Consider the following 72,089-nt stretch of genomic DNA (forward strand, 5'->3'; position numbering starts at 1 on the left):
CACAGGACATGGGGCATTATATCTGAGGGGCACAGGACAAGGGGGGCATCATATGGGCACATGATGGGGGGGGCGGGTGGTCCTGTCATTTGCCCCCCTGCCATGTGCCCCTCATATATAATGCCCCCCTTATATATAATACCCCATGTCCTATGCCTCTCACAATATAATGCCCCCGTCATGTGCCCCTTATATATAATGCCCTCTGTCGTGTGCCCCTCAGATATAATGCCCCCTGACATGTTCCCCTCACATATAATGCCCCCCTATCATGTGCCCCTCAGGGTGCATTATATGTGAGGGGCAGAGGACATGGGGCATTATATCTGAGGGGCACAGGACAGAGGACATTATATATAAGGGGCACATGACAGGGGGGCATTATATGGGCACATGACAGCGGGGCATTATATTGTGAGGGGCACAGGACAGAGGGCATTATATATAAGGGGCACATGACAGGGAGGGCATTATATGGGCACATGACAGCGGGGCATTATATTGTGAGGGGCAGAGGGCATTATATATAAGGGGCACATGACAGGGGGGCATTATATGGGCACATGACAGGGGGGGGGGTCCGGTCATTTTTCCCCACATATAATGCCCCCCTGCCATGTGCCCCTCATATATAATGCCCCCCTGACATGTGCCCCTTATATATAATACCCCATGTCCTGTGCCCCTCACAATATAATGCCCCCCTGCCATGTGCCCCTTATATATAATGCCCTCTGTCCTGTGCCCCTCAGATATAATGCCCCCTGACATGTGCCCCTCACATATAATGCCCCCCTATCATGTGCCCCTCAGGGTGCATTATATGCGAGGGGCACAGGACATGGGACATTATATCTGAGGGGCACAGGACAGAGGATATTATATATAAGGGGCACATGACAGGGGGGCATTATATGGGCACATGACGGGGGGGGGTCCTGTCATTTGCCCCCACATATAATGCCCCTCTGCCATGTGCCCCTCATATATAATGCCCCCCCCCCTACCATGTGCCCCTCACTTATCATTTGCTTCCCCCCTTCTCACACCCGTCACCTTTCTCACGCTGCAGGCTGCGGCTGCTCCATTCTTGAAGTGTCAGTAACAGCCACGGGGACGTGATTTCCGGGCGCCGGCGCGATGGTGTGATGGCATCACTGCGGCTGTCACTGACACTTCAAGAACGGATCAGGCCCTTGTATGCTAGTGTAGTGTGCATGGGCGGCCGCCGTGGCCCGACCGCACTGCACAGCAGCCGCGCTGAATATATAAAAGCGGGTCAGTCTGATGGTGCCTGAATTGCTCAGGCACCATCAGACTGACCCGTTTTTATAAATTGCCGGCCCCAGGGTGAGCGGCCCACCAGGAATTCTCCCGGTATCCCGCCAAGCCAGTCCGCCCCTGTGCGTGGGATTCTGGGAGTCTTAGGCTCGGTTCACACCAATTTTTTTTTGGTCGGGGCAGAGAGAAAAACTGTAACGGAAAGGTTTGCCCCTCGACATGTTTTGTTGGGTTGTGCGCGAGAATTCTGGTACAGTGCACCAGAAATACTGTCTGCGCCAATAATTGCGACGAATTCTGTGTGCATCAGAAATGGAAAACCCGACCAACTCTCCATTTTACTGAGAGAACCCAAAAAAAGGGGCGTATCTGTTGGGGGAAAGGGGGTGTGGTCACCAAAAAGGGGCATGTTCCCAACATTTTCGCAAAAAAACAACATATTTACTAAGGTTTCCACAGAAAATGTGGTGGATTTGAGCTGAGGAAAACCCGACAGATCAGTGCATGTGTAAAAAAAAAAAAAAAAGCAAAATGAAGAAAACCTTAGTAAATACCATGGGAAAAAAAATTGTAGGTAATTACCGTATTTTTCGCTCTATAGGATGCACCAGCGTATAAGACGCACCCAATTTATAGGTGCAAAATCTAAAAAAATAAAGATTTTGAACCCAATAGTTGTCTTCAACCTGCGGACCTCAGGATGTTGCAAAACTACAACTCCCACAGCATGCCCGGACAGCCGTTGGCTGTCCGGGCATGCTGGGAGTTGTAGTTTTGCAACATCTGGAGGTCCGCAGATTGAAGACCACTGCATAGGAGGTAATACTCACGTGTCCCCGCCGCTCCGGACCCGTCACCGCTGCCCTGGATGTCGCTCCATCACTGTCGCCGTGTTCCTGTCGCTCCGGAACGTCTCTGCTGCCGGCCGGGTATCCTCTCTCTCCGTCGCCATCATCATGTCGTTACGCACGCCGACGCACGTACGCGACGGCGAGGAAGGAGAGCGCCGGCCATACAGGGGATCCCTGAACGGAGAAGACACCGAGGAGGCAGGTAAGGTCCCTCCCAGTGTCCTGTAAGCACTAACCCGGCTATTCAGTCGGGCTGTTCGCAACCGCCGCGGTGAAATCGCGGCGGCCCCGAACAGCCCGACTGAACAGCCAGGTTAGTGTCACTTTCCCTTCAGACGCGGCGGTCAGCTTTGATCGCCGCGTCTGAAGGGTTAATACAGGGCATCACCGCGATCGGCGATGTCCTGTATTAGCCACGGGTCCCGGCCGTTGATGGCCGCAGGGACCGCTGCGATAGGGGTGTATTCGCCGTATAAGACGCACCAACTTTTTCCCCCCAGTTTTGGGGAAGAAAAAGTGCGTCTTATACGGCGGAAAATACGGTAAAACCCACAAAGAAACCTACACTCTACTCCTAGTAAATCAGGGCCAGTGTGTTTTAAAAAAACAACTGACCAAATACTACATGTAAACTAAGCCTAAAAATGGAAAATGTGATAAAGTAAAAAAATACTTACCTGTCTTTGTTTACTTTGGCTGCAGTGGTCATGTGGTCGCTGCAGCCAATCACTGACCTTATGATGATAGCATCATTGCAGTAGTCACACAGATGTATATGAAGTCACTGCTGCAGCAAAGCTTAAATGGGCACGGCCATTAAAACTAATTTTTGCTATTGCACTCCTTATGGTAAATAAAAAAATCTTTCTAAGGTGCATTATCTTATCCACATTACATTTAGCCATAGTTCTGTTCCTTTTTATAGTTTACTTATATCCTTTCCCATTTAGCAGATCCCTTCAGGAACATCATCACTGTTACAAATCTTTGTGTCATCAGCAAAAAGACCAAAACCTTAACCATCGAGACCTTCTGCAATATCACTAATGTGTATATTTTTGGGTGAAAAAAAATGCTACATCTTACCACTAGGGGTCCCTCCACAGTCCAGAACACTGTCTTGCCCCTGCAGCTATTGCCTGTGAGCTATGTAAGAGTGAGGCTATGTTCCCACATTTGGAATTTCTGGCACGGAAATTCTGTTTTCTGTGTCCGCAGAAAGAATGAACATGTATATTCTTTCTACCGACTCCATAGCCGGCGCATTTTGGTGCGGTCTTAGCACCGGTGGGTTATGCTGATGCCCGCAGTCTCCAGAACGTCTACACAGATTTTCCGTGAGAACATTCAGGACGTGTGAACATAGCCCAAGCCTGGAGAATTTTTTTCCCCTTTAATTTTGTGACTGGTACACTTTACAGTCTATATAGATCAAGACAGACGGACCTTTGGAGACCTAATTATTTGTGTTTTATTTTAACTACGTATTTTTCGCCGTATAAGACGCACTTTTTCGTCCCCAAAACTGGGGGGAAAAAGTCGGTGCGTCTTATACACGGAATACACACCTATCGCGGCGGTCCCTGCGGCCATCAACGGCCGGGACCCGTGGCTAATACAGGACATCGCCGATCGCGGTGATGCCCTGTATTAACCTTTCAGACGCGCCGATCAAAGCTGACCGCCGCGTCTGAAGGGAAAGGGACACTAACCCGGCTGCTCAGTCGGGCTGTTCGGGACCGCCGTGATTTCACCGCGGCGGTCCCAAACAGCCCGACTGAATAGCCGGGTTAGTGCTTACAGGACACCGGGGGGGACCTTACCTGCCTCCTCGGTGTCTTCTCCGTTCAGGGATCCCCTGTATGGCCGGCGCTCTCCTTCCTCGTCATCACGTACGTGCGTCAGCATGCGTAACTACATGATGGCGGCGACGGAGAGAGAGGATACCCGGCCGGCAGCAGAGACGTTCCAGAGCGACGGGGACAAGGCGACAGCGATGGAGCGACATCCAGGGGTCCGGGTCCGGAGCGGCGGGGACACGTGAGTTTTACCTCCTATGCAGTGGTCTTCAACCTGCGGACCTCCAGATGTTGCAAAACTACAACTCCCAGCATGCCCGGACAGCCGTTGGCTGTCCGGGCATGCTGGGAGTTGTAGTTTTGCAACATCTGGAGGTCCGCAGGTTGAAGACCACTATTGGGTTCAAAATCTTTATTTTTTTTAGATTTTGCACCTATAAATTGGGTGCGTCTTATAAGCCGGTGCGTCCTATAGGGCGAAAAATACGGTAATCACTCAGGTATTTTGGAATATATATATATATAAATATATATCATTTTCTTCTATGGATTGAAGAACCAGTGGGCCGAGGTTCATAAACATGCGTGCACCCCATTTTTCTCTACATGCTGTTCCTATTTAATGTTATATATGTATAAAAAGAGAATGATGCAGACAATACACACTGGGTGACAGAAACAAGAACATTTACAAAAATTATTTATTAATTTATTAATTATTTATAAAAGTTATTATTTATAAATTTTGAACAAACAAGTCCCCATAGGAGAGGAAATCTCATTAACGGCCAACAAGGTATGTGGATTTTTTTGTTGTTGTAGGATCCTTATAGAGATGAGCGAACTTACAGTAAATTAGATTCGTCACGAACTTCTCGGCCCGGCAGTTGATGACTTTTCCTGCGTAAATTAGTTCAGCTTTCAGGTGCTCCGGGGGGCTGGAAAAGGTGGATACAGTCCTAGGAAAGAGTCTCCTAGGACTGTATCCACCTTTTCCAGCCCACCGGAAAGCTGAACTAATTTATGCAGGAAAAGTCATCAACTGCCGAGCGGAGAAGTTTGTGACGAATCGAATTTACTGTAAGTTCGCTCATCTCTAGATCCTTACATTTAGCTATTCACCAACACAATTTAATAGTGTAGAATACATATGGTCAGAAGTTTAGGTCTTTATGCAGAGAAAAATCCTACATCTGCAGCAATAATCTCCATCACAGAAATGCCTAACCATCCAATGTAGATCCGTGCAGGTTTTGATGTGCCAAGTTTAACATACTGCATTGTTGCATATATTCATTGTCCTTGTATACCTGGCAGGGGTACAGCTATGAAACCTTTACTTGAGTGACTAGTACACTGAAATTCCTTTAAAGGGGCACTCCACTGGAAAACGTTTTTTTTGATAAATCATCTAGTGCCAGAAAGTAAAACAGATTTGTAAATGACTTCTATTTAAAAATCTTAATCCATCCAGTACTTATCAGCTGTTGTATGCTCCACAAGAAGTTCTTTTCTTTTTAAGTTTACTTTCTGTCTGACCACAGTGCTCTCTGCTGACACCTCTGTCAATTTCAGGAACTGTCCAGAGTACAAGCAAATTCCAATAGCAAACTTCTGCTCTGGACAGTACAGTTCCTAAAATGGAACTTCCTGTGGAGCATACAACAGCTGATAAGTACTGGATGGATTAAGATTTTCAAATATAAGTAATTTACAACTTTCTGGCACCAGCTGATAAAAAAAATTTACAAAAAATAAATAAAAAAAATCCAGTAGAGTACCCCTTTAAATGGGCACTCTCATTAAAACATTTTTTTTGCTATTGCACTCTTTATGGTAAATAAAAAAATATTTCTAATGTACTTTGTTTAAAAAAAAAAAAAAAAGATAAAAATGAAGTTTTCTATGTTTTGTGTTAAAAAAAAAGCTGCCACTAGGTGTCTCCCAACTTGTCCAGAGCACATTTCCCCCCTTCTCTTGCACAGACTTTGAACTCCTGTTGGCCTGGCAAAATCAGGAAATGTAGTCTGGAGAGCTGAGGGGGGTGATTGCAGCCTTAGCCAATCAGAGCTCATCTCACACTGAACTGCTCTGGGCTGTGTGTAGCAGAGTGAGGGAGGAAGTTCTCCCCTGTATGGCTTCAGATGATGTCACGTCTGCTGGGGAACGTCCCTTCCCAGTCTGTGAATCTGACTGAGACTGAGCAGAAAATACAGAGTAATATCAAGGTAGAAAACTAAGAAAATTTAAATAAAGGCAGGGGGTGGTTTATCATGATGGGGGCAGTGATCTGGGAGGATTATAAAATTTAACAAGATTATGAGAGGTATTCTTTAAATTATGTTTCAACCATGTGCAAATCATGAGTACCATATTTTATGTTCCAAATGAGTGTATATATGTATATGTATATATATATATATATATATATATATATATATATATATACACACACACACACACACACACACACACACACTATGGTTATCCATATTATCTGGTAATCCATATTATTAAAGCAAGTTCATAGAATTTATCTGTTTTACGGTATATTTACACAATTGTAACTTGTAAAATCCAATGCAAGTTGCGATACCATTTAATTCAACGGGTATGACACCAACCTGCCGCTATTTTGGATTTTCTGCAGACCCACTGAAATGAATGGTAGCGTAACGAGTAACGATCATGTGAACGTACCCTTTAATTGGTCTTTCATTACTTTTAGTTACCAACTTTTTATCAGTGGGCGTCTCTGACCTCTACCAATTAGCATAACAGAGTTTCTTAACTAGGGTGCCTCCAGATGTTGCAAAACTACAACTTCCAGCATGCACGGACAGCCTTCGGCTGTCCGGGCATGCTGGGAGTTGTAGTTTTGCAACAGCTGGAGGCACCCTGGTTGGGAAACACTGGAGAAGAATGAAGGGACTATGTGAATTTATTTTCTATGGAATAGTCTAAACATATGCAAATGAAATGATAAAACTGGGTTACCGTAGCTTTGCAATTAGAAATGAAACAATTTGCCGAGGTTGATTTATACACAGTGAATTTGTTGGCTGTATACTAGCCATAGAGGTATCCAAAGCTGTGTATTTATAGCAGGCGGACACTTGTTTACAACCAAACCCTAAACTGTAACTGGAAATTTGCAAAAATGGAGTCATAAAAATACAGTTTTGGGAAAGTTCTGAAACGTTTATCATGTGGTGGGCAGGTTATACATGCAACATCAAATTTGCCAACATACGAAAGGAAAGCTGCCAAGTTGTGGTCACTTCTGCTGCTATATTCTAATGCTGTCATTGGTAGAAAGATTTTCTGAATGTGTTCAAAGTTGCAGAAAGTATTTAAAAAAAAATTAAAAAAAATAGAAATGGCCCTGGTGGGGGATCAGTGGAAGGTGAGTATGTGTGTTGTTTTTTTTTTTTTTTTTTTTTAAACTGTAAATTTTTATTACATTTTGATACAGGAAACAAGACAAATAAGAAACTCCACCAGTGCCATTTCAATGCCAATATCCCTGCTCAGAGCTTCCTGTTCTCAGTCTCGACAAGCAGGAAATGCCTGCTCAGCCAGCCACTTAAATGGCGCCCAGTGGTTTGGCTGAGCAGGTATTTTCTATGTGTCGGGGAAGAGAACGGGAAGCTCTGAGCAGCAGGACCAGTAGTTTCGGAATAGCACTGGCAGGGGATCAGCGGCTTTGGGTTTCCTTTTTTTTTTAAGTTTCTACCCTGAGCACATTTAGACATTACAATATTTCTATGGAAACCCCTTTAAAGGCGTACTCCACTGGAAAACAGTTTTAAATCAACTGGTGCCAGAAAGTTAGAGATTTGTAAATTACTTCTATTTCTATAGAAAAAATCTTAATCCTTCCAGTACTTATCAGCTGCTGTTATGACCCCACAAGAAGTTCTTTTCTTTTTGAATTTCCTTTCTGTCTGACCACAGTGCTCTCTGCTGACATCTCTGTCCATTTTAGGGACTGTCCAGAGCAGGATAGGTTTTCTATGGGGATTTTCTCCTACTCTGGACAGTTCCTAAAATGAACAGAGATGTCAGCAGAGAGCACTGTGGTCAGACAGAAAGGAAATTCTAAAAGAAAAGAACTTCCTGTGGATCACACAGCAGCTGATGAGTACTGGAAGGATTAAGATTTTTTTTAATAGAAGTAATTTACAAATCTGATAAAAAAAAAAAAAAAAATGTTTTCCAGTTGAGTACCCCTTTAAGTTTGATGGGTGCTTTATTTCCTTAGCACATATTACTGAACATCAGTTCCTCCTAAGCTTGGCCCCAGGACATTGGGATAATGCAACCTAAAGCCACATTTGGCATATAAGCCGCATGTGATTGAGAATCAGCATGGGCATTTTATTGGTACACCACCTGTATTACTAAGGTATATGCTACTGCCTAGTAGCCACTCTACAGTTCAGTATACTACTGTGCTGCCCTTAACCTGTGCCAGCGCAAGCTTCCTCTATGGGCACCAGGTAAGAGCACCGCCATCTTATTCCTCTGATACAATGTGTATTGTGCAAAACCCTGAAGCAGCTCTCTTCTTCAATATAAAAATTGGTTTACAGCTTCCAGATGCTATTATTCGGCAGACTAGATGGGCTGAATGGTTCTTATCTTCCAACACATTCTGTTTTTATTTCTGACTTTTTATATAGTGACTTGTAATATTAGTTATCTGCCTATGTCTATTTTTAGGGACTTCGTAATTCAATACCATATTCTTTAAAGGGTACCCATCATCAAAAAATTATTTTTACATATTAAAGATCAATCCCTAATGAACAACTTTCTAATTGCTTTTAATTCAAAATTTTGCATCCTTTCATGTGTACTTTAATTTAAAAAAAATTCACCACTCGGGGTCTCCCTAGCAGTCCTGGACGCAAGCATTTCTATTGATTTCAGACTCATGGCATGAGTCCAAATTCACACTGCAGCCAGGACATGTACGAGCTCAATGCAGCTCCCCGCCTGTTAATCAGACAGGCGGGAGCGAGCACTGTTCTCGTACTTTAGCACTTCAGCTCCCACTACTGCTATTGCACGCTCCTGACTCGGCCGGCCACCCACCTTTGTTATTTTACTGCTGCAAGTACGGAAACTCTGATCTTCAGAGCTGCCGTGCCTGCCCTCTGCTGAGACTAGATGTGTGCTCCCGCCTGCCGGGCCACTCCCCCTCTCTTTCTCTCAGACGGCTGGCAGAATGAGCAGCTCATAGTAAAAAAGGTATTTTGCGTGTTTTTTTACACAAAAAAAATAAAAAAAGCAGGGATAGTGTCAGTCAGGTTCAGCTGGGGAGGGGAGGGGGGGAATTTGGGAAAGTTTAGTTGTTGATAGGTACTATTTAAAGATAGGGTGTAGAGAGTTTTATGTTATATAAGTTGTCCCAGAGCCACATAATATTGCAGCTTGAGGGTCCATCGAACTTGTATACCTATTGGCCCAGTAGGAGTCACCTACAGATTAGGCCTCCAGCAGCCAAATGTTTTGTTAGGTATGAAGTGTGAAGAGACTGAGGAGTTGCGCTGGTGCAGCTTGTGCAATAGAAGGTCAAGTGGTGAACGCCAAATTATTTAACGTAGTTAGGAGTAGCCGTATTAGTCCAGTGATGCAAAAAGCAAATGATTTTGCTTTTTATATTATTTAACCAAATAACCGATGTTTAATTTGTAAGTATAGGTTATGTCTAGCAATAGGAAGGAACAGCAGAGGTGCTTCTCATACTACCATTACAATGGGATAACTGCTCTAAGCTGAACAGACCTGCACATCATGCAATGATTGTATTAGTGGTGACAGATCTCTATGACCTCAAACCCCCAAAGGACAGCCCCATTCTATATAAAGACGTAGGTTGGGTTCACATCACGATTTGACCTTCCGACGCAAAGATACGAACCCAGTCTTACCATGTAGTCTTTTCTTCTTTAGATCTATGCTAAACCAGCTTGTCTTTTGGAACCATTCCTGTACATGTGTCAGTAACGTGTTCACTAAGCAACAGCATCAGATACTATTAGTAACAATTCTGAGATGATTCTCTGCTGTCAGTGCAAGAAATCCCAGCCACGAGCTGTACGTGGAACAATAAAAGCGATGTCTATTTCACAGTTCCCTTCATCCAGGCACTGTCACTACAAAAAGTCCTTCCAAAGTATAATCTTCAATATAAAGCCGAAATCAGTGCCATCTCTGCCATTGTGGTCGACCAGGTTATCACCTTCGTAAGCGCAGAAAAAAAGCGTGCTTACATTCCTTGCTGTCTATGGGGTAGTACTTGTCATAAAAATCCAGGACATACTCCTCCGTCTTAAATCCAAACTTCTGGTACAGCAGCATTGCCGGATTATTGGCAGAGACGTGTAGAGTAACATCTTTCCCCATGCAGGTCTGTCAGGAGGAAAATGATAATACAGTTTTTATTGATACACTAGCTTAATACCCGGCGTTACCCAGTTTATTCCTTCCTAATCCTTGTTGGGGAGGAAAATAAACAAAGGAGGAAGCTGTTGCAAAACTACAACTCCCAGCATGCATGGACAGCCTTCTTGTAAATACCTGTACAGAGTGGCCACTGTCCATGCGCCCGGTTGCTCAAAACTAAGCATTAGGAGATGCAGCAGCCTGTTGGATCTCATTAAAGGGGTACCCCGGTGGAAAACATCTTTTTTTTATTTTTTTTTTTTTAAATCATCTGGTGCCAGAAAGTTAAACAGATTTGTAAATGACTTCTATTAAAAAATCTTTATCCTTCCAGTACTTTTTAGCAGCTGTATGCTACAGAGGAAATTCTTTTCTTTTTGAATTTCTTTTTGTCTTGCCCACAGTGCTCTCTGGTGACACCTCTGTCCATGTAAGGAACTGTCCAGAGCAGCATAGGTTTGCAATGGGGATTTTCTCCTGCTCTGGACAGTTCCTGACACAGGCATCAGGTGTCAGCAGAGAGCACTGTGGACAAGACAAAAAAGAAATTCAAAAAGAAAAGAATTTCCTCTGTAGCATACAGCTGCTAAAAAGTACTGGAAGGGTAAAGATTTTTGTATAATAACTTTAATAGAAGTTACAAATCTGTTTTCTGGCACCAGTTGATTTAAAAAAATAAAAAATAAAAAAGTTTTCCACTGGAGTACCCCTTTAATAGCCAGCACGAGGGTCAGTGGCACAGAATGTAATGTGATTTTTAAAGCACAGTACAGCGTCTCAAACTGGCTACGGGTGTTATGGAGAATGGGCAGGATGCTATGTAATAGTAAAAATGACACTTGTTCACAGTGCTGCACTGTAATCATTTTTTTATCCAAATTTACAGTTGCACTGTAATGAACCGAACGTAGTCTACTAGTGACTACTTTTTGTCTATTTCCTAAACATATACCGTTTCTGTGTGGAAAACAAAAGCACAGTAGACTACAAAAAGACTTAGCAGACCATCTGCATTTTCATGAAAAAAAAAAAAAACATCTTAAGAGTCACTAGTTACCTGAATAAGATGGTAGATCATAAATGTTGCCAACCCAGCTCGCCTCCATTCCGGATGGACAAAAAGAAACGAAATATAGGCCTCATTGTATTTAACATCAGGCACCATGAAGCCAAAGGCAATAATAACCTTTTTGTACAGGACCACCACACTGAAATCCGGGTACTGCAAACATTCCGACACATCGATCCCTAGAAAAAAACACACAGGGGTATAAGCATACTATTTTACACTACTTTATAATCTATATCAGTGGTCTCCAACCTGCGGACCTCCAGATGTTGCAAAACTACAACTCCCAGCATGCCCGGACAGCCAACGGCTGTCCGGGCATGCTGGGAGTTGTAGTTTTGCAACATCTGGAGGTCCGCAGGTTGGAGACCACTGATCTATATAATGGCTCTGCAGATATTTTACTTCATAATCTTCTGCTGATCCTGCGTTCCAGCCCCGAATTCATGGCTAAAGCTATAAGTAGAATTCTGTCGAGAAGCTGGCAGAGGCACTCCTTGTTATACCGATTATCAGGAGATCATCAAAGAGAGAACTGAATCATAAGGTTGCAGTGGAACATCAAATGTAAATCACTAAAAATGTATACGGCAGCAACAAAATACCATATAAGGGTTCGTTCACACGTACGCAGATTTGATGCGCAGGATTTTCTGCTGCAGATTTCAATGTAAACTAAATGACTGCGCACAGCTACTAATCTGCAGTTACAAATCATGCGCATCAAATCTGCGCAGGACCCTGTACGTGTGAATGTACCCTAAAAATATACATGGCCCAAGTGAGAGAAAAAGTGACTTTCCCAAAGCAACCAATCACAGCTCAGCTTTCACTTTACCAGAGCTCGTTACCTGAGCTGTGATTGGTTGCTGTGGGGAAATCACTCCACTTACTCTCACACAATTTGATAAATCTGGGCCTAGGCCCGTCGCTGCAGGACAGGCATCCCAAGCAATTGCTTGGGGCCCCAAGCCGGTCCGGGGGCCCTGAGCAGAGCCGATGCTTGTTGTGCCGGGCCGTCCTCCTGCCCCTATCCCGGGTCAGCAGCTCGCCCTGTCGGCCGGCCGTGCCAGCAGTGCGAGAGCCTGGAGTGGGAGGCAGAGACTAAATCCTATTTTGTGTGCCCGGGTCACCTGTAGTTGCCAAGAATTCAGGATGTCCCCGCCCCCAGTTAAGTGTCGAACAGCTACAGGTGTCGGCCTCTTATTGACGTTCCGTCACGTCACGCTCCCAGAATTCAAGGGCTGGCGTTACTACGTCCTAATGCCAGCCCTATTCTGAGAGCGTGACATGCGCGAACATCATGGGGACTGGGGAAGGTTCTGCCCTGAATTCCCGGGAACTGCAGCAGAGGTACCAGCCAGGGGGGTCTAATCTAGGGGTACTACCTGCCTACTGGGGGGAAGAGGGGTTAATCTGGGGGTACTACATGCCTACTGGGGGGAGGGGTTAATCTGGGGGTACTACCTGCCTACTGGGGGAGGGGTTAATCTGGGGGTACTACCTTCCTACTGGGGGGAGAGGGGGGGTTAATCTGGGGGTACTACCTGCCTACTGGGGGGGGGGGGGGAAGGGGGTTTATCTGAGGGTACCGCCTGCCTACTGGGGGGGGGGGTTAATCTGGGGGTACTACCTGCCTACTGGGGGGGAGGGGGTTAATCACTGTATGATTTATTTAGAGGTACATGTGTTTATCATGGGAAATTGTCCTACCTATGTCCTAAGTGTGTATATGTGTGTTACATATATATACACACAGTGGTCCCTCAACATACGATGGTAATTCGTTCCAAACGAGCCATCGTTTGTCGAATCCATCGTATGTTGAGGGATTCGTGCAATGTAAAGTATAGGACGCTGTACTCGCCTGTCCCCGCCGCTCGAGATGGTGTCCCCGCCGCTGGAGATGGTGTCCCCGCCGCTCCCGATGGTGACCCCGGGCCTCTGCTGGGCTCTCCTGGTCTTCTCCGGTCCTCCGCTGTCTTCTCCGGTCCTCTGCTGTCTTCCGCAAGGCCTTACTGGGCCTGCGTAGCGACGTCATTACGCCGCTGCGTACGCCATTCCTATTGGATGACGTGCACAGCAGCGTATTGACGTCATTGGAGAGGGCCGAGAAGACACCGGAGGACCAGCGCTGGACCGGAAGGGCACTCCGGAGCATCGTGGAGGGGTAAGTAATACTCACCGCACCACATGGGGAACATTAAGCTGCTATCCGGCAGCAGCTTAAGCATTTTGCGCTGTCGGATAGCAGTTAATGCGATGGCCCCGACATATAAAAGCATCGTATGTCGATGCTGACATCGACATGAGATGGCCTCTGAGAGGTCATCGTATGTCGATTTGATCATATGTCGGGGCCATCGTAGGTCGGGGGGGTCACTGTATATAGATTAGTTAGGAGTAGCCGTATTAGTCCAGTGATGCAAAAAGCAAAATCATCGGTAGTTGCAGTATCTTGTAATACCTTTTTTATTGGACTAACAAGATTATGTAGAGACAAGCTTTCGGGATTTCTCCCTTTATCAAGTCATAAGCATTTATATATATATATATATATATATATATATATATATATATATTTATATATATATATATATATATATATATAAAATATATTTCTTTTTCTTTTTTCATTATGTACCCTATTATAACCAACTATGATTGACATTTGGCCCCTTCCCTTATTTTGGCTCTGCCTTCACATAGCCACACCCATTTTTCTTGGGGACCCCAAATTCCTTTAGACGGCCCTGTCTGGGCCATAATGGTTATTAGCAAAACATCAAAATATAAAAGTCTTGAAAATAAAACAAGAAAGGTACCAATGTATAGTTCTGAACACCTACAGGACACAGCACTGCAAACATGGAAAACAGTAGCATAAAGGTTTTACAGACCAAAAAGGAAAACAGGATGGAGTTGTATACCATGTGCAGAGGCAGGCCTATGTCTACCTACCCCAACACACATTTCGCTATGGGGCATGGCTAAATTTGGACATAAATTGGCTGTACATAAATAGCATGGCAGCCAATAAATAACAAGCAGCATGATGGACATATGTAACAGACAATAATACAAACAAGATGGATGGCCTGTTTATATATAACACCTGCAAACATATCAGGACACACCTTTGTTACTGCGTCCATATAGTGCGCTGTCGGAGAATACGGAGTCAGAGCGCACACTATTGTGCCCTTCTCTCATAGGGGCTAATGGATAGAATCACTCCCACCTGTCACATGGGTCTCGCGTGACTGGCGTTCATGAGTAAAATGTTGGTAGACTTAAATGAACTTTTAAAGGCATGATGACCGTCACGACCCCTACCCATAGACTTGCATTGAGGTGGCGTGGCCGTGACATCACGAGGGGGCGTGGCTGACCCCTGCAGCGCGAAAACAACATTCGGAACATTTAGTTCCGAACGCTGCCCAGTGGAGTACCCCTTTACCATATTGCACAGACATGTAAAGGTCGTCGGGGTCTCAATACTGAGACTCCCTATAGCTGTGTGAAGTGCAGAGCAGGACTCTTTACTCCCTGGCTCAGCGCACAAAGCAGGAGGAGACTGGCTCTATAGACTATAATGGAGCCAGTCATTATGGAGTGTGTGAGGTGTCAAACGTTAAATGACTTACACTTTAAAAATTTATATCCTCAACAGGAGATGCTAGAAAATACAAGCTTAGCAGTTAGCAAAGTATCAGTCTTTGTGTGCCATCATTTTCTTACCTGGCCAGAAAAATTCCTGGCATATGGAGTTGATTGTAGGGATGTGGCCTGGGCGGACATAGCAATAGTCAATGGGGGAATGTGGTTCTGGTACCCAGCTGGGATCGTTTCTGTGGGCATAAGCCCTGATCTGGGCCAAGAGCTGCAGTCTGCATGGTCTGGTCTCATAGTCACGACTGATAAGAGAAAGGTAGAAGATAGGTTTTTATTTTAGATTAGTACTTGTCTATACAGAGCGAATCCTTAAAGTGAGAATGCTTTTAGTATTTAATAAAAAAAATAAAAAAACACCTCACCCAGTATAGATTAAGAGGGAATCTGTCATCAGTATCCCTGCATTAACCTACTGGTATAGGCTTGTAGCGCGGGTACCAATAATAAAAATGGTACTTACCAATCCCTGATCCATGCTTTCAATATACCGATCCTAATCGGGTGCTTGGTGCACAGTAACGTCCAGCTCCTCCTCCCCTAGGGCTGAGGATTCTATGATGTAGATATTTCAAAATGGAGGAAGACAGGCGGTATGCTGCAAAGTGGAGCTCCATTCTGCAGCATAGGAGCCTCAGCACAGGGGAAGGAAGGAATTCCCATGAACATTGAAGACAGACGTCACTATGCACCAACTCCGGATTAGGATGTGAAGAAAAAGAAGAATAGCGGCGGAACGAAGGCACGGATCAAGGATAAGTATCATGTTCACCAGTATTCCCTACACTACAAGCCTGTACCAATAACCGATACTGATGACAGATTCCCTTTAAAGGGGTACTCCACTGTTTGTTCCAAATGCTGAGCAGTGGAGTACCCCTTTAAATTTGCCTAAAAAATGTACATGAATGAATCAAAGACATGGATGGAGGGGGCGTGGTGTGACATCATGTCTCCAGTCCTGGAAGTTTAGAATGCGAGTACTGCACGGAGATTAGGGGATCCTTTGGAGAGGGGATAAGATGTTTTTGGCCAGAAAACCCCTATAAAGTCATTCACCCACAGATTTATTAAACAACACATAGCTAGAGTACCAAGCCCAGAAACACAAGGACCCTTGACAGCTGCGGCAATGCTAATTTTTTTCCCCTAGGCCACCTTGTTGTGTAGCCATCAGTGTTGCTGGTGCCAAATATGCTAATGAGCCCCTAGACTGACAACTGGGCAGTGACCAGTTTTGAATGGGCGTGAACCTAAGCACTCTCCCTGCTGAGACATAACGGAAAGGCAAGTGGTCAGTGATACCATGCATATAAGGACCAGCAGAGGACGGGTGCTGGAGCAGCAGGGATTCAAGGAGGGGTAAGGGGTTTTACTACTTCCAACAACTCCTTTAAATAACTGCTTTACAGGGACAGCATATTACAACTTACAGACTGGTACAACCAGGCAGGGCAATGTTAACATGTCTGTTTGTCATAAACACACCTAATGTGCTTATCTAAAAAGATACCACAAATTCTATGCATTAAAAAGAATAAGAAAAATAGAACAAAATCAACAAGGAAATGACAAATGAACAATTCATCGTGAAGTACACAGTGACAGCATCGGCATTCAGATAACATACCTTTAGCTCACCAGAACAGGGTATGTATATATATATATATATATATATATATATATATATATATATATATATATATATATATAAACACATCTAGTCTGCTATGCACCAACTCTTTCTTTTTTTTTTTTTTACATGTATAGAACATGTGAAATTTTACAGATTTGTCCATGGATCCCATTGCAGAGACCATCACAAATCGCTAGAATGAAAAAAGACGCCCCCCATAAAATCCCTAGAATAAAGATAAAGAAGGTCTCTCGAACAAAGTCGCCTTTAGAGGCCAGCAATATCTGATTGGTAGGGTGCTGACACTCCGCTGGAAGCAGACAGTTCATTACACTGTAGTGACTGTGCTGAGATACTACAGGTTACATTCTCTTTAAAAGGGGTATTCCGGGCAAAAACATTTTATCCCCTATCCAAATGATGTCTGATCGCGGGGGGCCTGCTGCTGAGACCCCCCGCAATCTCCCTGCAGCACCCGCATTATATGCGGCTGCTGAATCCTCCGGGTTTCCGGGGCTGGGGTCGTGGCATCATGCCACGCCCCCTCCATTCATGTCTATGGGAGGGGGCGTGACAGCCGTCACGTCCCCTCCCATAGACATGAATGGAGGGGGCGTGGCGTGACGTCACGTCCCCAGTCCCGGAAACCCAGAGGTTTCGAAAACTGTAGATTGAGCAGCAGCATATAATGCAGGTGCTGCAAGGAGATCGCGTGGGGATAAAATGTTTTTGCCCGGAATAACCCTTTAAGTGAATTGGGAACTGAGCTGCAGTAACGCATCACAGCCACTACACGTTGTACAGCGCTGTCTACTTCTTGTGTCATGGTTCTGGCAAACAATTGATTGATGGCCTATCCTCACGAAGTCAAAAAGTCCTAGAAAACCCCTGGTTTAGGAAATGCAAACATAGCCATTCTGGCATCTTGTCCCATAAATATTTCTAGATAGATCTCCAGTAGTACTGGAGAAAGACCACAGCACACACGATGTCTTCAATGTGAAAAAGTGGGTTTTATTCCATAAAAACAGCAAGCAAAAACAAAGCTACGTTTCGGTAGTCTCACACCACCATATTCAGGCATGCCTGAAGATGGTGGTGTGAGACTACCGAAACGTAGCTTTCTCTTTGCTTGCTGTTTTTATGGAATAAAACCCACTTTTTCACATTGAATACATCGTGTGTGCTGCGGTCTTTCTCCAGTACTACCTCAGTTGGGACTCCTAACCAGTGCCCCTGTGACGGCGTGCACCTTTTTTCATTTTTTTGCTCTTTGTGGATGTGCTGCTTCTGTTTCCAAGTTTTAGATACATCTCCAGCTATATCTAAAGATCAGTGAGGTCTCAGCAGAGACCTGGACCGATCAAAACTTTTTACATGTCTGGATAACATGTAAAATGTTATTCAGACAGGGGGTGATTCGCCCCTTTGAAACAAAAGAAATTAAAGGCTCAAATGTAAATCAAACAACATAAAAACCTTTACCCTTAACCCACTCCAATCCTTCCTGTGCAGACGCTGAACATGTGTCCATTGCATCCATGATGCTAGTAGTATAGTACGTGACTGGGGAGGCCTGCTGCAACAGTCACAATGTCGAAATGTCGACCACAAGTGAACAAAGACTGGGGCACCCACTGGAGCTTCTGTGCTCAATCACAATGGGACTGAATAGGTGTTACATTTCAGCCTCTGGACACCACTGGATAGCTGTAAAGGTATAGGACCAAATGTACATTTTCTGAATCTGATGGTGGTTGCCAAATTTGTAAAATTGCTCAGCCTGGTGTCAATGAGTGAGGGCTAAGTTACTCAAGTGTCTCCTTGTTCACCCACCAATATGCCCACCCACCTCATGAATATTTATGAGACCCCTTTGCCTATGTGAGCGCAAGGTGGGCGTGCATATCAGTGCAAAGAAGATGGAGGCAGGGGAAAGCTGCTCAACTAAAGTGTCACAGCCTGGCACATCTCCCCACTTACCCACCAATATGTCCACCCACCTCATGAATATTTATGGAGCCCCTTTATCTATGTGAGCGTGCATATCAGTGCAAAGAAGATAGAGGCAGGGATAAGCTGCTCAAGTAAAGTGCTACAACCTGGCACATCTCCCCACTTACCCACCAATATATCCACCCACCTCATGAATATTTATGGGGCCCCTTCATCTATGCGAGCGTGCATATCAGTGCAAAAGAAGATGGAGACAGGAAAGTTAGGTATACACTCTTTAAACTGCAATTTCCTGTTTTAAACTCAATTGTGTCAGCTAGAAAATAAAGACACTTTATATGAATCCCAAATTACATTTTATCTGTAAATAAATAAGATTACTAATACAAACATTTACCGTATATATGGTTTCAGAATGCGGGCAGTGTAGGGGCTAACTATGCTGAGGTCTGCATCTTTATCTTCTGCTGCCCCAAGCCGATACAAGAAGCGCACAGCAGTGTGACGGACACCTTTGGTCGCAGGCATTGCAGTCTATTAAGAGAAAAAAACACAGTATCGTAAATTGATAAGGCAGAATGTGACCTACACACTGTAGCAGTCCTTGAATGCACACTACCAGCACTTTGCAAAGCAGTTGATAACTACACTGATCCCCACAGGAACATGGATATCTATGGAGCTTAGCTACACTCAAACTATAGTGCTTTCTGCTAGGTATAGGTCCAGACATATCCAGTCAATACTTAGCATGTACAATACTTTCAGTAGTAGGTCATTAGGCAGTTTGAATAATCACCTAAAAAATAATTAAAAAGGGCAATTCACTTCCTACCAGAGTCACCCCCTTAAAATACCTACCGTATATACTCGAGTATAGGCAGAGTTTTTCAGCACGATTTTTCCTGCTGAAAACGCCCCCCTCGGCTTATACTCAAGAGAACTCTTCACCTGTCAATTCCTTCTCAGTTCAGTAATCTTCAACCTGCGGACCTCCAGATGTTGCAAAACTACAACTCCCAGCATGCCCGGACAGCCATCGGATGTCCGGGCATGCTGGGAGTTGTAGTATTGAAACATCTGGAGGTCCGCAGGTTGAAGACCACTGCAGCCTTCGTCATCATCCAGACCCCCCTTTAGTTTTCTACTCACCTCCCCTCGGTGGGAAGGAAAGGTGACCACCTATGCTGCAGGGACCGTCCGGTGGGGAGGGTTAGTCGTTTCGGACTGTCCATCTTCACCAGGAGGCCCTCTTCTCCGCTCCGGGCCAGCCCCGGACTAGTGAGGTTGCCTTGACGACGACGCACAGGGACATCCGTGCGCAGCAGACGTCTGTCATGTCCCTGCGCAGCAGACGTCTGTCATGTCCCTGCGCATGAACGTCCCTGTGCGTCATCGTCAAGGCAACGTCACTAGTCCGGGGCCGTCCCGGAGCGGAGAAGAGGGCCTCCTGGTGAAGATGGACAGCCCGGAACGACTAACCCTCCCCACTGGACGGTCCCTGCAGCATAGATGGCCCGGACCAGCTCACCCTTCCTTCCCACCGAGGTGAGGCGAGTAGAAAACTAAAGGGGGGGGGTCTGGATGATGACGAAGGCCGCAGTGGTCTTCAATCTGCGGACCCCCAGATGTTTCAAAACTACTACTACTGCCCGCATGCTGGGAGTTGTAGTTTTGCAACATCTGGAGGTCCGCAGGTTGAAGACAACTGATGAAGGGATTGACAGGCGGAGATGATGAAGGGGGGGGGGGGGGGGAATGATAACGAGGGGAATGATGACAGGGTGTTGATGGCGGGGGTGTTAATGACGGGGGTGTTAATGACGGGGGTGTTAATGACGGGGGTGTTAATGACGGGGGTGTTAATGACGGGGGTCTGGATGATGACATGGGGGGGGGATGATGTATTTCCCACCCTAGGCTTATAGTCGAGTCAATAACTTTTCCTGGGTTTTTGGGGTGAAATTAGGGGCCTCGGCTTATATTCGGGTCGGCTTATACTCGAGTATATATGGTAAGTTCCCCTTTACATGCGTATGCCTTTTAATTTAGTTTATTCAACAGTCAACAAGAATCTAAAAAGTGGAGGGGTAAAAGCACAGACACTTTGATTTACAGTCACCATGCATCACAATGGCTGAACAAGTGTCTACTCACCTGATATCTGTCCAAGATCCGCATGTCCTTGCTTGTTGTTCTAAACTCGGGTCCTGTCTGTATCGGCCTAGACACTGACCCTTCTCTGGCTCCATAGACCCCTCCAACAAGCATAAGAGCAGCATTTACTGCCTGATCCAAGTCAAAAAGGGGTAAGCCTCTTTCACGCTTGGCCTTACGGACAAGCAGCTTCTGTCTCAGCCTTCTAGCTTCTGGTGTCAGAGCTACAGCATTGGGACAGGCCTCAAGGCGTTTGAGGAGCCGTTTTTCTTCATAAAGGCTGATAGCATGGTACTGAGGATTTTTGGTTTTATCCCTCTCTATCAGCTGAGGTCGCCTCTTGTCACGGGATCTATCTGCAGATGGGCCCTTGTGCAGTTCCCCCTCTACCTGGTCCAGCCTCTCCTCTTCACTCTCTATTTCTTGTTTCACATGCACAGATGACCTGAAATTCCTTTGACATAGAAGAGTTGAATGGGAGGTGATAGAAGGTATGTATTCCATCCCAGGATCAATGACTCCATCAGCATCCATCTCTTCATCATCTGAAATATATTGGAAAGCAATTAATCCTCACCAACAAACACTGGATTCAGAGGCATGAACAGTAACATTTAAATAGTCTGAATATCACGCACTTTGTCCGAAACTTTTTGGTATTCCAAAACAAATCGAATGTAAATTCAAACCCAATGTAAACTCAAATAAATGTGGTTGCCACCTCTGCTTAGCTGCCAACAATGCTCATAGAAGTGCAGCCATCCCTCCTTCCATCAATGCCCTCCTCACCCACCAGATGCAGCAGCTTCACCAAGTGGGTCAGGGGATTCCTGTTCTTCTCAAACATGTAAGGTCCCAATAGCATATACATTTATTACAAAATAAGGATAAGCCACCATCTACTTCCCACGGTTTTCAAACAACATGATTTATAGATATTACAGTAAGTGCCAAACTTTTTCAAGTTTAAAGAGGTTAACCAGCTGCATTAAATAGAAATCCAACCCTTCCCAAAAGGCCATGAATATTAGATCCTTTGGGTAGGGGATAAAATGTTTTAGGGCTGGAGTACCCCTTTAAGGAAAAGAAAGAACAAAAACTGCATTGAGATAAAAATCCAATGTGGAGTGTGGTAAAAGATATTGGTTGTTCCCAGTCAGCTGTGTGTAAAATCTGGCGTAAATATAAAAAACATAATAGTAAGGTTATAAAAGGAAGACATACAGGTCAAGAAAGACATTAAAAGCCTCCGCACACAAATTGCAAAGAAATATGCCTTGAAAACAGAAAATGCACATAAAAATAACAGAAGAAGAACTGCTGGGCAAAAACAGGAATCAATGTTTCAGATAGACCTGTAAGACATAAGCTGACTGAAATTTGTATATATAAAAACCAAATGAAGAAAAAATAAAATAGAGAAACAACATATAAAAGAGACAAAACTGTTAAAGTGAGCAAAGAATACAAATCATGCAGTGTGGAGGATTGGATGAAAGTGATATTCAGTGATGAACCAATCTACATTGGCCAAGGAAATGGTCCTGGACTACTGAATCGTATAAAGATAACGCCTAAAGAAAACAGTCATTTCCCATAATATATTATATGGAGCTACAAATCAAGTAAAAGGCCAATGGAGAGGGCTATGATTATCTCAAGTCTGACACTTCTTTAGTTACATAGAAAATAGATTTTTTGATGGATAAGTATTTTTTAGGGATGATAATATGTATAGAACTGTGGCAAGATGCATTTAAGCTTTTCTTCATAAAAAGGTCCAACTAAATGGTGAAGCCAGCAAACAGTCCACATCTATATCACATGGAAAATGTACGGTGATAAAAATGGTCCATGACAAAGCTGACCTGTCAACCAACCTTTTTCAAAATGGCAACCCTTTCATAATGAATACTATTTATGGATGATAAAATCCATGCCACAGAGATTTGAAGCATTTTAAAAGCCTAAGGTGGAGCAACAAAGAACTAAAAGGATTTGTTTTAATTTTCCTGAACATTGAATGATTCTATCATTTGTTCCTCTATTTGAGGTGGAAAACATCCCATTTATTATAGTGGTGTTCCTATCTGGGGCATTTATGGCATATATATGTGTGGGTCTGAGAGTTGAGACCTGAATCTATCTTGAAATGGAGAGCCCCAACCATCTGCTTGCAGCCCCCAGAAGTGGTCGGGACGCCAAATACAACTGAGTAGGCTGCTTTACACAGTTTACTGGGATTTGCCTAAACAGCACAACACAAAGCCATAGTTCAGCTATTAAACATTGTTCCGTTGTCCATCATTACAATGAAATAAAAAAATAAAAAAAGACCGGTGGGGAGGGTTAGTCGTTCCAGGCTGTCCATTTTCACCGGGGGGGCCTTCTTCTCCGCGCCTGCCCCAGACTAGTGACGTTGCCTTGACTATGCCGCACAGGGACCTTCATGTGCGTCCCTGTGCGTCGTCGTCAAGGCAACGTCACTAGTCCGGGGACAGCCCGGAGCGCGGAGAAGAGGCCCCCCCTGGTGAAAATGGACAGCCTGGAACGACTAACCCTCCCCACCGGACGGTCCCTGCAGCATAGATGGCCTGGAACTGCTCACCCTTCCTTCGCACCAAGGGGAGGTGAGTAGAAAACTAAAGGGGGGGTCTGGATGATGACGAAGGCCGCAGTGGTCTTGAACCTGCGGACCTCCAGAGGTTTCAAAACTACAACTCCCAGCATGCCCGGACAGCCGGTTGCTGTCCGGGCATGCTAAGAGTTGTAGTTCTGCAACATCTGGAGGTCTGCATGTTGAAGACCACTGATGAAGGGATTGACAGGCGGAGAGTTCACTCGAGTATAAGCCGAGGGGGGGCGTTTTCAGCACGAAAAATCGTGCTGAAAAACTCGGCTTATACTTGAGTATATACGGTAATGAAAAAGTTTCTGAACTTTGAACAAAAAAGTATAGAGAGAAGTAACAGAGGAAACACAGTTTATAAGTTATTACAGCATATGCTCACCATTAATCTTTATTTTACAATTTGTTCATTAAAAAAAAATATATAAAAAAGTTTAACTTAGTAGATGCACTGTAAAAAAAAGATTTTTTTGTACTCACCATAAAATCCCTTTAGTTGGATGCATTGGGGTAGACTGCACTGTGAGTGAGTATAGGCCCTTGCCAGTAGGAGGCAGAAAAAAGGTTTTGGCTCTACCTAGGCAGACATATCTAACCAGGTTGTGCAAAAAGCACTAGAAAGGCAACAAAGTCAGTCACAAGCAACAGCCTGAGCCCAGGAAGAAAGAGAAAAGGCAGAACTACACAATCATCAGGTTAAGAGTGGACCAAAATGAGTGTTGAACAAAAAGGATTTTAGGGCATGTACAAAAATCCAGTTTTCGTGTGTATTCCATTAGGGAACACCATGAGAAATCCAAAAGCACTACCTGAGGATGGGAAAAATTGCGAGAAGGCACCATGTGACCCGCCTAGAGCACAATGGCCTGCATCAGCTTGAGGTCCAGACTGGCATCTGAGAAAGCCATGATATGGGCCTGGCAGAACTTTAAAAAGTACACAGAAGCCCTTTCAGAACTGGAAAGCCAAAGTTTGAAGGCTAACTTTTTAGGAAGACCGTATAGCACAAACGGATGCGCTCCGTAATGTAACACCAAAGGTGAGTTGGTAACGCTAAGTGTGAATTGCGCTTACCACATGAAGTTGTACTCCTACCAAGTACAACAATGGAACAGGGCGTATCATCAAAGGGTCTCTGCAGCTTCGTCCCGCTGAAATAGAATCACGATAAAAACAAGCAATCTCCAGGTAGCAGAGCGGGATCAATGGAAGCGCTGAGACCAGATAAGAAGTTAAAAGGATTTATTTCCCATAATGCAACGCGTTTCACGGTCACCCCGCTTCCTCAGGCATGCCTGAGGAAGCGGGTGACCATGAAACGCGTTGCATTATGGGAAATAAATCCTTTTAACTTCTTATCTGGTCTCAGCGCTTCCATTGATCCCGCTCTGCTGCCTGGAGATTGCTTGTTTTTATCCTAAAACTTTATAAAGCTGATTCCAATTGCCCCATACAAGGGGGGGGGGGGGGGGGGGGGAATTACTTCCCAGCTCCAAAATGGCATCAGAATGAATCTTTAGATCAATGTTCCGTCCCTATAAATCTGGATCCATGGCCTGTAATGTTATTACTCTACAGAAGTGTATCCAGGCCCCTTTTGAACCCGTTTGAGTTCACCATGACCACTTTCTCTGGCAGAGGATTCCACAGTCTCACTGCTCTTACAGTAAAGCCCCATCTGTCCTGTGTAAAAACCTTCTTTCCTCTAGGCATAGAGGATGCCCCATTGTTATAGAAACAGTCCCTGCTGTAAATAAATCATATGAGAGATCTCTCCATCTATCCATAGCATAGGGGATAAGATGCCTGATCGCGGGGGTCCCGCAGCTAGGGACGCCCGTGATCATGCACGCGGCACCCCGTTTGTAATCAGTCCCCGGAGAGTGCTCGCTCCGGGTCTGATTACGGGCAACTACAGGGCCGGCGGCGTGTGACGTCACGCCTCCGCCCCTCAATGCAAGCCTACGGGAGGGGGCGTGATAGCTACGGGAGGGATAGCTCCTACGGGAGGGAGCGTGACGTCACACAGGGGTGGAGGCGTGACGTCACAAGCCGTCGCCCATAATCAGACCCGGAGCGAATACGCTCCGGGGACTGATTACAAACGGGGTGCCGCATGCATGATCACGGGTGTCCCTAGCTGCGGGACTCCCGCGATCAGGCATCTTATCCCCTATCCTTTGGATAGGGGATAAGATGTGTAAGCACCGGAGAACCCCTTAAGTCATCTTTTTTCTAAACTAAATAATCCTAATTCTCATAATCTTTCTGAGTACTGTAGTCCTCCCATTCCCTTATTACCCTGGTTGCCCATCTTTGAACCCTCTCCAGCTCTACTATATCTTTCTTGCATACTGGTGCCTAGTGCTGTACACTGTATTCTATGTGAGGTCTGACTAGTGATTTTTACAGTAGTAGAAATATTTGCTTGTCCTTGGCATCTATGCCCCTTTTGTTGCACCCCTTGATGCAAGTCCTTTTCCATGTCAGTCAGTATTTTTCCATTTAATACATATTCCCAGACTAGAACATGTGCATAACCTTAGATTTATCAGTATTAAACCTCATCTGCATTTCTAGCAGTGCACTGTCCTCTAATGTGTTATCTACTATACACAGTGTCCTTTACAGTGTTAAAAGGGTACTCCACTGGAAAACATTTTCTTTTAAATCAACTGGTGGCAGAAAGTTAAACAGATTTGTAAATTACTTCTTCTCAAAAATCCCAATTCTTCTAGTACTTATCAGCTGCTGTATAACACAGGAAGTTCTTTTCTTTTTGAATTTCCTTTCTGCCTTCCCACAAGTGCTCTCTGCTGACACCTTTGTCCATTTTAGGAACTGTCCGGAGTAGGAGAAAATCCTCATAGCAAACATCTCTTGCTCTGGACAGTCCCTGACATGGACAGAGGTGTCAGCAGAGAGCACTGTGGTCAGACAGAAAGGAAATTCAAAAGGAAAAGAACTTCCTGTGTATTATACAGCTGTTATTAAGTAATGGAAGGATTGGGATTTTTTTTTATAGAAGTAATTTACAAATCTGCAACTTTCTGGCACCAGTTGATTTAAAAGAAAATGTTTTCTAGTGGATCATCTGCAAAGATTGACATTTTACTATACAATCCATGTACAAGGTCATTAATAAAAATATTAAAAAGAACAGGACCCAAAACTGATGCCTGTGTGACCTAATCAGAATAAGTACCAATAAGTACCATTAATAAACTCTTACCCACATTTTTCCGCAGTCCAAGCATTCTCATTTTATTTGCCAACCTTTTATGTGGCAAGTGTCAAATGATTTGGAGAAATCAAGATATACAAAGAAAAATTGGCAAATGGTAGGTTCTCCATGACTACTTAAATGTAACGCTGTGAATGAGAATGTTAGTGAGACTATAAGCGAGAGTCAAATATTAGTGTAAATAAATATTGGTATTGAATATATAGGTATTCTGGGATGTGGGTCAATTCGATTGATTTGTAATTTTATACCGGAGAAGAGTTAATAGATATGTGAAGAGGGTAAGTATATAAAAATGGTATTTATGTAAAAATGTGAGTGTAAGAGGCACATAAGTTAATGTCCAAGGTATAATGCAAATTTATTGATCAATACAAAAAATGAAAACGGAGGGGAGATGCAGGATCCTTGCAAACCCCTCCAATAAAATAATAAATCACTGTAGATAAAATACTGTAGTTATCACTGATGAAGGACCTAGAGGGTCCGAAACGCGTCTGATCCCAAAAGAACATTAGTTGCACTATTGCTGTACCTTATCAGCACTTCGGCATCAGAACTGAGGAAATACCGGGTCATCAAGTATCGCTACCACCATCATCAGAGCGCCCACTCCCACGAGGACTTCAAGCCAGTGAACACCCTGAGATGCAGCTTTTTCAATTTTGGCAGACTTGTCTGTCGGGAGGAAGACTCCGTCACCCGAAGTATAGGAACGTCGACATTTCCAGGATATCACAGGACCTAATAACCTCAATCTCCTTCGTGCCACCAAGGACGGGTAAGCACTACATAGCCCCGGCGATCTACTTTCATTATTGACGGCCGCCGAGCCGTCTATGCACTTTGCCTGAGATTGGAGATTGTAACTATAACGCTACAAACTATCTGTGGATGCGATACTTGTTTGCTACTAACCTGCTACTGCGTGACAAGTTACCAGCCAGCATATCTGTTCAGTATTAATCCATCTTACTGAGTGGGCCGAATTTGTGACACTGCAGCACTTGCGAGCGCACAGCAAATATCACCAAGCAGATTTAACTACCTCGCTGACATCAGTGACAGAAACTCTACTATATTGCACTGATTGTTAAACTACAGTATTTTATCTACAGTGATAATTTTAGTGGAGGGGTTTGCAAGGATCCTGCATCCCCCCTCCATTTTCATTTTATGCATTGATCAATAAATTTGCATTGTACCTTGGACATTAACTTATATGCCTCTTACACTCACATTTTTACATATATACCATTTATATACTTACCCTCTTCACATATCTATCCTTAACTCTCCTCAGCTATAAAATTACAAATCAATCGAATTGACCCACATCCCAGAATACCTATATATTTGATACCAATATTCATTCACACTATTTGACTATAGTCTCACTAACATTCTCATTCACAACATTACATTCAAGTTGTCCTTGAGAACCTACCATTTGCCAATTTTTCTTTTTAAATGTTACTGTTGGGTGTTAGGAGGATAGCACTGGGGCAGAGTTCTAGGACATTGCATAGATAGAGTACCTCCACTCCCTGCCTTTTTTTCAAAGATATACATCATCTAGCAATTTTCTCCAGTCTGGAGCTCACCTCCTCATAAAAGCTGATCAAGTTAGTTTGACAGGACCGATCCCTCATAAACCTGTGCTGTTATGGAGTCATACATTTATTTATTTTTGAGATACTCCAATACTGCATCTCTTAGAAAACCCTCAAACACAGTTGACATACAATGGAGTTAAGCCAGGCTCTCTGAGAAGAGCGTATGCTACAAACAACACGCGCTCCATTCATCTCCATGGGAGACCCTAGTGGCATCTACGATGCTCCCATAGAAATCCATGGAGCGCACGCTCCTCTCAAAGTGCCAGGTAGGAGATGGCGGGGGTTCCCAGCGGTCAGACCCTGCAATCAACTTATCCCCTATCGACAATCCTGTCGAAAGGGGATAAGTTGTTTTTTTGCCAGACTATCCCTTTAACTCGCTTAGAATGCGGTGGTAAATACCACCTGGACCTGATGATTTGTCTATTTTGCTTTTTTATAGGGGGCACTGTACTTTTTCCTGGGTTAGACAGGTGACATGTAACAGTTTTCATTTTCTCTCTGTATTTTACCTGGCATTTCATTTTTATCTGTGAACAGTGGAGAAATGTATTAAGTATATTTGCTTTTTTTCTCATCATGCTTTTTAAAGGGCCAACACTTTCAGTTTTATCCTTTTTACTATATGCAATTAAAGAAAATTTTGGGGTTAGTTTTACACTTTGTCAATCTGTTTCTCTGTCTCCATTTTTGCTGCTTTAATCTGTTTAACATTTTTTTCCTATAGCTTTATAATGCTCATTTACTACCAGTTCAGAAAGCCTGTGAATATAACAGCAAAAAAGCAACCATGCAAGGGGCATCCTGAAGAGCATCAAGAACTAGATTAGGGTACCACAACTCAACAAGCGGGCAAAATGGGAGCACACAATGAGCGATGCCCTGAAGGAAGGCTTTAACCTGAGGGCATAGGGATAAACCTGACCCTTCAGAGTGGGGAGACCAAGGCCCTACTTAAAGCCAGACTGAAGAAGAGACATAACCTTCAGAGTGGAGCATTCCAGGGGTGGAACCCACAACACTATCACTAAACAAAAAGGCTTTGAACATGGTATGGATGACAGGCTCAGAAAAACAACTTAAATTTCAAAATCTTGGCTTTAACAGCCACACTGTGGAATAGCGGAACTAAGGGTAAGGAGGTCAGGCTGAGGTAAAGGCCACAGAGTGTCTGCAAAAAGGTTGAGGAGGCCAGTGTACCAGGCCCAGCAAGGTCAATCTGGAGCCACTAGAATGGCTGGGAGGAAGGGGTGGGGGGTTGTCATTTACAGAACCTGTAACATGGAACCGCCAGAGAGTCCAAAGAGAGAGCCCAGGGATCGCCAACCCTGCCTACATTAGCGGGAACCATGAAATGGGACATGCAGAAAAGGAGGGAGACCTCGTGGTAAAGGAAACATTCCCTGTGGTCCAGCTTCTTCTAGCTGAGAAAGCCTGTCGCCCAGTAAAACAGCGTAGTTGAATTGTCAGTCTAGATTCTCACTGGAAGACACTGAAGGAAGACAGGGCTAGAAAAATGGCTCCAAGTTACAGACTGTTAATCTGAAGATGGACACCTTTAAAGACCACCACTCCTAAATGGAGTGGAGCTGAAAATGGCTCTCAACCTGGAAATGGCTGAAATGACATGTCAGTGGTGTGGGAGAAAGGCGCAACCCAAAGGGAGATGACTTTAGCCACCAGAGAAGCTCCTTATGGACCACAGAGGAAAGAAAAATCCTCTTGTCCAAGGGAAGCAAAGAGTTTGTCCCATTGCACTAGGGCATCTCTCTGGAGGGAGTGAGAGTTGAACCATCCTGCCCAAAACTTTCATGCAAAAGTGGATTGAGCGTGGCTTGTCCTCCAGAAGAAGGAAAACTCCAGACTGGATGGAGAGGAGCTTTTTGAAAGTAAGAAAAACTTGTGTTGTAGGTTAGCCATAGGAACTCCATAAACAGGGATGGAAGAAGGAAAAACTTCTCCAAGTTAGAAATCTGCGGAGAAATTCCAAAGTGATGCCCAAAGAACCTGCCACAAAGTGTCTCTAGTTGCAAGAAATAGACTTGACAGAAGAAAATGAAGGAGCCGGAAGAGAACTGAACTCAATCTTGTCCATGTGTGGGAGCCAGACCTCCTTGAAAGAGATGACCCATTTCTCGATGAGAAGACTTTAGTAGGGGTAGACCTTCAGAAAGAGGAAGAGAGCTTGGGAGCTTTCAAGTGGGGATGCCAGGAGGCCCTGAGCTTAAAGGAAGGTTCTTTGGAATCAGAGGAGGAATGCAATGTCTTTTCAGGCTTTCTTGATGATGAGGCACAAAAGGAGCCAAAACCTTCACGGCATCACTAGGACTGCTAACGACTGGAATGACCCTGATGGATTGAAGAACTCCTGCCGCTAGGAGCCTCGGAGATGATCATATCCAGACATTCCCCCAAAGAGTCTGACACCAAAAAAAAAAAAAAAGCCCTTGGGACTTTATTGGAAGCAGCATCCGCTGCCCAATATTTAAGCCAAATGAAGCATCAGATAGCTACAGAGTTGGCCAAAGAATGAGCAGCAAACCGAGCAGACTCCAAGGAGGAGTCACAGAGGAATTTGGAGCATGAAGAGTTTGGGATGTGAGACCCAAAAGTTCATCCCATTGAAGCATTGGAAGCAATGCACTGGCAAAAGCTGCCACCCCATGTAGAGCACGCCTTGCTAACTCAGAGGGGAGCAATGCTGGACGCTGGGTAGAACCAGCAGCCACAGATACAGCCATGAAAAAGGAATTCAGTTTCTTGACCTATGGATCATAAAGAGGAGGTACATCTGCTAGGGGAAGCGTGGGATTCTTAAAAAAAAGCTAGGATACCGGAGGACAAACAGACAAAAAAAAAAAAAAGAAAGACCCCTTAGTGATTAGATCCTCAAGAACAGTTAAAGTAGTATCGGTCCACGTGAATGAAAACGGAGCATTAAAATCCTTGTGACCTGAAAACACCAGGAGGATGTCAGCTGAAGGAAGTTCATCCTGGACCCTTTCTTAAAGGCTCTGGTGCAGAGTCCAAAAAGGACATAATGGCATGAGAAAGAGACCAAGCAGGGGCAGGGAAGATTGCCTGGGATTAAGGCACAGAAAGCATAAGGAAAATTTGTACTAGAGAGCAAAGGCAAATGCCCACCATAAAAAAGGATGGGGGGACCAAGAAGAGCAGCACCACCTGGGAATTAAGGAGGGGACAGGGGACCCCAACTAGAGCACCTAGGACCAGAGAGGGAAAGGGAGAAGAGAGAGACCCTAAGAAAGGCAGTGGAATGTCTTAAAAAGATACTCACTTGTCTAGCATATTCATGCAGGGTCATCCCTTTGGTAATACAGCACTGAAAGTAGAGTACCGGCACTCCAACTGTGAGTGCAGTGATTGGGAGGATAAGTGACCATCATAGTAAGAAGATAAATGATAACTGGTTTCCTGGCACCCTTAGGGGGTAATTACCTCTAGTTTGGAGGTCCACACTGACAGACAACCTTCCCTATGATAACCTGAAGAGTTAAAAGAAATTTAAAACTAAAATAAAGAAAAAGAGCAAACCTACATTGCAGGTCATGTCTGCCTCGTACAGAAACTTGGCTAAAACTGGTGAGGCTACTTTCAGTAGGTGGGGCCAACACTTTTTTTCTGCATAGTGTTACCTTCTAGTGCCAATGGGCTATATCCATGGTGCTTGTACTAATCTTATAAAACATAGCTGAGTTTATAATTCTTACCCACTCTTAAATTTTTTTCTACATAAAGATTCACACATTCTTTAAAGGGGTACTCCGCTACTAGATATCTTATCCCCTATCCAAAGAATAGTGGATAAGACATCCGATTGTGGGGTCCTGCTGCTGGTGCTCCCCGTGATCTCCCACAGCACCTGGCATTCTAAACAAACGTCGGGTTCATGCGGCGGTGGTCGTGAAATCACGGCCATACCCCCTCATGTTGTCACACCCCTGTTGGCTAAGACGGCCCTCCCATAGACATGAATGGAGGGGGTGTGGTAGTGAAATCACAAGGGGGTGTGGCCATGACATCACTATAACGGCCTCCGGCTCCCAGTGTTCTGAACAAAATGTACTGAACGCTGGAGCACCCGAGTACCCCTTTAATGGCTGACACTTTTCACTCAGCAGTATACACATTGTTACCTATAGCATAATAAAGGATATTACATATATTTATTCTTATGACAGCTGGCTGATATACTAACCATGGAATAAAGCTTGGGGTGGCATGACATCTGGAATTAGATCAGCCTCAGAGAGTAGGCTTGGAGTTGCTGAGTGTGAAGCTGGTGTACCCGGAGCAGAGAAATCCAAAGAAGGAGATGGTGATGGACTGGTCATGGGTGTCCGGTCTGATGAACTCATAGAGGAGAAGTCTACTACTTCCCCTTTCTCTAGCAGAATATCTGGGCGTCTGTTTCGACTGCTGGAGAACTTCACAGGAGTAGAACATGAGCTGCGATCCACAAATCCAGAGGCTTCTTTCTGCGCTCTCCTGATGTCTTTTGCTTCTTGAGTACAAGATCTTTTTTCTTTTAGCTCTATAGCAGACTCAACCGGGTTTCCTCTAGATCTTTTTCTGAGTCCTTCTACTGTGATCACTGGGTCCAAGCTAGACTTACCAGGAGCTAGAGAAATCATAACATAGTCCACAAAACCACTATCACTCAGTTGTGCTGTTAGAATATGCTTCAACCCTAAATTTAAAGGGGTGTTGTACTATTAAAAATATAGCTCAATAGATTTTATATTGAAGACAATGACACAGACTGTAAATGTGTTTCTCTGTTTTCCTGAACTTCTAGCTGCTGCAGTGATATAAACCTTACCTTATACTTGCTCTAGGGTTTCTATTGTCGCACCTACAGACACAGTCTTAAAAATGAACGATGGAGCCGGCGCCGGGAGCTCGTGATGTCATAGTACCGCCCCCTCATGATGTCATGAGGGGTGGGGTGTGACATCATGAGGGGCAGAACTATTATGTCACAAGCTCTCGAAGCCGGCTCCAGCGTTCGGAACAGTTCGGAACCCCTTTAAGCATGGATGGAGTTGTATCCTCCCTTCCCATGGGTCCCATCTACAGAAGGGTAAATCGCATGATGCTACCATTAAAACCGCAGAATAAGTCTAATATAAAATGGAACCAGTCAATATTCTGCCTGAACAACAAGTCACCGTGTCTGCTTTAGTGGCTTCCCAACAGCGGTGATTGATCGATGGGTGTAGGAAATGATCGTGGCTGGTGGAAGCCAATAGGGACCACTCAATTACTTGTGGTTCAAGCTGCATGGAAAAGGTTCCTTTTAATATCACTGCGGCAGTCATGGAATCAAGAGAAAGATAGATAACTAAGATTAACTTTATATATTTTTATTATGAGGTCCCCAACCCATTGTACCGTGTGAGCCACAATCAACAGTGAGTGATAGTTGGCAACCACATCAAGTCGCAAAGACAGTAGACGTATTGATTGTGAAACCTGACAGCCAGTACATCGGCAAACCCAAAAATCGCAGATGGCTACAGTAAAGAAAGTGCTACAAGCTATATTGTGAGCCACACAGCCCAAGGGGGGTTGCCACATGTGGCTTCTGAATCACAGATTATTCTAAAGTGTCAGTATTGTCAAATGTAAAATCTATTCAGTTTTATTTTTAAATGTACATTACATATTGCTCAACATGATAAACAGGAAAAAAAAAACGTTAGAAAGCATATGCATATACCCATATAAAAAAAAAAAACCTGCTTTTGTAACAAACCTCCATCACTTCTGAAACCAGGAGGCTGGAGTGTCTATCCCTTAAAATTACTGCCTATTAATAGCCAAAAGGTCTGTTAGCAAAATGAAGAGGAGTTAGGAGAGGTTAGAATACACAATACCACCCAAGCATGAAAATACAGATCCGCTGAATATCCAGAATAGTACTTTTTCCAGAATAATTCTAAATAAGGACAATCATCTGAAGTCACTACATACTCTTGGCTTAAAACTAAGGTTTTCAACCGGAACAGACTTCTAAAGAGACAGTAAAGTGTTAGCTTGGAGGACAACACAAAACCATCTGAATTTGGGACCAAAGACGTCTGTACAGCTCTGGACATTCAGCTTAAAACTGCATTTTCAGGAAATGAATGTTTTTGATGTAAATTAAATGGGTGACATTTTTGCAAGACATTAAAAAGCTAGTAGATTGTTGGTGGACAACACAGGGACCCCAGGCTGGGGTGACATCTGTAAATACATACTTTTCTTTTGCGAAGATGAAATATATTTGTCTCCTTCAGGTCTCATAGCAGGAGGTTTGTTATTTACAAGCTTCCACCATCCTGGTTCTCCAAACTCCTGAGCGCCAGATTTGAAAAACATAGGACTGCCTACAGAGAGACAACCCGCAACCGTGCTCCACCAGGTAGACGTCTTCTTCCTGAACACAAGAACACACACACATATTTGAGGAGGTCTATAAACAAAAAATAAATTTAACTATGGACCTTAAAAGAGGTTATCTAGGACTAAAAAAATTGTTGGAAAAATTGTTGCAATTAATCCGTAGGAATAACAACAAAGGACACTATGCAAATCCAGTAGCCATTATTACATATCTATGTTGGTCTGGAGCTCTGGTCAATAACAGCAGCCGCTTCTACTTAGTCATTACAGACATTGCAGGAGGTGCTAAGCTATGTACAGATAGCGTGTATATACACTGCTCAAAAAAATAAAGGGAACACATAAACAACACAATGTAACTCCAAGTCAGTCACACTTCTGTGAGATCACACTGGTCACTCAGGAAGAACACTGATTGACAATCAATTTCACATGCTGTTGTGCAAATGGAACAGACAACAGGTGGAAATTATAGGCAATTAGCAAGACACCCCCAATAAAGGAGTTTTTTCTGCAGGTGGTGACCACAGACCACTTCTCAGTTCCTATGCATCCTGGCTGATGTTTTGGTCACTTTTGAATGCTGGCGATGCTTTCACTCTAGTGGTAGCATGAGACGGAGTCTATAACTCACACAAGTGGCTCATGTAGTGCAGCTTATCCAGGATGGCACATCAATGCGAGCTGTGGCAAGAAGGTTTGCTGTGTCTGTCAGCGTAGTGTCCACAGCATGGAGGCACTACCAGGAGACAGGCCAGTACATCAGGAGACGTGGAGGAGGCTGTAGGAGGGCAACAACCCAGCAGCAGGATCGCTACCTCCACCTTTGTGCAAACGGTCAGAAACAGACTCGATGAGGGTGGTATGAAGGCCTGACGTCCACAGGTGGGGGTTGTGCTTACAGCCCAACACCATGCAGGACGTTTGGCATTTGCCAGAGAACACCAAGATTGGCAAATTCGCCACTGGCGCCCTGTGTTCTTCACAGATGAAAGCAGAGTCTGGAGATGCCGTGGAGAACGTTCTGCTGCCTGCAACATCGTCCAGCATAACCAGTTTGGCAGTGGGTCAGTAATGGTGTGGGCTGGCATTTCTTTGGGGGGCTGCACAGCCCTCAATGTGCTTGCCAGAGGTCGCCTGGCTGCCATTAGGTACAGAGATAAAATCCTCTGACCCCTTGTGAGACCATATGCTGGTGCGGTTGGCCCCGGGTTCCTCCTAATGCAAGACAATGCTAGACCTCATGTGGCTGGAGTGTCAGCAGTTCCTGCAAGAAGAAGGCATTGATGCTATGGACTGGCCTGCCTGTTCCCCAGACCTGAATCCGATTGAGCACATCTGGAACATCATGTCTCGCTTCATCCACCACAGACTGTCCAGGAGTTAGCGGATGCTATAGTCGAGGTCTGGGAGGACATTCCTCAGGAGACCATCCACCACCTCATCAGGAGAATGCCCAGGCATTGTAGGGAGGTCATACGGGCACGTGGAGGCCACACACACTACTGAGCCTCATTGTGACTTGTCTTAAGGACATTACATAAAGTTGGATCAGCTTGTAGTGTGGTTTTCCACTTTGATTTTGAGTGTGACTCCATATCCAGACCTCCATGGGTTGATAAATTTGATTTCCATTGATAGTTTTTGTGTGATTTTGTTGTCAGCGCATTCAGCTATGTAAAGACGAAAGTATTTCATACAATTCATTCAGATCTAGGCTGTGTTATCTTAGTGTTCCCTTTATTATTTGAGCAGTTTATATAAAACAATATGAAGAGGTAATAGTAGCTTGCACTCACCGTCGCTCATGTTTTTATTATCTTTCAAACTTAAGTACAGCATGGAGCATATCAGGGGCTAGCCTGAGCTCCCCTGCTATGTCCTGATATGGTGCGGATTGATGGAAATAAAATCTAACTTTTGTTGACATATTATAAGAATGTCTAATCTGTAATTTGATGCCTTTTGGAGATTTTTCCATCTTTCCTTGGCTTCTTTATGCACATTAATACAAATTTTTTACCTGGGGTGCCCAAACTTTTGATCCCCACTGTACGCCAAGTGGGAACGTGCCCCAAAGGTTTATTAAATGTGTTTAACTCCAAAGAGTTACCTATTTCCCAGTAAAAAGGTCCAGTGCTTCTCTATGAATGAACAGATGTCCTCTTTCCATCTGAAGTAGCCCTGGCGGCCAGATCCTTCTAATGATAAGTTGTACATGGCCAACATGACAACCTGGAAAATAAAGTGTTTATTTCAGGTGTCTGAAGCAGAACAGTATGATGTAAACAAAATGCATATGACAGAGGATGCCAGTAATGGCCATGCTGGCTTCCCTGAAAACCAAATCCACCCATATTAAAGGGGTACTCAGGTGGAAATTATTATTTTTTATTGATTTATTATTTATCAACTGGTGCCAGAAATTTAAACAGATTTGTAAATTACTTCTATTAAAAATTCTTAATCCTTTCAGTACTTATTAGTGGCTGTATACCACAGAGGAAATTCTTTTCTTTCCCGAGCACAGTGCTCTCTGCTGACATCTCTGTCCATTTTAGGAACTGTCCAGAGCAGCATATGTTTGCTATGGGGATTTTCTCCTGCTCTGGACAGTTCCTGACATGGACAGAGGTGTCAGCAGAGAGCACTGGGGTCGTGACAGAAAAGAAATCCAAAAGGAAAAGAATTTCCTCTGTAGTATACAGTCGATAATAAGTACTGGACAGGTTAAGATTTTTTAATAGAAGTAATTTACAAATCTTGTATGGAGCAGAAGACATCAGCTCACCCAATCCTTTCGCACGGCAAATAAACCTCCAATGGTAATTTAGAAATCTGTTTAACTTTCTGGCAACAGTTGATTTAAAAATAAAAAAACATTTAAAAAGTTTCCCACCAGAGTACCCCTTTAATCATTAGTAAAGTGCAAAACAATTAAATTGTATGCAGTGCTCTGGCTTACCTGCTGCCAAGTGAGCCTTAAACGCTCAAACTGCTCCTTCCCATCCTCAGAACAGTCACTACATATGAATTTGAAGAAATTGTCTCCTTTAAGATAACTTGGGGGATCTCCTCTCAGCTGACCTGAGAAAGGACAAATGTAAGAGTGATTTTGCAGGAACTAGAACATATAGGGTGCTCCCTGACCTTAAAGGGGTACTCTTACTTCTATATAAAAATCTTAATCCTTCCAGTACTAATCAGTTGCTGTATACTACAGAGGAAGTTCTTTTCTTTTTGAATTTCCTTTCTGTCTGACCACAGTGCTCTCTGTTGACACCTCTGTCCATGTCAGGAACTGTCCAGAGTAGGAGCAAATCCCCATAGCAAAACTCTCCTGCTCAGGACAGTTCCTGACGTGGACATAGGTGTCAGCAGAGAACACTGTGGTCAGACAGAAAAGAAATTCAAAAAGAAAAGAACTTCCTGTGGATCATAACAGCAGCTGATAGGTACTGGAAGGATTAAGATATTTTAAAAGTAGAAATTTACAAATCTGGAATAAATATAAAAGAAAAAGGGGAGGTGCCCACACATCAAGGACAGTGACAATGAATGTAGTAAATGTAATGGTATAATAATTTATTGGCTTAGACCGTGCTTCAAATATCTAATGAATAAAATGTATTAGAATATATATGAATTCCCCTCACAGGGCCCTTGTGGGAGGAATAATTGCATCAATATACCCTACAATAATAAAAATAAATATATAACCAAAATGCAATAACAATGACTGCCAAATGATCCGGCAATGTGACTAATAATCCGGCAATGTTGGTCGACAGTCATTGATGGAATATAAATCACTTCAGTACCGAACTGTCAACCAACATTGCCGGATTATTAGTCACATTGCCGGATCATTTGGCAGCCATTGTTATTGCATTTTGGTTATATATTTATTTTTATTATTGTAGGGTATATTGATGCAATTATTCCTCCCACAAGGGCCCTGTGAGGGGAATTTATATATATTCTAATACATTTTATTCATTAGATATTTGAAGCACGGTCTCAGCCAATAAATTATTATAACATTACATTTACTACATTCATTGTCACTGTCCTTGGGGTGTGGGCATCTACCTTTTTTTCTTTAGATTTATTCCAAATTATTACACCTTGGATATAGGTGTATTGTCGAATCCACCTCGTCCAGTATATAATTGTGAGCTGCACCATTCTTTTTTTTCTATAATTTACAAATCTGTTTAACTTTCTGGCACCAGTTGATTTGAAAAAAAAATGATATATGTTTCCCAGTGGAGTACCCCTTTAAAGTAGAACTAAAGGATTTTTTTAAATTTATTTATATTACATCCCTCAATAGTTATTAGGCTATGTTAAACAGCAGCACCGTTAAAGGGGTACTCCCATGGAAAACTTTTTCTTTTAAATCAACTGGTGCCAGAAAGTTAAACAGATTTGTAAATTACTTCTATTAAAAAAGCTTAATCCTTCCAGTACTTATTAGCTGCTGAATACTACAGAGGAAATTATTTTCTTTTTGGAACACAGAGCTCTCTGCTGACGTCATGACCACAGTGCTCTCTGCTGACATCTCTGTCCATTTTAAGAACTGTCCAGAGTAGGAGAAAATCCCCATAGCAAACATATGCTGCTCTGGACAGTTCCTAAAATGGAATGGACAGAGATGTCAGCAGAGAGCACTGTGTTCCAAAAAGATAAGAATTTCCTCTATAGTATTCAGCAGCTAAGTAGTACTGGAAGGATTAAGATTTTTTTAATAAAAGTAATTTACAAATCTTTCTGGCACCAGTTGATTAAAAAATAAAAATAAAAAGTTTTCCACAGGAGTACCCCTTTAATCCTCTTACTAGAGCAGTGTTTCCCAACCAGCCGAAGGCTGTCGGGGCATGTTGGGAGTTGTAGTTTGCAACAGCTGGAGGCCCTCTGGTTAGGAAACACTGTACTAGAGCCTCTCTTTTCAAGGTCAGAGGACCGTCACACCAGCTTTCACCAAGTATCATACGTTCGACATGCCGCATTTAACCGCCTCTTCCGCGTGGACCAGAAGTTACTATTAATTTCTATAGGATGCTCAATGTTCAGCTCATAGAATTGTGACTTTTGGTCCATGCAGCAGAGGTCGTTGATGTCCAACAAGTCTGACGTGATATTATGTAATGTGACAGACAGCCAATAAGCATCTTGTTAGAAAAGAAGGTGAATTTTTGGTATGGTTGTGTACATATCCTGTGCTGCATTACTAGTGTAATGAACTAGTGTAGTGTCCAATCGGAAAGGTATAAAGGATGGATGTCCCCCATCCACAGGAGTATGCATGTTGCTATTTCACACAACTTTATAGGAATTATGTAAGCAGCAGAGTGAACATGCTTGGCTGGTTCCATATCTAAAACCTTTATAGAGCAGCAGCTCACATGATAACATCTAACAATCCAATGTTTACTGCACATAGGTGATAAATGTTGGGAGTAAATCCGTTTACTGACACAAATTTGCCATTAAAATGTTTTATGGTGAATCTACCGGACTTGCCATAAAAGTGTAATCAGTATGTAAAATGTCTGGACCCCATCTAAAACATGTATATGGTTGCTTTGCATTAAAGTCTATTGGAGACACAAAAATGGCCAAGTGTGTTAACTCGGCTGTCTCTATATCAAACATTAACCCCTTAAGGACGGAGGGTTTTTCAGTTTTTGCATTTTCGTTTTTTCCTCATCACCTTCTAAAAATAATAACACTTTCAATTTTGCACCTAAAAATTCATGATGGCTTATTTTTTGCGCCACCAATTCTACTTTGCAGTGACATCAGTCATTTTACCCCAAAATCTATGGCGAAACGGAAAAAAAATAATTGTGCGACAAAACGGAAGAAAAAGACACCATTTTGTAACTTTTGGGGGCTTCCGTTTCTACGCAGTACATTTTTTGTTAAAATGACACCTTATCTTTATTCTGTAGATCCATATGATTAAAATGATATCCTACTTATATAGGTTTGATTTTGTCGTACTTCTGGAAAAAATCATAAGTACATGCAGGAAAATGTATACGTTTAAAATGGTCCTCTTCTGACCCCTATAACTTATTCATTTCTCCATGTACAGTATGGGGGCTAGAGAGGAGCGAACTTACAGTAAATTCGATTCATCATGAACTTCTCGGCTCGGCAGTTGATGACTTTTCCTGCATAAATTAGTTCAGATTTCAGGTGCTCCGATGGGCTGGAAAAGGTGGATACAGTCCTTGGAGACTCTTTCCTAGGACTGCATCCACCTTTTCCAGCCCACCGGAGCACCAGAAAGCTGAACTAATTTATGCAGGATAAGTCATCAACTGCCGAGCCGAGAAGTTCGTGACGAATCGAATTTACTGTAAGTTCGCTCATCTCTAATGGGGGCTCATTTTTTGCACTGTGATCTGAAGTTAATATCTATCATTTTTGTTTTCATCTGACTTTTTGATCGCTTTTTATTCATTTTTTATGGTATAAAAAGTGACCAAAAATAAGCTATTTTGGACTTTGGAATTTTTTTGCGCGTACGCCATTGACCGTGCGGTTTAATGAACAATTTATTTTTATAGTTCAGACATTTACGCACACGGTGATACCACATATGTTTATGTTTATTTACACAGTTTTTTTTTTTATTGGGAAAAGGGGGGTGATTTAAACTATTAGGGAAGGGGTTAAATGATCTTTAACTTTTTTTTTTTGCAACTATAACATGCAGTACATTGATACAATACACTGATCACTGCCATTGCATTCAATGGCAGGGATCAGTGTTATCGGCGGTTGATTGCTAAAGCCTGGATTTCAGGCTTGGAGCAATCAGTCACCGATCGGACGTGCAGGAGGCAGGTAAGGGACCCTTCTGCTGCGTCCTAGCTGATCGGGACATCGCGATTTTACCTGAGCTGCCAGGAAGCTTTTACTTTCACTTTAGATGTGGCGATCAACTTTGAACGCCGCGTCGGACATTAGCCCGATCGTCGATGTTCGGCATTAGCCACAGGTCCTGGTTGCTTATAGCAACCGGGACCCACCGGGTATGATGTGCGCTCACCTGCTGAGCAGGCGTCATACCTCAGGAGACGCTTATGGACGTTCATAAACGTCCATATGTGTTAAGGGGTTAAAAGGGGTACTCCACCGGAAATTATAATTTTTTTTTTTTTTTTTTATAAACTGGTGCCAGAAAGTTAAACAGATTTGTAAATTATTTCTATTAAAAAAATCTTATTCCTTCTAGTACTTAGCTGCTTTATGCTCCAAAGGAAGTTTTCTTTTTGAATTTGCTTTCTGTCTGACCACAGTGCTCTCTGCTGACACCTCTGTCCAGAGCAGGAACTGTCCAGAGCAGGATAGGTTTTCTATGGGGATTTGTTCCTACTCTGGACAGTTCCTGAAATGGACAGAGGTGTCAGCAGAGAGCACTGTGGTCAGACAGAAAGGAAATGTAAAAAGAAAAGATCGTACAGCAGCTGATAAGTACTGGAGGGATTAAGATTTTTTTAATAGAAGTAATTTACAAATCGTTTAACTTTCTGGCACCAGTTGATAAATAAAAAATGTTTTCTAGTGGAGTGCCACTTTAAAAGGGGTTATCCAGGAATAAAGAAAGCGCTCATTTATTCTATAAAACGGCACCACACCTGTCCTCAGGTTGTATGTGGTATTACAACAACCATTCAACAACGGAGCTGCAACAACTCACACAAAACCAGAGGACAGGTGTCGGTGCTGTTTTTGGAAGGAAAAAATAAATATCAGCTGTTTTTCTAATCCAGAATAGCCCCTTTAACAGAGGGTGACCATGTACAACTTTGGGATTAGTGGGGTCCAAGCAGCCATATTCATACAGATAGGACTACAGCAAAATATGAAGATGCAGAAGCCCTTTATAGGGTTACTAGTTAAATTTAAAATAAAATAAAAAATCTTACTTGCTGGAATCCATTTCTGACATTTGTCACAATGAAACGGCATCTCGTCCATCCACGGTGAATCTAAGTCATCACCAATATCACTATTAAGTGAATCGCCACTTTGATCGTGGGACAAGTCAATGGATGCCTGATCTTCAGACTCTACCAGCAGGAGCGTCTCTCCTTCCACTTCCCCCTCCTCCAAGCCCTCAGAGGCGGATGTTCTGGTAGCGTCATCATCCGCAGGCGTGATATGAGCAGAAGTATCCATTGTCTGTGCAGGATCTCAGCTAGATGAAAACTATCAAATACAGGTCCAACTCTTTAGAACATACAATAGCTGCCATAAGTCTGTCCAGACATGTCAACATCTAACCAACAGCAGAGACCACACCAGACAAGTTCACAGGGATGGCACTTTTATTTAGAGGTCCATGAGGTATCTCAAAGCAACAGTTCCCAGAATGATCATCAGCCAAAAGGATGATAGTTTATAGAATACAATGACCAGCCATCATAACCCTGTCACATATACTCAGCGTACAACATCTTAGGAATTCACTGATGTCTTCTCTCGTTCTGACTCCAATTGCTTGGTCAATTCAATCTGCTCTTGTAAAAGACGCAAATTTTCCTCTTTTCTTTTCTGCCTCTCCAGGTCATGGACAACGCCCAAACGCAGCCTCTAAATGAGAGAATTATAATTTAGAAGGAAAAAAAAATCACGTAGATTGAACAAATTCATAAAATGTCTGTCAACAAAAACTGCGAAATTTATGTGTGACAAGTGTTCAATGAAGAGGAAAATTATAACGTTTTGAAGTGCTGCTCTAAAGCCTTGAAAATCCAAATATATTCAGATAGAAAAGGCATATAATTGGTAATTGTATTGTCCCCAACGTATGTCGTGTTTCAGCGCTGCATTGAGGCTTAAAGGACAAGTACCATGGAAGAAAAAACAAAAAAACATATCCCCTATCCGAAGGATAGAGGAAAAGTTTTAGATTGCGGGGGGAGAACGAGTGCTGGGGCCCCCGCGATCTCCTGTGTGGAGCCCAGGCTCTCCTCAGAGCGGCACATCACGACCCTGCCCAAAGTGGGGGCCACCAAGCCCCCTTCATATAGCTCTTTGGGAAAGCTGTTTGGCAATCTTCAGTTCTCCCACAGTGCTATATAGAGGGGGCATGGGGCATGATGCGCTGCTGTGAAGGAGAGCCAGGGCTCTAAACAGGAGCCTATCCTTCGGATAGGGGGATACGTTTTTTCCATTATACTTGTCCTTTAAACAGGTACATTAAACCCGAGGCAACTGACAAGCCACGGTATAGATCCAAGGTGCTCTTCCATTCTTTAGAAGCCCAATATTCGGCGAACCAACATTGTTGGACTACAAAAAAGAATGGGATCCTGCTGCTCAGTGCACACTACTGAAGTCCTGTAACTTATGATGCGGATCCAGATTCTGCCAAAAGAAATAACATGTTCATTCTTTCAGCGGAATCCGCTTCCAAAAGCTCAATAGTCATCGGGATTTTTATCTTGATAACATTCTGTGTGAAATCAGCTCTGATTACGGATCTGCTAAAAATTCAGCAAGGAAATAGGACCCCAAGTTCTTTTTGTTTTGTTTATTGTATGGTGTTCACCATGCAAGATAAATAAAGTGTTACTATTATATTTCAGAAGCAGTGATGCCACTATGATTTTTTTTTTGTCCAAAAATATTAAAGGAGTCCTCCAGTGTTTTAACACTTATCCTGTAGATCGTGTAGGGGGTCTGACCGCTGGGAGCCCCTACGATCTCCTGAACATCACTAAGCTCTGCCCGTGCTCCAAGCCAGGTTGGAACTGAAGATAACCGGGGAGACTACCAGAGATTCCCTGCACGGAACGGGACAAGGTAAGTACTGTTGTCATCAGTGTCACCTGCATTACCTCTCGGTACCTACAGGTTAGTGCAGGTGACACTGGTGACAGATCTCCTTTAAATCAGGATGGAGAAAAACTGCAAACTTCTAGAGTCATCTATGCCATGAGTGTGGGATCCATCTTTTAACTAATACAGGGTGCACTGGGCGGGTGACCTTCCTCTAGGACATCCATATATCATACTAGGGGTATATAGGAAGGCAGGTGACCCTCCTCTAGGACATCCATATATCATACTAGGGGTATATAGGAAGGCGGGTGACCCTCCTCTAGGACACCCATATCTCATACTAGGGGTATATAGGAAGGCGGGTGGGCGGGTGACCCTCCTCTAGGACACCCATATCTCATACTAGGGGTATATAGGAAGGCGGGTGACCCTCCTCTAGGACATCCATATATCATACTAGGGGTATATAGGAAGGCGGGTGACCCTCCTCTAGGACATCCATATATCATACTAGGGGTATATAGGAAGGCGGGTGACCCTCCTCTAGGACATCCATATATCATACTAGGGGTATATAGGAAGGCGGGTGACCCTCCTCTAGGACATCCATATATCATACTAGGGGTATATAGGAAGGCGGGTGACCCTCCTCTAGGACATCCATATATCATACTAGGGGTATATAGGAAGGTGGGTGACCCTCCTCTAGGAGATCCATATATCATACTAGGGGTATATAGGAAGGCGGGTGACCCTCCTCTAGGACATCCATATATCATACTAGGGGTATATAGGAAGGCGGGTGACCCTCCTCTAGGACATCCATATATCATACTAGGGGTATATAGGAAGGCGGGTGACCCTCCTCTAGGACATCCATATATCATACTAGGGGTATATAGGAAGGCGGGTGACCCTCCTCTAGGACATCCATATATCATACTAGGGGTATATAGGAAGGCGGGTGACCCTCCTCTAGGACATCCATATATCATACTAGGGGTATATAGGAAGGCGGGTGACCCTCCTCTAGGACATCCATATATCATACTAGGGGTATATAGGAAGGCATTGCACTGTATAACAGACATGTACTTAGGACAGGGTTCTCTATCCTTTGGATTTTCAGCTGTTGCAGGTTGGGTGAACAGTACACTGGACATTGCTTATCTAGCAGCCAATTAGATTACAGATTTAAAAATGAAAGCAGCAATACGATTGGCCGCTCTGCACTGCACCGCTTTATAACCCTCCCCTCTATAGGACACGGGTCTCCACCGGCCATTGTGCTCTGCCTGACCTTTACTACACCATAAACCTATAGATGAAAAGGACAGGACCCCCTTCCCCACACACCGACCTCTCTATCCAGATTCTGCTTCACGTGTACCCCAACCACAATGCCGACGGACAGGACCACCGAGATACCCAGGACCACCTTGGACCCTGTAGACATGCCTGCTGCTATACCGGATGGGGCGGAGCTACCGTGGAACGCACTGGCCAGGAAGTAAGACGCCGCGCTACTGGACGCGAAGAGGGATAAACTTCCTGTGAGCTGAGACTTCCATGTCTGTTACTGGGAGGCCTGGCATACACTGCACAGCACAGCGCTGTGGCTGCTAGAGGCAAGGAGTGTGACTGTAACTATGTACAGCAGTGTTTCCCAACCAGGGGACCTTCACCTGTTGCAAAACTACAACTCCCAGCATGCCCGGACTGCCGAAGGCTGTCCGGGCATGCTGGGAGTTGTAGTTTTGCAACAGCTGGCGGCACCCTGGTTGGGAAATACTAGTCTGTGTAAAGAGAAAAGGGAGGAAACGTTATATATTAGATTTATCAAAATATAAACCAATTAAATTTATTTTCTAATTTTCAAAAAGGCCTCTAAAAATGAAAGAAGCAATCTGATTGGTTGCTATGGGCAACCGCACCACTTTTCCTCTGCACAAGTTTTGATAAATCTCCCCAAGAGAAGTTCTTCTATTACAACCATTTTATTACAAAACCATATAATTTTATTCTACCAATTACTCTTTTATTTTATTTTTTTCTAAAAAGAGAGCCGTTATTGTATATAGATGTGTCTGGAATAAGGAAAGGATGAGCTGCAATGCCAGACACATCCATTGGAATAATGGTGGCGTTGTTTGTGTCAATTTTTATATGTATATATATTGTAATCTCTAAATTAAAGAGTTCTCATATTACGGTCAGGCTATGTGCACATCCAGTAGTTTGACACTTAGGGCTCATTCACACTATGGGGTCTCTGCCCAGAGATATATCAAATGGATACTCATTGTAGAACGGTGCTAGTAATACTCGGAAATGCGCCGTATCAGTAAACAGCAATACATTTCAGAGCAAATTCCGCCAAAACATGCTCACTCTTTAGTCGGTGTCTGGGGTCCAGTATTTCCGTAGAGTGAATGGTGATGCAGAATACCATTAAGAACAGTGGGAGGCTGCTGCACTGTATTTTCCAATCGGAATTACAGAGAACGGAATTCTGCTCTAAAAATATTTAGTATGAATAGGCCCTTATTTTGAGCATCGAAATACGTCTGTTTCACCGAAAAGTGAGTCTTAAATGTTGTTGTTTTTTTCCTGCATTTTAAATGTTTTTTAGACATTTTTCATCCTTTAATTTTTTTGCAATTTGCAAACCTGCCATTTTGTTAGACATGAAAATGTCCAAAAAAACTGCACCTGTTACATCTTCAACAACTCCCCAAAAACTGCCTGAATGAAATTTTAAAATGTCTTTTTAGTTAACGTTTAGTTCTGTTTTGATTCTATAAGGCTGTGACTCTACACAATTTATATGTAGTGTTTAATTGACCTGGAAAAAAATGCCAAAAAAAAACCCTGGCCCCTCGATTTGCACTTCTAAGATGCAGTTTTGTAGTGTTTTAAATGAGCCGTTTATATCTCAAAAAGGTCTTATAGAAAAAAAAAAAGTGGTTTCACACATTTTAGTGCTGAAGGATCTTCATCCTCCTGCCAGAAGTTTCCATCCTGAAATGATGATTGTAAGGGAGAATAACCCCATATGGCATCATAGTGATCTGCTCTCATTATTATACCTGTTATATCTTTTATGTTTATTTCACTCTCATATACCTAAAACATTTAGCTTCCAAAACCAGTCACAAGCATATGTTGTCTGCCCAAACCATGTGTACAGGTAAGGCCAGGTTCACACGGGGCGAAAAATGTGCGGACATTCCGCACACTTGAATAACCGGAAATTCTGCCGTGTGAGCACAGTCTAAGGCTAAGTTTCCACTTGGTTTTTTTTTCTGGCAGTTTTTGGATATCTGCCACTGCAGTTTTTATGCCAAAGTCAGAAGTGGATCCATAAGGGAGGAGAAGTGTAAGTCCTTCCTTTATATGTCCTATTCCTTTTGAATACATTTCTGGCTTTGGCTGAAAAACTGCAGTGGCAGATATCCAAAAACTGCCAGAAAAAAAAGTGGAAACTTAGCCTAAGGCTAAGTTTCTACTTGTTTTTTTATTTATTTATTTATTTATTTTTTTAAATGCCAATTCTGCCGCATGGCGTTTTTTCGGCCAAAAAACACTGCGGCCAGATGTTAGCTGTAAATCAATGAGAAATCTCTAAATTCTTATTCCACTTGGCGTTTTTCACTTTGGCATTTTTTTTTATCCTTTTGACGTTTTTTTTTCACTCTTTTTTTTTGGCGGTTTTCCAAAATTGCAGAATGTTGAGCCACTGGCGATTTTTTTTTTTTTTCAAAATCGTGGCGTCTATGGGAGTGAAAAAGTCTAAGGGAGTGAAAAAACGCCAAGAAAAACGATATGTGGGTTTTAACTTTGGCATTTTTTGCAGGCGGTTTTTATTCTTTTTTGGACTTTAGCGATCCAAAAAAGTGATGGAGATACCTTTTTTAACAAAATTTTGTAGGGTACCATTAAAAAAAAGAAATTAAAAAGATACAGTAGTGATGGAAAAAAATTTATCTAACAAAATGTATCTTTTTTATAACAACATTTTTATACATTTTTAAAACAGGGATCAATTTATGTGGGCGGGTGGGGACCAAAAAATGTAGCCGACAATAATAAAAATGTAGTGTGTGTGTGTTTTTCACTTTTTTTTTCTCTTTAGGTAGTACTACTACTCCCAGCATGGAACACACTGTTCTATGATGGGAGTAGTAGTACCTGTACTAATTGACAGATCGCCCCTTGCAATCCTCCTGTATAATGTATAGATGCGGCGGCCGCTCTCCTATGGTCCCCTGCACTGCCGTATATATACACCTATTCATATTTCCCGCAGAGAGCTGTGATTGGCCGGATGGTTCCAGCCAATCACAGCTCTCTGTGGGAAATAGGTGTATATATACGTCAGTGCAGGGGACCATAGAAGAGCAGCCACCCGCATCCATACATTATACAGGAGGATCACAGCGGGTGTCAGTAGTGATACCCGCTGTGATCTTTCCTTAACTGCAGGTACTACTAATCCCAACATGGAGCACACTCTGCTCCATGCTGGGAGCTGTAGTACCTGCATTAATAGACAGATCCCAACAGGTGTCAGAAGTTACACTCACTGCAATCTGTCTATTAATGCAGGTACTACAGCTCCAAGCATGGAGCAGAGTGTGATCCATGTTGGGAATAGTAGTATCTGCAGGTAAGAACAGATCACAGCGCGTGTCACTCCTGAGACCTGCTGCGATCGTCCTGTCTATTGCAGAGATGCAGAGCGGCTCTATACAACGCTCGCATCTCTGCTCTGTACTCTGACCGGCCACTCTCATTCATATTTCCCTCAGAGTGGTGATTGGCACCCGGGGCGATATGTCTATTAGTACAGGTACTACTTCTCCCAACATGGAGAGTAGTAGTAGTCCATGCTGGGAGTAGTAGTACTACCTAAAAAATAGAGAAAAAAGTGAAACACACACTTTATTAAAAATGTATTAAAATTTTGTTATAAAATATATAAATTTCGTTAAATAATTTTTTTTCCATCACTACTGTATCCTTTTTTTATTTTTTGGTACCCAACAAATTTTGGGCACCAAAAAAAAACTGCCATGGTGCAATTTCGACACAAATGAAAAAACGACTGAAAAAACGCCAGACGCAGGAAATTGCACTTTCAGGCGTTTTTCCTTGTGTTTTTTCAAACCAAAAAATGCAGGACAAAAGACCAAGTAGAAACTTAGCCTAAGGGTAAGACGGTGTTTTCAAACCAGGGAGCCTCCATCTGTTTCAAAACAACAACTCCCAGCATGCCTAAACAACCAATGGACCTCTAGTCTCTATATATGAAAAATAGGTACAACTTTATTGAAAAATCATGTCACGAGGATGTGAAACGCTATACGTGAGTATGGCTTTTTTTTCTTACAAAAATGTTGCCAATTTTCAGCCTAAGGCTATGTTCACACTGAAGAGTTTCAGAGCCAAATTCTGTGAAAATATTTCCTTCCTTGATTTCAAGGGAATTCTGCTGCCCTGTGCACATAGCGGAATCTCCGGGCAAAAACTTCTCAAATTTGGCGTCCACAGAAACAATGGACATGTTCATTGTTTCTGCGGATTTCTCTCAGAAATGCATTGTCGTCTATAATGATGGCGCATTTTCAAGCAGTCATAGCGCCAGCGGAACATGTAAATCTGTTTTATGGCGGACATGCTGCACATTTTACACAGTGTGAACATAGCCAGAGTCTATGAATTTTTCTAGGTGGAGATCACAAGGGGGGCAGGCACAGACGGTCCCCCTTTCGGCGGTGGAATTCCAGCGGCAGAAAGCTCTGCTGCCAAAATTCTGTAGTGTGCTCCGCTGCCCTGTAATTTTTCAAAGCGTAATTCCACACGAAAATTCCATAGTGTGCATGGGCTGCTATCACACACAACTGTTTTTGGGGGAAAACTGCCACTGCCAGAAGTGTATTCAAAAGGAATAGAGTATATAAAGGAAGGACTTAGGCTATGTTCTCATTTCAGAATTTCTGTGTGGAATCCGCATTGGAATTCCACACAGAGATTCCATAGCAGCAGAGTCTCATTGTATTCAAGGGATTCTTCTGCACTGTGCACACGGCGGAAACATCTGGCAAGGAAAATCCGATACCAGTGTCTATTCATGTCAGACATGTCTGGACATGTCTATTCTTTCTGCGGACTCCTCACAGAAATGCATTGCTGTCTATGGAGTCCTAGTGCCAGCATGTTATGCGGGTGCCCACAGTTTGCAGAATGTCTGCACTTGGATTTTCTGTGTGGACATTCTGGGATGTGAACATAGCCTTATACATCTCCTTCCCAAAAACTGCCATGGTAGTTTTCCAGAAAACTAACGTTGTGGCAGCAGCTTAAATCTCACATTAAATTATATATACATAGGACAAACCGATAAATATATTGGTAACTTTTTCATTAAATGTATTTTCTAAAGTATCATGACCTATAGTTGAGGATACAGCAGGTATAAACACCTTCTTAGAAAGGGTGTGGCTCTTTTTGGTATGTCAGATTTGTCAGTTTACCATATCAAACACTCCTACTGATCAAAGATAAATACATTTTACATTTCTTCAAATATATCAAATTCCAGTATTGTCCATTTGTGAGTCATTCTATCAAGTTCATATCAAAAGCTGTAGTAGTGTAATATGGGCAATCACCTGAGGGTCCCAGGGATCTATAGCCACCTATACCATTATCTTAAAGGGGTACTCCACTGCCCCAGCGTTCGGATTTTTTTGTTCTGAACGCTTGGAACGGGCGTCGGGGGGTTGTGGCAGCGGACGTCTGTCACTCCCTTCATGATGTCACGCCCCTCAATGCAAGTCTATGGGAGGGGGCGTGGCAACCCCTGAACCTTAGTCCAGAACTCTGATAAAAGGGGGCAGGACCAGAAGATATGAAACAAGGTGCCCAGTCCCACCCCACACCGCCAGCACTGAGGGGAGATATCTGGGTTCAGCCTATTCAACAATTCAGGAGTGTGATACCAGCCCATAATTATTTTATACTGGGTTTCTTTATAAGCCGTACATATTGATGCCTTAGAGGCCCTCTCCCAGATAGCCCGCCACTGAGGAAGGGTGATGGTAGTGTGGAGAGCAGCCTCCCAATGACCCATGTATCGGTGAGAGGGAGGGGTCCCCTCAGGGGGGTGGAGAAGCAAGTAAATATCAGAGAGGAGTCTCCTCACCTGAGGCCCACCTCAGCACAGTCTTTCAAATCCAGTAGGCAGAGAAACTACCATAGAGCAGGTCGAGGATGACATATAATGCCGCAACTGTAGGTAGTGAAAGCGCTCAGAGGAGGGGCGGTCCCAACGAGTCACTAATTGGTCAAAGGGCAGAAGAGAGCGGGAGAGAGGGTCTACTACATCTGCCCATCAGAAAAGGCCCCTAGATCCCCATTCCCGCACCATAGTAAAAGACATTCCAGAAGGAAAATCAGGATGATAAAGGAATGAACGCAGGGGGAGGAGGGGGAAAACAGTTAAAATTTCAGAGAACAGTAACCCCAAACGTACTTAGAGAAAGTCATGGGACCCAGCAGAGGGGCGAGAGAGACAGTGAATGCAGGAAGAGACCAGAGGAGAGTGTTAGGGTGTATGGGGGCTAGCCAAAGCTTTTCCAGCTCCATCCAGCGGCTGTATGCATGATAAGAACACCACGCTGCAAGATGGCGCAAGTGGGCAGCAAGTGGGTTTCCCCTAATCATGGCAGCCAAAGGTTCTATGCACAGGGCAAAAACCAGAGGAGACAGTGGATACCCCTGCTGGGTGCCATTGGACAAGGGGAAAGTCCGAGAAGGAGCATGAGGAAGCTTGAGGGAGGCAGTGGGAGAGGAGTAGAGTCCCCACAGCGCAGTCAAAAAACTACCCGTTATTCCAAATTTCTGGAGGGTGGCAAAAAGAAATGGCCACCCCAGTCTATCAAATGCCTTTTTGGCATCGAGGCTAAGGAGCAGTGCCTGCTCTGATCTCCGATTGACCAAGTCCACAAGATCTATTACCCTCCTGGTGTTGTCACCGCCTTGACGGCAGGGAATGAGCCCAACCTGATCCTTATGGATAAAGGAAGGGAGAAAGGCACAGAGTCTGACCGCCAACTTCTTAGAAAACAGTTTTAAGTCCGAGTTAAGAAGGGCAATAGGTCGGTAACTAGAGCAATCTTGCGGATCTTTGCCAGGCTTAGGTATCAAGGTAATCAAGGAGTGTAAAAAGGACTGCGGGATTGCCTGCCCCCCCCCCCCAATGAAAGAATTGAAAAGGGGAACAAGGTTTGGTACAAGGACAGAGGAAAAGGTCTTGTGGTATAAATACGTGTAGCCGTCAGAGCCAGGGGAATGACCAGCAGGCAGGGATTTGAGGACCTCCGAGAGTTCCTCCTCTGTGATAGGCGCATTGAGAACCTCCGATCAGCTCCCGACAGAGTTCGCAGGCCACATCTGGAAAGATAAGCGTCAAGCACTGCCGCTCATTCAACCAGATTGGACGGAAGCTGAGAAGGGAGCGAGTAAAGCCTAGTATAATAGTCAACAAAGAGACGGAAGATGTCAGCAGGGTGGTAACGAAAAGTACCAGAGGAGTCCTTCAAAGCAGCGGGGGACTGAGCAACCGCGCGGTTACGCAGGCGTCTGGCCAACATAGTATTGGCCTTATTGCCCTTTTCATAAAAACATTGCTTAGCAAACAACAATTGCCACTCAACCTTGTGCAAGGCCAGATCGCCCACTGTGCCCAAGCGGCCACCAGGCGCCGTAGTAAGGGAAGAGAAGGGGTAGAGAGCAAGAGTGCTTCAAGGCGAGAAATTTCCGCGTGGAGTTCCCGAGAGCGAGTCAGAGTGTACTACAGATTTGTGAGCCTCCCAGAGGACCGCTTGAGATGTGACTGCTACCTCATTAGTGGCAAAGTACTCAGTCAGACACTTCTGTATCGACTCCCGGGAAGGCAGTGATTTAAGGAGAGAATCATTCAATCGCCAATGGCGAGTCCGAAGAGAAGAGGGGGAGGAAGAAAAGGAGAGGAGAATGGGGCAGTGATCAGACCAGTAGATGGGTTCAATAGAGGAGGCAGAGAGCATACGGACCATAGGGAGGTTACCAAAGAAATAGTCTATGCGTGTATGCATCTTATGAAGGTGAGAGTAAAAGCTAAAGCAGTGCTCCATTGGGTGATTGATCCGCCATAGATCATATAATGAGGAGGCACGTATGACCCGTTGGAAAATGGATGCCAAGCACAATTGGGCAGGGATAGGGGAAGTAGCTGAGAGAGAATGGTGTTGAAGTGAGAAGTGTTGGGGGCATAGATATTACAGAGTAAAAGCGGGATCTCACTCAGCACCCCCTCTATTACCACATAAGGCCCCTGAGGGTCCAGCAATGAGGAAGAGACTTGTAAGGGGCAGGACCTAGAAACTAAGATAGCCACCCCTGCCGTTTTCCTGTCAGAGACAGCAGAGTACGCTTGCGGAAAGAGATGTGTAAGGAATTGAAAGGAACCAGAATGGTCAAAGTGTGTCTCCTGAAGGAAAACTCAGCTCGCAGGACAACCAGCTCCCTTTGTAACAAACGCCTCTTAGAGGGGGAGTTCAATCCTTTAACGTTCAAGGAGACAGACTTAACCATGGTGGGTAGTAAGGGAACAAGAAAACCTATGAGGAAACATACTCACAGAATAGTCCAGGGGGGTCCCGATGAAGCAGGAAATCTGCAGCCACGGAGCCCGGGTCTTGGAGAGGAGAGGCAAGGAAAAGCAACCTAGAACTAGAAAAGAAAAAGAAGCGAGAGGGAACAAGGGGGAATAAGAGGACGGACAGACAGACAACAGGCAGACAAGACAACAGAAAACAAACAAAAAACAATACCAAACAAATGAGAGAACCGTTTACCAAGGAGCCGATGCGGATTGCTGCGGCCTTGAGTGGGGAGATGGAAGGACACTAACAAAGAACAACCCCCAAAAAGGAAGGTATCCAACTCCGAGGCCACAGCAAAAGACTACAGGTGATACAAGAAGAAGGAAACCATTGGTGACCAAAAATGCAACATCAGATTAATAAGAAAAATATGCAAAAACAAAATGTGAACAGCAAGGGGAGGCAGTCCCACATAAAGTAGAACACCTCCAATCGAAGAACATCTGGGAGACGGTGGGGAGGCCCAGTCACCACCTCAAGGGGGAGCCAGAGGAGGTGCCCCGGGACAGGAGAGGACGATTTCCTCTGGGAGCCAGACCGGTGGGTCCGGACAGGCTGCCAGATGGGTGGTAGAGGAGGAAGTGGTGGGGACAAGTTCCAATCTACCAGCTGCGGCACAGGCAGCTCCACGGCAGAGCAGAAGGGTAGGAGGTCAGATTAGGAATGTAGAACAGAGGAGCGTCCATCTCTTCGGGCATGCAGGGCAAACGGAAAGTTCCGACGGTAGGGTACATTGTGGGAATGGAGGACCCCCAGAAGGGGTTGAAGCATCCGTATTTTCCTGATAGCCAACCAAGATAAGTCCTGGAAAAGTTGGTTAGGGGCCCCATGAAAATCAAAGTTCCGCAGGGATCTGGCTTTGTCCATGATAGCCTCCTTGACTTGAAAATCATGAACACAGCAGATGACATCCCGCGGGGTCCTGACGTTAGATTTGGGGCGGAGTGCCCTGTGCGCTCTGTCCAGCTTATTCTTGTGAGAGGCAGGTTCCCCAAGGATAATGTTGAAGATGACTTCCAAAGTGAGAAAGAGATCCTCATCACGGGTAGCCTCCGGCAATCCTCGCACCCTGATCCTTGATATTGTTGTGCCTACCCCTATTGTTTAAGTCCTCAACATGAGCATGGAGATCACAGAGAAAGTCATTTTGAGAGGCAATCGTAGATTGGAGCTGGGCAACATATGGTAGCATCGTGTGCCCCTTCCAGACCTTCCACACGGTCAGAAACATGTTGGAGATCCTGGCGCATGGAAGCTATTTCAGCCCGACAAGTATCCTTAACCTCAGCTATAAGGGCCCGGAATTTGGGAAAGCAATAGGCTCAGGTCTGGCATAGCTGAGGAAGAAAGGGAAAGGCCGGAGCAAGGAACATCAGAATCCAAAAGGGTATCCCAGGTTGGTCAGGCCTCAGCCGGTGGAGCAGGTCTAGGCTGGGCATGAGGTGTCCCCTGAGGAGGCAGGTGAGGGACCCCTGAGGACATCATGGCGCTCTGCCGTAGCCTCTGTGGTTTAGGAGAACAGGTGTAAGACTAGCAGGCAGCCAGGGGATTCAGCTGAGCAGGGCGAGGGGACCCAATTGAGGTTCATGCAGATCTAGCCCAGGGAGGCTGTATGGTTGAGCAAAGCCCTGAACCTCCGTCCGTAGAACCAGAGGAGGGGGAGGCTGAGCAGAGGGGGATCAGCTGCCGGCAGCAGGGAGCGTGCTGGGGGGGAGGCAAACCCCTCACCAGAGAGGCCCAAGATGGCGTCTCCAGGCCTTGAGGAGAGGGGGGCCTCAGTGTGAAGGGGTAGCTGTGTAAGGTTGCAGGGGTCCACAGAGGGCGCCAAGGGGCTGAAGGAGTCACTCACCGCTGGGTCCCGGAATGGAGAGGTAGGAGGAGGAAGCTCCACCTGGGAAGAAGCAGCTGGTGGAGGCCCCAGGGGCTGCGCCGCGGCTTGCGGCAGGGCCGGCCGGGCCGGATCCCCAGGGACAGCAGAGGTATTGGAGGCAGGTAGCAGCAGAGGTGAGGGGGTCCCCAGCATCTCCACTGGCAGTAGGGAGGAGGCAGGAGGAGCGTTGTGTAGCAGCAACACCCAGCCGCTGGAGCATGAGTGCATGCCCTGCAAAGGGCCCTTCAATGGCGTAGGAAGAGGAAGAAGCCGGAGGTGGCTGTATGTAGTGAAGGATGCCTCCGGGAGCTGCGGGGATCAACCGGGTAGGTGCCTGGGAAGCTTTGGCCCACCGGGAGGTCCTCCCCATGAAGGAGCAGGGTCACCAAGCGGGTGTGCAGCAGGTTATGTGGCCACTGGAGCGGGAGCCTCTTCAATGTGCGGCCATTCTTGTGCGCGCCAAGCCACGCCCCCTCAGGTTGATCGTTCTTACTGGAGTTCTTACATCATAACAATTTTGCATTCCCCAGATATATCACATCAGCCCAACAAAGTTTCCTTGCACACATCAGACCATGCCACATTAAGATACCATCTGGCTAAAGTATGCAGATGACATAACACTAACTAGTATTACTGTTTGTTCAGGCAGGACAAAACCTCTTATCGCTTTGAAACTTTTTGTTTTGCTAAGTTGTCTTAGGACAATAATTTTGTTCTAAATGTGGAAAAAACTTAGGGGGTAATTTATTGCGGTTGTATTCAAGTTTGTGGCATACAAATAACTTTTTTTTGCAAGCCACGGTTAATGCAAAACTTTGCCACATTTGATGCAACCTACATTAATTTTCCAGAAAGTAAACATGGCTCAGTGAGGGGTGGCACAGCCTCCCACTGCCTGTTGGATTTAACATATCATACACCAGAAAGGTATGCCAAAGTCTTTTGCACAGTGTGATAGAAAACTTGTGCCTTTTAATACATCTGGCGCAGCTTACGCCACCAGACTAAACACTGGTGACTGAAATGCCAGTCTTAATAAATTCCACCCCTTGGTTATGTCTAAACATAAATTTTTGGATTGTAGTTAAACCTGTGTAATAGCCATGACGAACCTCTTATCCCCTATGCAAGGGATAGGGGATAAGATGTCTAATCGCAAGGGTCCTGCCGCTGGGGACCCCCGCTCCCTGCTGCACCCGGCGTTCGTTTAGAGCGTTGTGTGCAGCGCCAGAGGCTCATGCCCGCTTGGGATGTCACAGCCACACCCCCTCAATGTAAGTCTATAGGAGGGGGTGTGATGGCCATCACGCCCCCTCTCATAGACTTGCATTGAGGGGGCGTGGTCATGAGATCATGAGCCTCCACCCCGCATCGCCAGTCATCCAGCACGGAGTGAAGTTCAGACATGGTGCCCCAGACAACTTATCGCGATCAGACAACTTATTCCCTATCCTTAGGATAGGGGATAAAATGTCTAGGGGCGGAGTACCAATTTAAAGCCTAATAAAAGTGGTAGTGAAGCGTCTATGCCTGCTACTTTGGTAGTTTTGTCTAGACATATTCTAGGGAAGCATCTGGTGTGGAGGTGGGCCACATTACCTATTCTATGGAGCTATTGATATTATTACTATCTTGGTAGTTACGCTCTTGGTCCAGACATATACTATAGAGGTTTGTAAGTCAACCCTTGGTTATGTGGGGATGGAGATAAACCCCACAGCATATGATATTTCTATTTTCTTGGTCGCTCTTGGCCAGTATTATGCCCTGGCTACCAGTTATTTTCAGATTAACATTCTAGCGTGACAACCTTGTGTTAAAACATATCCCGTTACTGCTCAACATACAGAGCAATGAACAGTTTCACAAGAAACATATAACGGACAGATGGCTAGGTACAATCTCTAGAGGAAGAAATAAGCAAACAGATAGCAGGGTTCAATGTCCGTCAACAGATAAATAAAGGATTGATATTGATTGGGTTAATTGCCTCGCAACTCGCAGAAATGACTAGGTCATTGAACTGATGTCTGTATTAACACACCTAATATTACTTCCATATCCCTGTCCTTCCATGTCATTAGAACTAAAGTGGCCCTTTACTGTGACTTGCAAGGCAACAATTAAAAGTGAGGCTCCATCTTTCAGTAACATTGGCTGTACAATGACAAATATAAAATATAGCTGCATTACTTTTTATTTATGTAAAGGCTGTATTCACACACAGTATTGTGCTCTGTATTTTGGTTAGTATTTTCAGCCAAAACCAGAGGTGGGTCTAAAACACAGAAAAAGTGCAAATGTTTTATTGTAGTTTTCTCTGTATCGGTTTCACTCCTGGTTTGGGCTACAAATACTGAACATAATACCATAAATCCAGCCTAAGGCAATGTTCGCTCATTTATTTCTGTGCAGAATGTTTGCCTGGAAAATAGGGGTGGACATTTTGCACGTTGTAAAGATCTGGCAGCTGCGGAATTCGCAGAAAAAATAACAATCTTTCTGTGGATGCCGGAATCGGGATTTCCGCAGCAGAAACATCTGCCGTGCAAATTCCACTGTGTGCCCAGTGCATCAGAATCCCATTAAAATCACACCCTATGGTCTGGGAGAGGTACAGCTGCAGGGGCTTCATTAGGGTAAAGAACAATGCCTGCTGCGTACACAGGATGTTAGATCCCAGGAAATCTTTTTGCCAAATTTTGGAGTTTTTCACAAATTTATAGCTGAAGGTATTGACCAAAATTGTTCACTTGCATGAAGTACAATGGGGGAGATGTATCAATCTTTTTTTAACTGTTAGTCTATTTTTTTTTTTTTTTGCGTATTTTTGGGATTTGTGTATTTTTTTTTACTTACAATATAAGGGATTTCTGAAGACTTGCCTTTGTTGGTCACTTTACATGCAGTGTTCATTAATTTATTATTTGTGTTTTTTTTTTTTAAATCCGCACAATTACAACGCAATGATTGAAAATAACATAGACCACCCTCAATGCTGCTCTAGAAACCTGCTTAATGAAGCGAAAAATCGTGTTCATTTTGTTAGTTTTGGTGGCCTTGTGCATTATTTATCACACATATGATAAATTATGCGTGTGTCCACCAAAAAACAAGCAACAAAAGTGACTTGAAATATTACATACAAATCTTCCCCATTGTGTCACAAAAAAAACAACCTCCGAATCACTTGGGTAAGTTAAAGCATCCCAAAGTTATTGGCATGTAATGAGAAACTGACAGCTTGTTCACCCACACCCATACTAAACCCTATATACTGGGTTAAAGGGCAGGTAAACAGCTTTATAAAGAGTGGTTACTCACATTTATTTTGGAAGTACTTGCTGAGTTAAAGGGGTACTCCGGGGAAAACCTTTTTTCTTTTAAATCAACTGGTGCCAGAAAGTTAAACACATTTGTAAATGACTTCTATTAAAAAAATCTTAATCCTTCCAGTACTTATTAGCTGCTGAATGCTACAGAGGAAATTCCTTTCTTTTGGAACACTGATGACATCACGACCACAGTGCTCTCTGCTGACATCTCTGTCCATTTTATCAACCGTGCAGAGCAGATGTATGCTAAGAGCAGCATGGTGGCTCAGTGGTTAGCACTGCTGCCTTGCAGTGCTGGGGCCTTGGGTTCAAATCCCACTAAGGACAACAATAAATAAAGAGTTATTGTTGTTATTATTATTATAATAACGTCAGAAAAGAGCACTGTGCTCGTGATGTCATCAGAGAGCATTACAAAAAGAAAAGAATTTCCTCTGTAGTATTCAGCAGCTAATAAGTACAGGAAGGATTAAGATTTTTTAATAGAAGTAATTCACAAATCTGTTTAACTTTCTGGCACCAGTTGATTTAAAAGAAAAAAGGTTTTCACCGGAGTACCCCTTTAAGTCAGTTTATATCTATGTGTGGTGGCCCAGTACAGGAGTTGCACTCCTGTACCCTTTCTGTCCTGTGTGGCGGACTCTATTTCAGAGCCCCCTGAGTCCACCTTCATGATATGTGCCCTAAAAGTGACCTATGTTATTTATTCATTTGTCTTTATAATGTTCATATGCCTGTTGTTACCAAGTCCTGTGTAAGCAGGGAAGGTGTCAGTGACCAGGTGACTTGTGTGGTGACCTATAGGACCCCTCCAAATTGCTCCCTTATAAACCAAGGGAGGAGCTAATCAGTTCAGTCTAGACTTTGCTGAGTACAGTACAGTCAAGACCTGAGAGTGTCTGGTGTCCTGAAGAGACCCAAGGCCTAACCATGCAGCCACGCTTCAATCACCAAGTGCCCCTTCAGGTGAACGTCAAAGCCTGGTAAGCAATCACAGGGGTGAAGTCTAGTCAGTCATAGTCAAGTCAGTCAATTCTACTAAAGTCGGCGTGGGTCTGCATGATTGAGTCTAAGTCCACTACAAGTCACTGTGAGCTCGAAAGTCTCCTTAAGTCACTGGACATCTCCTTGGGCCTAACTGAGCTGTAAAAACTATTCCATTTGTCTGCCTCAGTAAAGCTGCCATTGTTCTGTAACTTTGCATCGGAGTGATTATTTGCCCCGTGCCTAGCCCAGGAACCAGCGGCCATACCTCGGGTGGTGTAGAGGATAAACCACGCCCTGGCGTCATGAACACAAGGGGTTAATGCCATCTGCCCCTAGGGTAATAACATCTGCCCTCCATCGCACCCTCACCACATATGTTCCTATAGTGCAACTCCCCTGTTCCATCAATTTTTCCTGTCTGGCCCACTCCCTTGGTGAATATGTAAGCTTCTTCACTCTAACATCACTAGAACATGAGAGCCTGCCAGGGGTGAGCAGTGCACTCATCCCTGGCAGACATTTGCATATTCATTATGGGGGGCTGGCTTGACTGGGGGAATATTGAGGAGGCAGGGAAGCTCAGTGAGCCGGCTCCCCACCTCCATTGCACAGAGATGCTTAATAGGAACAAAACGTATGTAAACTGATATAACTCAGCAAGTACCGATAAATGTATGTAAGCCCTCTTTTTAAATCTGTTCACCTGCACTATAACCCAGTACATTGGGTTTAATGCGGGTGAACAAGCAGTCAGTTTCTCTTTTAAGTGAGACAAATTTAAAAAATGGGCCTTGCTCTTCAAAGGAGAATTCCAGTGCAATGTTTTTTTTATCCCTTATGCCCTGGCTGCCAGAATTAAAATAATAAACACTAACTTACTTTTCGCCGCTCCCCGGGTGCCGTCAATATCATCATCCTGTCCTTCGGTCCCGGTCCTCTTCTGGGTTTTGGTGCCCAACATGTAATACTGTGACTCAGCTAAATGCTGGCCGCTGTGATGTCCCACCCCAGCTGGTAGTATGCTGAGCTGTAGTGTCCTGTAACGGCCCAGGCAACAGGAAGGAGGCCAAACCCGAACCCATTATATGACACTGCCTATCACCAGCCGAGGGGGAACATCAAGGGGTTAAAATCTGCAGTGCAGGTCATTATTTAAAGACTTTGGGCATCAAATTCACTTTGCTAGTACTGTAAATATTAAACAGGAGAAAAAAAAATGTGCTGCCTATTGCTGAAAAGCACACACAGTTTTGCCAAGTAAAACAATATGGCTGGCATTTATCCAAGATATTTATTTACTGAATTCCAGAGAATACAATATTGATTAAATGAGAGCTGATTGTTCCCAATGGACACATAGGGGGAGCCACAGCAAAGTAGACATTAAAACAGGCTCTGATGTTATTCACTCATATCGCCTGCGCGGACCTGACCGTAGTCAGCTAGTGGGTCATTTTCTAAGCTTATCCGACTTTTGACTCAGCAGACTGTGATTTTAAATTAAGTCCAAGTCAAAAGTCTGAAATGCTCCGAAGTTACAGTCTCTGTTTTCCAGTCTTTTTCATGTGGCTCACAAAGGCATGACCATTTCCAGATACAGTACCTTACCTTACATAAATTTCACCTCCACCTCCTTGAACTTTTCTAAACTTTGTCATGGTATAAGCATAGATTCAATGTATTTCATTGCAAATTTATGTAATGGACCATCACAAAATAGTCCATTATCTGGAAGTGGGGGGAAATCTTACACAGAATTCAAAATTATTTACAAATAGAAATCTAAAGGCGTTGATTGCATATGTATTCCCCTCTTTACTGTGAACCCCTAATAAAGATGACATTTACTGTCATATAATAAGTAAATGTGGTTCACCTGTCTGTAACTTAGTGCAAATACACCTGTTGCTTAAGACTTTGTTAGAGAGCATCACTGAACAAACAGCAGCATGAAGACCAAGGAGCTCCCCAAACCGGTCATGGATAAAGTTGTGGAGAAGAAAAAAATATATCTCACAAGTTTTGAATATCTCATTGAGCATCGTAAAATCCATCAGAAAATTAAAAGAATATGGCACAACTGCTAACCTGCCAAGACAAGGCCATGCACCCGTGCTGACAAGCCAGGAAGATTAATTTAATCAGAGAAGCAACCAAAAAGCCCATAGTAACTCTGGAGGGGCTGCAAAGATCAATAGCTGAGGAGGGCTAATCTGTCCACAGGACAACTATTAGCTGTGTACTCCACAAATCTGGCCTTAAAGGGAACCAATCATTAGATTTTACCTTATATAATGCTTGGCAAAGCGTTATATAGGTTAAAATCTTTATCCACATCATCCCCGGGGGACGCTCCTGCCCCTAGGGATGGTGAAGATATAAAGTTATAAACTAGTCCCCTCCGGCCCCACAAGTAGTCCCCTGGGCGGAGAGCTCCTCTTAACAGGTCCCATTCTTCGTCCGACAGCGACGCCCCCTCGGCTTGATTGATGGGCAGCATCATCGCTCAGCTCACTGAAAAGACAGAGCACAGCGATGACGTGGCCTGTCAATCAAGCAAAGGGGGCGACGCTGCCGGCCGAAGAACGGGACCTGGTAAGAGGAGCTCTCCGCCCAGGGGACTACTTGCGGGGACTAGTTTATAACTTATCTTCACCATCCTTGGGGGCAGGAGTATCCCGCGGGGATGGTGAGGATAAATATTTTACCCTATATAACACTTTGCAAAGTGTTATATAGGGTAAAATCTGATTATTGGTTCCCTTTTAATGGAAAAGTGGCAAGAAGAAGCCTGTTGTTGAAAGTGAGCCACTTCAAAGCCATGTGGGTAACACAGCAAATGTGGGAGGTGCTATGGTCAGATGAGACCAACATTTTACTTTGGGACCTCAGTCCAAAACGCTATATGTGGTCGAAATCCAACAATGCCCATCACCCTGAGCACACCATCCTCCTCTTCAGCAGGTACAGGAAAACTGGTCAGAATTGATGGAAAGACTGATGGAGCTAAGTACAGGGCATTCCGTAAAGAAAATCCGATGTAGTCTGCAAAAGACTTGAGACTCTGGCTAAGGTCAATGAGCCTTAAAGCGTACCTGTCAGATCCCACAAAAAAAAAAATAAATGATATGCTACTCGGTAGCTAATCCTGACCATGTACATCTAATTTTTATACCTCTGTTGCCTATATTTATTATTAAAAAAAAATACCTCTTTTCATTAGCTCACAGTGTTAGAAATCCTCTCAGGGGAAGGGGGTGTGTCCCTCCTTGTGGTGGTGGGAGGTGATTGGTGTGTCTGCTCATGCAGCCTTTTCCATAAATCATCTCTTGTCCATGACTCATGCTGCTGCTGGACTGGTTAGTGTAGGTATGGGGACCCCTAGTGGTGGAATTTTCAGGGAATGTTTTCTTTATTAAATATTAAAAAACATTTAAGCAACCATATTACAAAAGGTCTTTAACCCGTTAAGGACAAAAGGCGTACAGGTACGCCCTGACGTCTTGGTACTTAAGGACACAGGGCATACCTGTACGCCCGTGGGAATTTCTGTTCCTGCCGCACGGGGACCGGATCGGGATGGCTGCTGAAATCACTCAGCAGGCACCCTGTGCAAACCCCTTGGGTGGTCCTGAGACCCCCCCATGTCGGCGATCGCTGCCAATTTGCGGTGATTCCGGGTCAATCGGGTTCCTGGTGACCCAGTAAAAAGGGTGATAGGTGCCGTCTGACATGGCACCTATCACCCTTTAGCAGCAGGAGTGAGGTGGTACTGGTGCCACCTCATGGTCGATCGTCCTGATTCAGGACGCCTGCTGTGGGGGTGTATCTAAGGGCACCCACTCGCCCCTACACCGGAGGGTGAGAGTGGGTGCCGGAAGTATATACCTGAAGTGGGGGCCTCCCATCCCCGGCAGCGGGATCGGGGGCCCCGGAGCAGAGACAGCGGCGGCAGGCAGGAGGGGTTGTAGTTATGCAAAAGCTGGAGACACATTTTTTCCATGAAAAAGTATGCCTTAAGCAATTGCATAACTACAACTCCCAGCATGCACAAACTACCAAAGGGCATGCTGGGAGTGTTAGTAGTATGCCTCTAGCTGTTGCATAACTACAAGTCCCAGCATGCCCTTTGGCTGTCTTTGCATGCTGGGAGTTGTAGCTTTTGCAACAGCTGAAGGCACACTGGTTGCAAAATACAGAGTTTGTTCCCTAACTCAGTGTTTCGCAACCAGTGTGCCTCCAGTTGTTGCATAACTACAACTCCCAGCATGCACTGACAGACCGTACATGCTGGTAGTTGTAACAAACTCTGTGTCTTGCAACCAGTGTGCCTCCCGCTTTTGCATAACTACAACCCCCAGCATGCATGGGCAGCCAAAGGGCATGCTGGGAGTGTTAGTAGTATGCCTCTCGCTGTTGAATAACTACAAGTCCCAGCACACCCTTTGGCTGTCCGTGCATGCTGGGGGTTGTAGCTTTTGCAACAGCTGAAAACACACTGGTTGCAAAACACAGTTTGTTTCCTAACTCAGTTATTCGCAACCAGTGTGCCTCCAGCTGTTGCATAACTACAACCCCCAGCATGCACAGACAGCCAAAGAGCATGCTGGGAGTTGTAGTCTTGCAACAGCTGGAAGTTCCCCCCCATGTGAATGTACAGGGTACATTCACACGGGCGGGGGTTTACAGTGAGTGTCTCGCTGCAGCTCAAACTCCCAGCGGGAAACTCGCTGTAAACCCCCGCCCGTGTGAATGTACTCTCAAAACACTACACTAAACCTACACAAAATAAAAATTAAAACACTACATATACACATACCCCTACACAGTTACCCCCCACCCCCCAATAAAAATGAAAAATGTCTGGTACGGCAGTGTTAACAAAACGGAGCCTCCAGCCGGACAGCCATTGACTGTCCAGGCATGCTGGGAGTTTTGCAACAGTTGGAGGCACCCTGTTTGGTAAACACTGCTGTAGGGTAATTTTGGTATTGGAGTCAAGTGTAATTCTAGCATCCAGGTCCGTCCCTATGCAAATCCCTAATTTAGGCCTCAAATGCGCATGGCGCTCTCTCACTTCGGAGCCCTGTCGTATTTCAACAGTTTAGGGCCACATATGGGGTATTTCCGTATTCGGGAGAAATTGCCTAACAAATTTTGGGGGGCTTTTTCTCCTTTCACCACTTATAAAAAGGTAAAGTTGGGGTCTACTCCAGCATGTTATTGTAATTTTTTTTTTTTTTTACACTAACATGCTGGTGTTGCCCCATACTTTTCATTTTCACAAGAGGTAAAAGGAAAAAAAGACTCCCAAAATTTGTAACTCAATTTATCCTGAGTACGGAAATACCCCATATGTGGACGTAAAATGCTCTGCGTGCGCACAACAAGGCTCAGGAGTGAGAGCGCCATGTACATTTGAGGTGATTTGCACAGGAGTGGCTGGTCGTTACAGTGGTTCTGACATAAACTCAAATTTTGGAAACTACACCCCTCACCGAACATACCAAGGGGTATAGGGAGCCTGAACATCCCACAGGTTTTTTAAAGAATTTTCATTAAATTTGGACATGAAAATGAAAAATATTTATTTTTTCACTAAAATGCTGGTGTTATCCCACATTTTTCATATTCACAAAGGGTAATCATTTGTAACACCATTTATTTTGAGTATATAAATGCCCCATGTGTGGATGTAAAGTGCTCTGCGGCGCACTACAATGCTCAGAAAAGAAGGAGCGCTTTTGGAGAGAAAATGTGTCTCGAATTGAAGGCCATGTGCGTTTACAAAGCTACCATGGTGCCAGAACAATGGACCCCCCACATGTGACCCCATTTTGGAAACTACACCCTCACGTAATGTAATAAGGGGTGCAGTGAGCATTTACACCCAACTGGTGTCTGACAGATTTTTTGAACAGTGGTCCATAAAAATGGAAAATTTTATTTTGCATTTGCACAGCCCACGGTTCCAAAGATCTGTCAAATGACAGTGGGGTGTAAATGCTCACTGCTCCCCTTATTAAATTCTGCGAGGGGTGTAGTTTCCAAAATGGGGTCACATGTGGGGCGTCACATGGTTCTGCCACCATGGCCCCCAAATTCCATTCCAAACAAATTCTCTCTTCAAAAGCCCAGTGGCGCTCCATCTTTTTAGAGCATTGTTTTTCAAAAATTTTCGGAGGCTTTTTCTCCTATCACCTCTTGTGAAAATGAAAGATTTGGGGTAAAACCAGCATTTTAGTGAAAAAAATTAAATTTTCACGTCCAACTTTAGCGGAAATGTGTCAAACACCTGTGGGCTGTTAAGGCTCTCTGTACCCCTTGTTATGTTCCTTGAGGGGTGTTGTTTCCCAAATAGTGTGCGATGTGTTTTTTTTTTTTGCTGTTCTGGGACCATAGGTGCTTCCTTAATGCGACATTCCCCCCAAAAACCATTTCAGCAAAATTTGCTTTCCAAAAGTCAAATGTAACTCCTTCTCTTCTGAGCATTGTTGTACGCCCGCAGCGCACTTGACATCCACACATGGGGTATTTCCAAAAATTTTCTAATTTTTCATCAAATTTTTCACCAAGAAATCATACAAGTATCGACGGAAATTTACCACTGACATAAAGTAGAATATGTCACGAAAAAACATTCTCGGAATCAGAATGAAAAGTAAAAGCATCCCAGGGTTATTAATGCTTAAAATGACAGTGGTCAGATTTACATAAAACACTCTGGTCTTTAAATGGGTACTCCGCCCCTAGCATCTTATGCCCTATCCAAAGGATAGGGGATAAGATGTCAGATCGTGGGGGTCCCACCACTGGGGACTCCTGGAATCTCCGCTGCAGCACCCCGTTATCATTACTGCACATCGCAAACTCACTCTATGCGTAAAGACCGGCGATACAGGGGCCGAAGCATCGTGGCGTCACGGCTCCGCCCCCTCGTGACATCACGGCCCACCCCCTTAATGCAAGTTTATGGGAGGGGGCATGATGGCTGCCACGCCCCCTCCCACAGACTTGTATTGAGGGGGCGGGCGTGACGTCACAATGCTCCGGCCCCTGTGTCGCCGGTCATTACGCGCAGAGTGAGTTTGCTCTGTGCAGTAATGATAACGGGGTTCGGCAGCGGAGATCCCGGGGGTCCCCAGCGGCAGGACCCCGTGATCGGACATCTTATCCCCTATCCTTTGGGTAGGGGATAAGATGCTAGGGGTGGAATACCCCTTTAAGGTCAAAATGGGCTGTGTCCTTAAGAGGTTCATCAATAACAACATATAAAAAGTTTTTGGATCAGACAGTGCCCATTTAACATACAGCCAGAGCTTCAATGAAATGATTTAGATCAAAGCATGTTAAAGGGGTACTCCGGTGGAAAACACATTTTTTTTTTATCAACTGGCTCCAGAAAGTTAAACAGATTTGTAAATTACTTCTATTAAAAAATATTAACCCTTCCAGTACTTATCAGCTGCTGTACTTATCAGATGCTCCACAGGAAGTTGAGTTGTTTTTTTTCTGTCTGACAACAGTGCTCTCTGCTAACACCTCTGGAATCATTAAGTTCTGACGATAATTTGTTTTCCCTTAGTCCTAACAGTGGCACAGATGGGGTCCCCCCGTGGACTGGTTAGGATCCGGTGGAAATTTTATTGACATCCTCTAAATAAATGATTTAGACCCTCCCACCCCTTACATATAGGGTGGAAAGAGCCCAACCCCCTTGTTTAATTACAATTAAAAGAAAAAAGAAAGTAAAGGGAGGGATTGTTGTGCCACTGTTAGGACTAAGGGAAAACAAATTGTTGTTAGAAATTAACGGTTCCCTTACGTCCTAACCAGTGGCACAGATGGGGATTTAGCAAGTAGATACCCCCATGGGAGGGCAGTCATGCCTGGCGGAGGATAGAACCGACCGCGCAAGTGAGGAATAGCTAGCTATTCTAGAATCCATTCTATAGTGTGACATGAAAGTGGAGTGCGAACTCCAGGAAGCTGACTTGCAGATAAGTTCCAGAGGAGTCGAGCTTCTTTCTGCAAAGGAAGTAGCTACTGCTCTAGTAGAGTGAGCTTTAACTAATTCAGGGGGGCTACAGACCCTGAGAGACATGAAACTCCCGAATGACTTCCTTGATCCAGTGACTAATAGTTTGTTTGGAAGCCCTGTGTCCCTTACGGGCACTAGAAAAAAGGATAAGAAGGTTTTCATCCTTACGGAATTTCATGGATCGATCCAGGTAGATCCTGAGACATCTCGACAGGTCAAGGGTATGAAGGCCGAGCGGAGCTAACACAGGAAGAGAAATAACCTGGTTGACATTAGTAAATGTTGGCACTTTGAGAATAAAAGTGGGGAAAGAAACTTAAGAAGAACCCTGTCTGGGAGGAACTGAATATAAGGCTCAAAGGCAGAAAAGGCCTTGAGTTCTCCGACTCATTTTGCAGAAGTGATAGCCAACAGAAAGGTAACCTTGAGTGTATGGAATCTTAAATCCACGTCCTCTAAAGGCTCAAAGGGGGGAGATGATAACCCTGAGCACGACCGATAAATCCCAAGCAGGGATGGGTCGAATGATTGTAGGTTTAATTCTAGAGGCTCTTTTCAGGAACCTTCTAATTAGGGGGTCTTGAGAAAGAGACTTATTAAAGGGGTGTTCCAGGCAAAAACTTTTTTATATTTCAACTGGCTCCGGAAAGTTAAACAGATTTGTAAATTACTTCTATTACAAAATCTTAATCCTTCCAATAGTTATTAGCTTCTGAAGTTTTCTGTCTAACTGCTCAATGATGATGTCACATCCCGGGAGCTGTGCATGATGGGGAAAATATCCCCATAGGAGCTGCACAGCTCCTGGGACGTTGTCACGATCCGGACTGGTATGCAGGTAGTGGATCCTCTGGTCAGTGAGGTGATGACGCGGGCCGTATCGGGGGACCGGTTCTAAGGAGTTACTGGTTTTCACCACAGCCCGCCGCAAGGCGGGATGGGCTTGCTGCAGTGGTAACTCCCAGGTCGTATCCCCCGATAGCGACTCGACCCCACTGACAGCTGAGATAGGCGTGGTACAGAAGGACTAGACAGAGGCGAGGTCAGACGTAGCAGAAGGTCAGGGCAGGCGGCAATGGTACGTAGTCAGGGGCAACAGCAGTAGGTCTGGATACACAGGTTATGGCACACACTAAACGCTTTCACAAGGCACTAGGCAACAAGATCCGGCAGGAACAGGAAGGGGAAGTGAGTTTATATAGTATTCACAGTAATTAGGACTGATTAGGAACAGATTGGGCCAGGCACCAATTAATGGTGCACTGGCCCTTTAAATCTGAGAGACCCGGCACGCGCGCACCCTAGAGAGCGGGACTGCGCGCCGGGGCTGAGACAGAGGACGGGGCAGGTAATCAGAGCGGGATGCGATCCGCAAGCGGACTAGTGCCGCCATGCGGATCGCATCCCCATCGGCAGCACTGTAGCAGTGCTCCCGGTCAGAGTGAGAGACCGGGGCGCTGCAGGAGACCAGACGCCGCGACGTCGGCATTACAGACGTGAGTCATCAGAAAGCAGTTAGACAGAAAACAGCAACTCAACTTAAGAAGCTAATAACTATTGGAAGGATTAAGATTTTTTGATAGAAGTAATTTACAAATCTGTTTAACTTTCTGGAGCAAGTTGATATATAAAAAAAAAAGTTTTGGCCTGGAATACCCCTTTAAGGAAAGCCGGGATAGCAGATACTTGCACTCTCAGGGTGGAAGGAGATAATCCCTTGTCCAATCCATCTTGCAGGAATTGCAGAACAGCAGGAGTGGTAGGATTCTTTGGAGATAGTTGGCATAGCCGACACCAAGATGAGAAAGTGTTCCATATTCTTCCATATGATCTAGTTGCAGCTTCATTTTTGGATTTCTCTGATGTCACAACCACAGTGCTCTCTGCTGACCTCTGCTGTCAATTTTTGTAACTACCCAGAGCTGGAGAAAATCCCCATTGCAAACATATGCTGCTCTGGACAGTTCCTAAAATGGACAGAAGAGGTCAGCAGAGAGCACTGTGGTCGTGACATCAGAGAAATCCAAAAAGAAAAGCATTTCCTCTGTAGTATACAGCCCATAAAATGTATTGGAAGAATTACCCACCCCCTCCTCGGATAGTAGCGCCCACAGAGGAGGAAGTCGGCTGAGGAGAGAGATACTCGCGGCACATAAGGAGAAAGATAAAAACACAGGCAGCAGCTGCTGCAAGGTAACCGAAGGAACCCCCAGAGTAGGAGAAAAATAGAGAGGCCAAAAACAAGCCCCAGAGGAGTCAAAATGGATATCGTGAAAGGAAAAAACGGGGGGTCCTGCTAGAGAAATAATGCAGGACCCGTCCACCAGTCATAACCTCTGTCCGGGAGGACAGAAAAAAACACAAGGGGGTTGGGCTCTTTCCCCCCTATATGTAAGGGGGTGGGAGGGTCTAAATCATTTACTTAGAGGATGTCAATAAAATTTCCACCGGTCCTAACCAGTCCACAGGGGGCAGAATACCCCATCTGTGCCACTGGTTAGAACATAAGGGAACTGTACAGAGCAGATTAGGTTTGCTATGAGGATTTGCTCCTACACTGGACAGTTCCTGACATGGACAGAGGTGTCAGCAATAGCACTGTGGTCAGACAGAAAAGAACAACTCAACTTCCTCTGTATTATACAGCAGCTGATACGTACCAGAAGGGTTAAGATTTTTAATAGAAGTAATTTACAAATCTGTTTAACTTTCAGGAGCCAGTTGATATGAAATTTTTTTTTTCCACCGGAGTACCCCTTCAAACGTTTATACATGTCCTTGTGCTGTTAACTGTATATGGCCCAGGCTCCCGACTCGGGAGCCCGCGCCATACCGGCCGGCCCTTAGCTGATTCTTGTAGCTGAGGGCTTCCATTAATAGTTGACATGCAGCGATTGCCGCAGCTGGCTATTAACCTGTCACGATGCCGCTGGCAGGAGGTGGATCCTCTGTGCCAGAGAGGGATTGGCGTGGACCGTGCTAGTGGACCGGTTCTAAGTCACTACTGGTGTTCACCAGAGCCCGCCGCAAAGCGGGATGGTCTTGCTGCGGCGGTAGTGACCAGGTCGTATCCACTAGCAACGGCTCAACCTCTCTGACTGCTGAAGATAGGCGCGGTACAAGGGAGTAGACAGAAGCAAGGTCGGACGTGGCAGAAGGTCGGGGCAGGCAGCAAGGATCGTAGTCAATAAGGTAATAGCAGGAGGTCAAGTACACAGTATGGACAAACACAGTAACGCTTTCACTAGGCTCTAAGGCAACAAGATCCGGCAGGGGAGTGCAGGGGCAGAGATGAGATATAGTCTGGGAGCAGGTGGAAGCCAATTAAGCTAATTGGGCCAGGCACCAATCATTGGTGCACTGGCCCTTTAAGTCTCAGGGAGCTGGCGCGCGCGCGCCCTAGAGAGCGGAGCCGCGCGCGCCAGCACATGACAGCAGGGGATGGGAACGGGTAAGTGACCTGGGATGCGATTCGCGAGCGGGCGCGTCCCGCTGTGCAAATCGCATCCCCGACGGCCATGACAGTGCAGCGCTCCCGGTCAGCGGGACCGTCCGG

General features: G+C 44.4%; 2 protein-coding genes across 3 annotated transcripts; both read right to left on the minus strand.

Moving 5' to 3' along the window:
- Positions 1-7,941: 7,941 nt before the first annotated feature.
- On the minus strand, positions 7,942-42,986 carry KAT14 (lysine acetyltransferase 14). 2 transcript variants are annotated; one of them, XM_056567599.1, is made up of 10 exons: positions 42,727-42,986; positions 37,743-37,864; positions 36,891-37,012; positions 34,633-34,811; positions 32,586-33,008; positions 20,875-21,419; positions 19,115-19,251; positions 15,195-15,370; positions 11,442-11,632; positions 7,942-10,351 (listed from the first exon to the last, which is right to left on the minus strand). In XM_056567599.1, the coding sequence occupies exons 1-10, from the start codon at positions 42,977-42,979 to the stop codon at positions 10,178-10,180; spliced, it is 2,322 nt and encodes a 773-aa protein (XP_056423574.1). In that variant the 5' UTR covers positions 42,980-42,986; the 3' UTR covers positions 7,942-10,177. The 2 variants fall into 2 exon arrangements, with proteins under 2 accessions (XP_056423574.1, XP_056423575.1); XM_056567600.1 differs by lacking the exon at positions 32,586-33,008.
- A 261-nt stretch (positions 42,987-43,247) lies between these two features.
- Positions 43,248-46,113, minus strand: LOC130362698 (protein PET117 homolog, mitochondrial). The gene is made up of 2 exons (XM_056567602.1): positions 45,948-46,113; positions 43,248-43,393 (listed from the first exon to the last, which is right to left on the minus strand). Exons 1-2 carry the CDS (start codon positions 46,041-46,043, stop codon positions 43,259-43,261), a joined length of 231 nt encoding a protein of 76 aa, XP_056423577.1. The 5' UTR covers positions 46,044-46,113; the 3' UTR covers positions 43,248-43,258.
- Between the last annotated feature and the right edge of the window lie 25,976 nt (positions 46,114-72,089).

The sequence above is a fragment of the Hyla sarda genome, chromosome 3 (assembly GCF_029499605.1).
Source record: "Hyla sarda isolate aHylSar1 chromosome 3, aHylSar1.hap1, whole genome shotgun sequence".
Lineage (NCBI taxonomy): Eukaryota > Metazoa > Chordata > Amphibia > Anura > Hylidae > Hyla > Hyla sarda.

What these genes read in the sequence shown, in the direction of transcription:
- LOC130362698 (XM_056567602.1), bottom strand. Translation starts at nt 46,043, where the DNA reads ATGTCTACAGGGTCCAAGGTGGTCCTGGGTATCTCGGTGGTCCTGTCC. An exon ending in AGCAGAATCTGGATAGAGAG is followed by an intron (nt 43,394 to 45,947) that starts GTCGGTGTGTGG and finishes TCTCTCATTTAG; the next exon opens with AGGCTGCGTTTGGGCGTTGT.
- KAT14 (XM_056567599.1), bottom strand. Translation starts at nt 42,979, where the DNA reads ATGGATACTTCTGCTCATATCACGCCTGCGGATGATGACGCTACCAGA. An exon ending in ACCCCAAGCTTTATTCCATG is followed by an intron (nt 21,420 to 32,585) that starts GTTAGTATATCA and finishes AATATATTTCAG; the next exon opens with ATGATGAAGAGATGGATGCT. An exon ending in ATTCTGAAACCATATATACG is followed by an intron (nt 15,371 to 19,114) that starts GTAAATGTTTGT and finishes TTCTCTTATCAG; the next exon opens with TCGTGACTATGAGACCAGAC.